Source organism: Notolabrus celidotus, chromosome 12 (genome assembly GCF_009762535.1).
Source record: "Notolabrus celidotus isolate fNotCel1 chromosome 12, fNotCel1.pri, whole genome shotgun sequence".
Classification (NCBI taxonomy): domain Eukaryota; kingdom Metazoa; phylum Chordata; class Actinopteri; order Labriformes; family Labridae; genus Notolabrus; species Notolabrus celidotus.
Window position 1 is genome coordinate 6,798,127 of NC_048283.1, and position 70,282 is coordinate 6,868,408.

Below are 70,282 nucleotides of genomic sequence, written 5' to 3' on the forward strand. Positions count from 1 at the left end.
AGTACTAGCAATCACTTGAGGATTTTAGGTTGTTGAAGGAGGTCTGTGAGTGGATGGTTGGCAACTAAGTTAAAAATTTTACTTTTAAAATTATATTTAAAAAAGGTTTTAACTAAATTGTGTTTAATCCAGATAGGCAATATTTGAATGCATGTGTGCATTTGTGAATTCCTGATTCTTAACTTGCATGTATTCACATTATTATGAAACAGGTTTTTTTTACAGTTAAATTTATCTGAGCAGGCAGGAATAAAAAAAATGTCCTATCCTATAAGTTTTCAATTTCCCGACACTGTGATGAATCTAAATGACAAGAACGAGTAAACATAAGTTGCTGGGATGCAATAAAAAAAACTGTTGATGTGTATTGATGATGCTTTTATAAACAATTTCCTGTGCGGAATAATAAAATAAAGTTTCATCTGTCAAGATTATAAACTATGGTTCACCACCTTTGTGCAAAATACGCAAGCACTCAGATGAATAAATGCAAAAATAGGAAATAAAGCCCATAAATTAAAGCAGAGCTGAATTAAAACTGTCAGGATGCAATTAGGAAAACACCATAATTCCTCCAAATGGGGGCCAAAGTTGAACAGATAGCAAAATACGTGTTAAATGAAAATAACCAATTTTGGGAGTGTATCGCTGCCAAGTGTCAAAGGTCACCAGACATGGCGGGGCCTTCGCTCGTGTCCTCTTCGCTTAGTCAGCAAATGGAACCATTGCCATGCATGATCCCACCAGAAATGAGATGAATAATGGGTTTGAGATGCACAAACAGGGCTGAGATGTAGTGCAGAGAAAAGGGTGACCCCTCTGAAACAGATAAACAAATAACTAAATAAATCCTGGGGACACTGGGGGTGAGGGAAGCTTCCCCCGAGGGGTCAGAGCAGGAACAGATAAATCTCCCTTAAAGACGCCATGCCTCTCCGCAGTTAACCTCTTAATCAACCCCAATCGGCCAAAGGAAACAGCACTGACTTTTAGAAACTCTCTGCTTTGTTACTCTGCTGTGACTGAACACCCTCGTTGATTAACACAGTGTAAATTAAGGCTGTTTGAGTCAAGAAATGTGGGACCATTTGTTTGTGCACCATGAGAATTTAAGTAAAACTTGCCCTAAGTTCATCATCAGCGCCTCTGGAGGAGCCTCTGTTTGCACACTCACATTTTTAAGTAAACTACAATGTTCTGCTTCCTTGTCTGTCCATCAGCGAGCCTTTTCCGCAGCAGATTGACCTCCAGTGAACGCAACAGCATCCTGATACGATCTGTTCACGAGGCCTTCCCAACAAACATGTCATTCTCAGCTTTGAATTTCTATTTCGGTAGCTCGCTCAGGTTACATGTATACCTGCTCTCTTGATGGCTCCTTTCCTCAATGGGATCATATTTAGCAGCGGAGCATTGCATTGTGGGCCCTGGTGTTGTCAGGCAGTCCATAAATTAACAAGAAAAGCGGCAGCCTCTGTGTTTCCTAGGCCATCCGGTGCGGTCATGTTTACCACCTCTTGCCCCCGTACTGACACCCTCATGTGTCAGAGAGGAGACCCGGGCCAGTTGGTCCTGACGTCTATCACACAAGACGCAAACTTGTCTTCGCATTTGTTTCAGGTGCTCTTAGATAATTGGGCCAATGGTTAAGTATTGTTCACAATTTAAAGTCTCTCCCTGAAACATTTTTAAAGTGAAATTTGGATTAAATAGTAAAGCTTTCATGTAGCGTGACGCCAAACATGCACAACCTGCTTGATCCAGGTTTACTTGGTTACAATTAAACCAATACAAGGTTATGATCTTCAATGTGAACAGGTGGAGTCTAAAAGTTGTTTGTGAGACAATTTATAAATGTCAAATCAAAATCTTCATTCTTATATTTCACAGAATCTGTCAATGGAATATAGCTCACATACATTTGGTCTATCATTTTCCGTTTGTATTGATTTATTCAGAGGAGGCCTTAGAGGTTCTCCTACAACCTGAGGAGCAAAATTCAATCTTGATTTGGCCAACACTATCAATATACAGTATAATAGCCTACTGTAAAATATGATCTTCAAACAGTACTCCCGTGCAAATAGTTACCAGTAAGTTGTTCCTGTTACGTATTATAGATATGAGTACCTGAATCAACTCTAATCTAAATAAAGTGGAGCTAATATGTTGCAGCTTTCATTGAAGATGTCAGTTCTTAGCATGCTACATCAAAGCATTTCTAAATTAGAGCACACAGTATCTTCTGTCAAGCCTTTGAATGTTTCTGAATATATGAACAACAATTTGCACAGAGCATATAATGAGTGTTTTTGCACACAGTTTTGCTCTTTCGGTAACTTTTTAACTTGTGAGTCTAATATTATTTTATGTCAGTTTAACAAATAATCTGCATTTTCCTTAAAAAAAATTTTTTTTGCAACTCATTTTTTTTGCAACTTATTGAAGATAGTTTCATTGACATAAGTGACAAATGCATTGGATTTTTTTGAGAATTTAAATGAAAAACCCAAAAAGACAAGAATATAAAAAGAGCTAGACATGTGACTGCTGGCCAACACACCTACAAAAAGAGATGAATTCTACCCAAATATAGGTTACATGTGTATATTTGTACAAACACATACACACACACAACCTTATCACTCATTCACAAATGCAAAACCACTCCCACTCAAGCTCAGCCTATTACTAGAAACAAAATGCAGATACAATGAATGTGTTAACAAAAGAAGAGCCATCCATGTTCTGAAGAAAGGAAAAAGAAGAAGCTGTTATTTGCCAGGCTGCAAATCTGTAAAATATGATAAAACAGACCACAAACATCTTGTCTGTATTTGCTCTAATTGTGTCTTTGATTTCATCAGTTTGAGGATGAACTCTTTATCCTGGGCATCTGTGAAACATTGGGAGGGTTAGGAGACTTCCACTGTAGAAGTAAGGAGTGTGTAGCCTGTAAAGATGTGAAATTAATTATTTATTTTTGCACCAAAGTTAGTTGACCTGACTTGCCAGGCAGCATGGAAGCAGGGACTTACTTTTTCTCACTTTAGGAAGAAAATTCTGTGACAGAGAAAAACCGTTTGCCTCCAAAACAATGAGTGACCACATCCATGTCTCACTGTATGTTATCTTTACTTTGGGCTTAATACATGGACATCACACACTTTCCCTCTTTATCCTCATTTAATTAACCTTTCTCACCGAGGTCCTGCTCATATTCATCGTAAGCCTGGGCTGTATAGAATTACTCTCTAATTATTAGACTCCAAACCCCGAGGTGCCCTCGGTCACTCGCCTGCAGCTCGTGGAATCTGCTAATAGCGAGTCACCGGGCTAATTGGGAGACAGGTAAGGTTACATGTGACAGCAATTAAGCAGCGCGCGGGGCCAAGCTCGTGGCCTCCGGCGCTGCTCTCAGGAGCCAGAAGTGCACTTCAGTCATTTTAGCACTTTATTTTCTTCGAGGAGAAGAAACATGGGAAGTTACAGATTTCTTCTCAGCGTACAGATAGACGGGATTGTTGAAGTTCATGGAAGTGTCTGATTTTCAGGATTGAGCAGCTGTTCCTGTGCTCTGCATGGAAACAATGATCACCTGTTTATCTTCTTCTTCTTCTTCTTCTTCTTCTTCTTCTTCTTCTTCTTCTTCTTCCTCTTCTTAAAAATATTTTTTTAATTTAATTATAACTAAAGCAAGAGGAAAATACAAGAACACAATAAGGGAGTGCTGTAATGCGTAAATACGCACCACGTTGGATTATCATTAAAGCGTTTAATAATAAAACATCAAAGACAATGAAAAAATAGCCAGATGAATATCCCTCATATAGATATAGATATATAGATATAGACATAGATGGATAGACTTATAAGGTAGATGGATGAGAGATAGAACCTTCACATGACACCAGGACCTTGATGTGGTCTGGAGAAAGAATCAGGGACCCCGCTGCTCTCCGCACTGAACCCCCCCATTAGAGAACAGCAGTGTCAGTGTTAATTACAGCAGTGGCCTTTTGCTGCTGCCACAAACTGTACAACACAACAAAGTGACAAAACCAACACTTTCTCTGCTGCTCAACCGCTCATCCACTATATATAGCCTGGTGAGAAGTTTGGCACCTTTTGTTTTTGTTATTGTTTTTAACATCCTGGAGTTGTGGGGTGTTTGACCACGTGTTGTGTGACCTTTATGGAATATTAAAAACTTGTTTCATTACTCTGCAAGATTTTCCTAAGAGTTTTTTAATTCAGGTTAAGGTTGAGTTTGTGCGTGCAAATGCGCGCATTTAGCAGTCTGCATCAGTGAGATTAACGCTGCGGACATCTGAGCGAAGATTGATGGCAGAGAAGTGCAGCGCGCAGATAAAACGGCTGGTAAACTGTGACCTCCTGTCCAAGATCAGAGTGTGCAAAAACAAACAACGAGATATTATATTTTCATAAATAACACGAGTGTTTATTTCATGATATCAAACAGTCAAAAAAAAAAAAAACGCTTAACAGTCAATGTCCGCACACGTGATCGAGTATCTCTTGCACAGATCCACACAAAACTTTTTTGGAGACATAAAACTCGCAGCTCTCAGCTCATTTACAGAACAACTTGTTTCTCCATATAAATGTGTGTTAAAAAATATAATGTTAAGGATAGCCTCTTGCTCCTTGTCTACAAATGTAAGCGTTTAAAATCCTTATAAATCATTTCTACATTTTAACACCTGGACACAAATCTCCTCACAAATAACTGAAATGTGTGTTTACATGAAATGCTTAATACAAACAATTTAGGCTATATCATAAAATCCAGTTTGTGAAGTGATCCATCCATCTTTGATTTATTGTAAGCCAGGCGGAACTCTTCTCCTTCAACAGATAAAATCATCTTGCACTCTTCATCCTGCACCGTGGAAGATAACTATCAAAACCGCACAACACTTTTTTTCTGTAGAGAGGGACTTTAAATGTTTCCAACATCTTCAGTTTGACTGTAAAAAAATATGATACTTAGTCACATAAAAAGGACAAAAGTGGTTCAAGTTGTTTCTGCTCCACTTTAATATATATACAAGTCTTTAACAGAACTTTTAAGGCTTGTTTAACTTTCATAGGTTTTAAAAATTTACGTTATGACAACAGGTTAAATCTATCTAGTCCACACACACAATATTCACATCAAATATTCATCGGGACACCGTTAGAGCTCCTCTTAAAGCATTTCTATCACAACAACCGCTCCTGTCAGTCAAACTCATCCTTAATCGACCGCCGTCCAATCAGAAACCTCCTTACTTTTTACCAGACTTTTGGGGCCAATCACAGCCAGCACCTCTCCTTTCACCTCTCCCGCCGAGGGGCGGGGCTATAACCTTATTTGGCAGTTATGACCTTACATGGAGCGCCGCCAGGGGGGCAGCCAGACGAGGCAGAACCGCGAGTGACACTTTCCCCCAAATTGCAGCTTTGGCTCTGAGAGGAGGGACGGACGGACATACGGAGGGAGAAGGCGAGCATAGCGAGACACTCGAAGGGCAAAGCTTGTTCTGTGTCTGACTCTCTTCTTCGCAGAGGATATTTCGGTTGTTTATTGGCTCAATAAGTAGCGCACGTTGACGTTTATCCCAAAAACCTTTTCACACGCACAAGAGCAAGAGAAACCAGGACTGACTTCTCCTCGGGACTGCGCTGTACTTTCACTCCAAGAGCTCTCTGGGACTACATAAAACCCCCTCACCGAATACAACGACCTATGGTCAGTATTAAATCCAGCGCATTGAAGAGGAAGATCTGAAGTGAATCTGAATGCAGCATTGAGATCGAGACAGACAGCCCTGACCAGCGATATTATATCTGCCTAATTCATAGTGATTTGTCCTCTTTTGACTTCTAGAGGGACGTGAAAAGTGAGATAACATTTTATTTTTACAGACTAAAAAGGGACTTTCTGGACTGGCTTTTTGAGAGGTTTGACTCTGAAGAACAACGTGTTTATGGATTTCAGCGCACAGAGGAACACCGGGAGTTGTAGGCTACGCTGCTATGTATCGATCATGTTGATACCCAGCTTTTACTTTAAACTTTGATAGATGTTCACCGAACATAATCTCACTGATACAGAGAAACGACTTTAGATAAACACGCTCAGATAGCCCAGACTCATCTAGAGGAAGCGGGAAGCGCCTTTTCGCCCTTCCTTGTGTTTTTCTCCCAACACGTCAGGACGGATCTCTATCACTCACTCTCTCCTTCTGTGATTTAAACAAAAGACCAAAGTGTTTGGGGATAGCATGGCAATGGTAGTAAACCAGTGGCCAGAGAACATTTCTGCAGATCCGGGCTCTCAGCTCCAGATTTGCGGACAGGAGCCCGGCGGGGCACCAGGAACCCCCAACGGTTCCACCCCGGGAAACGATGCGCTTTCCGGGGACAAGATCCCCAACGTGGACTGCATGGTGTGCGGGGACAAATCCAGCGGGAAGCATTACGGTCAGTTCACCTGCGAGGGATGCAAAAGCTTCTTCAAGCGCTCGGTGAGGCGAAACCTGTCCTACACCTGCAGAGGGAACCGGGACTGTCCCATCGACCAGCACCACAGGAACCAGTGCCAGTACTGTCGGCTCAAGAAGTGTCTCAAAGTCGGCATGAGGAGAGAAGGTAAGACCAGAGCCATGCCATGTGTGTATGTGTGTGTATGTGTGAGTGTGTTTGATGGATATCAGCGTGAGAGACGTTTGTTTACAAAACGTAATTCTGTGCGTAAACTTGTGCGTAAAGATGGGAAATAGCAATCTTAACAGGCAATTAAGGCTGGAACTCAGCCGCAGAAGATCTAACTAGATTAAACATGTCTTCACATTGGCTGGAGCTCTCTGTCCCAGTGCTGTTTTACTTACAATGTTACAATGTTACAATGTTATTTAGCAGACGCTTGTATCCAAAGCGACGTACATATGAGAACAAGAACAACACAAGCAAAGATCCAGACAAGAGGAAACAAGATCAGTAAGAGTAACACAGTGCTTAAAGACACTTTTGGGTGCAGGTACTGCCAAGCAGTGTAAAGGCAATGCACAAAAGTAAGGATTTTTTTTTCTTCCAAAAAAGGAACATCTACAAAGAAGCAACCAAACAATTTAAGACCTTCCATTATCATCATCTACAATTAACATCACAACAATAATGACCAAAGTACCAAGTGCTGGGTCACTCCAGAGCTGAACATAGATTCCCACTTACTTCTTTTGTTTTTCTGTCTCTATATAAAAGCACAAAATAACTTATTTGTTGCAAGAAAACATCAAAGGAAATTCTGATACCACTCACATTTAGAAACCACACTGACAGATTCATGTGAGAATAAATGCATTTAAGTCTAAACGACAAACTCATGCAGTATTTCTTCTCAACGCACATGTCTCATTAAAAGTGCAAGTGTGAGATTCTGTGCGTAAAATACGCGTCATGCTTTCACGCCTGTTGATCTAAATGTTTATTCCACAGCCGCTGTTGTTATGGGCAAATAATCAGTCACCACCTGCGGCTCCACAATGCGTATTCCGCATTCATTTACCAAATCTACCGCATTCACTGCGGTGCGCTGTGTTCTGTGAAATCCCTCCTTTGTCCCTCTGTTTTAATTACGCTGTTTGCTCACCGACACCCCGAGCCGCTATAAGAGGATGCCGCTACATTTGTTGTATTGTGTTGGATTAACAACGGGTCAGTTAGTGCCAAAGAGGAGCAGAGCAAACGTGTTGGTGGAGAGGAGCGCTTCCCTTATTAATTATCATTCAGCGGCGACGTCCCATTCAGGAGGGATGCGACGGTGCATATTTTAAAAAATGTGAAGCAAAATGGAGCCAAAACTTCTTTCTGTGAACATCTGCGTTGGCAGAAATTCATTTTTGTTTGTTGGATCATCTCCAACTTTAAATAAACCATTTAGAGACCTGCTCAATTTGAAGCAAATTTATGGATTAAGATGCTTTTGAAATCAAAAGGAAGCAATATTATGGATACATTTCATTCCTGAGTGGTATATTCAGCTCGTTTATTAAATCCAAATATCAGTAGGCTTTGATATCCATCAGTAATGAGGCGTTTGAGTGCAGAAAGTGAGTTTGATTCACTTCTAAACTCCCCTTCAAAACCCCAGAGATGAAGATGTCACCCTCGGCCTCCTGTGTTTTCCCCCCCTCAGAGGACAGAACAGGGTCAGCTTTAGCAGCGGCATCTCAGAGTGAGTGAGCAATCTTGCTCAAGGACACTTCAGCAGAGGTTGTTGAAGGACACAAGAGAGTGCATCTCTGCTACACAGCGACCCCACCAACCTTTTGTTCTCTGAGGCTGAACGTAAACACACAGACGGTGGAAATACCCGTCCTCTTACGAGCTGAGAGGAGATGATCCCTCAAGAGTCCCCGCTGTAGTGTAATACTTTTCCTATCTGACTGTGTGTGTATGTGTGTGAGAGAGTGTGTTTGTATGTGTGTGTGTGCACTGTACACATAGTATTACCTCATGTAAAATACCCGCGAGACACAACACACGGTCGCTCTTCTCTCTGGCTGAATGAACCCGAGGGAATCGCCTGACGAGCCGCAGCGTGTTTACTGCAACACAAATCTACTGAATCATTCTGGTGGCGAGGTTTAACTGTAAAAACAAGATATTTTAAACATGCAATCAGACACAAATATAATATAGTTTATGTTCAAATGAAGTCAAGCATGTCACCCGTCGTATTTAGAGAGACATCAACAAGACTTAGTAGTATATGGTGCAGAAGAACCGAACAGGTGATCATTCTGAGCAAATACTTTCATGTCTTTTGAAAAAGTCTGACTCGAAGCATTCATTTCTTTTAGTGATGTTTTGTTTAGAAATGCATTTATTGCAGTGTTGACCTTACAGCCTTGAAGGCAGCACATGGTTCACAAGCATGAGCCTTAAAATCCCATGCAAACGAATTTGCCTTGCCTTTTAGATGAGATAACATTATACTGCAGTGCAAACACACTGTGGACTAGTTTACTCTGAGTCAAAGAAAGGTTTGAAAAGCAAGAAATGTCAGCATTTTAAAATAAGGAAACAAATCTGTACATAGTGCAGAAACATACATTTAAGTTAAATATTAGTAGAGTGAGTTGAAACAAGAGCAGCAACTGCAGGCTGACTGAATACAATTCCTTTTGAAAACAGAGAGAATTTTGCAAAATGTTTAAAGAGGAAGTATGAAATTAATCCTTTTGCCTGTTGACCTCTAAAAATAGTCATTTTTTTGCATTGCTGGCTCATAGTTGTGTGCAAAAGGCTTAAAAGTGGAGCAGGTCAACCTACGTTGGCGAGCTCATCTGCTGGTGCATTTGAGGTCAGTGGGATTAAACGTTGTCCTTAAATCCTCTTTGTCGGCTGACTTCTGTTTTTAACCCATCATTTGTCTACTTAGGACAATTTTTGATAAGAAACACGCACTGAAAAAAAAATCACAGCAACTTTTATCACACACTAAAAACAGGGATGTGTAAAAAAATCAGCTTTTTCTATCCTTCATTTAAACACTGCTGAAATGCCTGTCAGTTGTTCATTCACTGCATATGAGAAGCAGACATCAAAACAGTGAGTTCCTTGAATATTTGTGTAATCATAAATATTCATGCATGCATTTTTCAAACAAACCCTGCATCTTTATTTCATTGTAACATCTACAGTAGATTAAACTCTGCTGAATGCAAAGATTTGTCAACTGAAAAAGTGGGATGGACTGTTAAAGCGCTCACCCCTCCTCCTGGAGGTCATGCATTAGTCATGCTTCTTCTGTATTATTTAACCAGGTTCAGGTGAAGTTGTCAAGGAGATGCTATGTTTATTTTCAGATGTAGTAATCCAGGTAAACTATGCATATGATACTTTGAAGATGATCGAAAAGAGTCCTTCAAAGTAAAGCAGAAAATTTAGCTGACTCATGGGTGAAAATGATCTGTGGAGCTAGAAGAGATTGGTAGATTATTAATCATTTAGATGATTCCTCTCTCAGCGTATAGGTCATAATACTGCACTTTATTTCTCAACAAAGTTAAAATAAATTCAGAGGGCAGTACATTTAGATTTTTATAACTAGTTTGGTCCACAGAATAAGTATTAAGGCTGCATATAGATGATGCTCAGGACAGCACCGCCATCCTTCTGTGACTCCCCTGCATCCAAAAAGGAAACTTTTTGTTTTCACTGCATCGTTTAATATCACTAACACTGCTGCGTGACTTTCCTGTTTAGGCTGAATTAATATTTATCTGCCTGAGAAGATGTGCTAAAACTTTCATGATCTGACCGCGTCACATTCAGAACTTCTTCTGCTTTCAAGTGAGTGTGTCTTCTTTTTTTTCCCCCTTCCTCCTCCCAAAGGGGACGTTTGACCTCTTTCTGCAGACTGCTGCGTACGACATCATATCATTTGTTGGAGACTTTTATCCCAAGCACCTTTCAGCGCACCGTGACAGCAAACATTTCAGTGCTGGCCTCAGTGGGAGACAGACCTTTCTAAAAAACCTTGGCAGTGTTAGTGTCATTGTCTCACCACACGCACACACCCACAGACACACACACGTACACCAGCTCGGCTTGTTTCTCTGACAGAGCTGTGTTTCTGGGGCTGAATAGGAAGCAGGGAGGCAAAGAGAATCAGCCTGACAGATCCTTTGAACTGGAGTGAATGTTTTAATTTTGAAGCAGCCCACGAGGACGAGATACTGACTTCACCGAGGACACAAATACACGTGAGGAGGTTTACTGCACTGATGGAGGCACGCAAACAGAACACCATCCTGTCTGTTTGGACATTTTTTGAATCAAACACCTGTGCAGCTAAAAGAACACCTTTAACCCACAGACATATGTACAGTGATTTAAATAAGCACTTTTCCACATTTAACAAAAAGACTCATTTGAGCTTGTGAAATAAACAAGAGCAGCCCGACATGCAGAAATGTTTTGAATGCACAAGAACATGAAGACTGTTTTTGTATAAGGAGTCAATGCATGGCTAAAATCAACTCAATTGAAAATGTAAAATGCTAATATGCTAAAAAAATCCAAAGCAAACTGCAGGATTTATGCAGAAATATTTTCATATTTCTACTTCAAAATGAAGCAAAAGTTATCCAAGGAAAACGAGCAGGTCTACATCTTCTACTCTTTGTTATATTATTTAAAGATAAGATGAATCATCAATGAGCGAGCACTTGGCCACAGTTGTGAAGATACATTTTTTATTCTAACAGGCAGAAAACTCGAGCAGATCCAGAGTCATGGTGTACAGCCATCTTCCAGACCAGGTGAGATGAGAAAGTGGAGTAGAGGGAAATAAGAGAATGTCTGTTTATGTTGATTTTGGTGCCCCCTGTGGACAAAAAGGCACCTCTTATCTCATGCTGATTTAGCCCTGTTCATGTTTAGTTGTCATCCTTCTATTCTTTGTCAGTCAAATGTATCACTTGTTAAGAATCTTTGCTGCAGGAAATGTAATAAAAGGCCATGTCAGCATCCTGCAGTTGCCTGACACCTTCCCTGTGCCAACAACTTCAGACATTAAAGATAACTATATTGGATTAGTCATTCTTGTCCCTTATGGTCTGGTTTGCTTTTGTAGATCATAAAGAGGCATCAGTTTTATTTTCAGTCTTTTTTATAACCAGTAAAAAAAAAACCCTCATTGTAGCTTTAAGTGGGGTGAACACTAAGGTAAGGCACTGTGGTAAGTGAAGTGTAGTGTCAGTTTAAACATCCGCTTGTAGCACAGGAATCTTTAACATTCAGCACTCATGTCGTAGCACCTCCTCCGACCCACAAAACACCAACAGCAGCAGAAAATATAGGTCAACCAAAACTAAAACATTAATAACAGACCGGCTGGAGTCAAAGTCCAAATGTGTGAGTCGGCCGGGGGGCCTCTGCAGCGAGTGAACACTCCTGCTGCACTGAAGTCTAACAGACAGCGTGCACTGACTAATCCATACTCCACAGTGGGCAATTTAACAGTAAAACACGGCTGTGTGTCCTCTGCCTCTGAAAACCTTCACTTATCCCGGTAATTTAGCCATTGACAAATTCAAATACTTAACCCCTGTCACCGCACTCACAGGCTCGGTCATTAACAGAGGCCTCTCAGAGGAAAATGGCTCCCATTGACGTATCGCTGAGTCCAGCCCAACGTCCATTAAAGTGATACAGTGGATTACATGATGTTACCTCCACGGCTGACTTTAATATTACATAACTACATGTGAGTGTGTTTGTGTGTGTGCATGACTTTAAAGCTGAAGACTACATTGAAATGAACTGACTTCTGCCTTTTAAACGTTCACCTTTTTCTGTTCATCCTCAAGTTTCACATTCATCAGTCAGTCACTGACACACTAACTGACTCTGACTGTTTTGCTCGTCACTCAGGCAGCTCAACCTGTTTTTGCGTGTCACTCAGGTCACTTGTAATAACACACACACAAGAGAGAAAAGAGGCAAATTCTCAGTCAGGAACATTTAACCTCCCATCAAGGCTTCTCGGTCGCTCTGCTGCACGCTCGCTCTCTAACACAGCACTGTGGGGAATCTGAGCACATTTATATTTCAGGCAGACAGTTCGTGATCTTATCAGTGCTCTCGGTGAGGGACTGTAGCAGCAGTAATGACAGTGGTAGGAGCAGGAAAGACCGCCGTGGACCAAAACAAGCTGCAACAAACATTCTCTGTTTTTGACTTGCAGTTTTTAAAAGTGTCATTTTTAAGCTCCCGTGAGGAACTGTAGATTTTTATCCAGTTTGGCGCCCCCTGTAGATTAAGCCTTGTGTCTTATCTCTTAACAGATTTTTAGCGAAGTAGTGTTTTTAAAGCTCCTGTGTGCATTATTTTATGGTTCTCAAACAGACTGAAATTAATATGTATGCCTCTTCATGATATACAAAAGCAAACAAAACCATCAGCCAACAGTGGGATTATTTCTATACTGTACATTTTAACTCCAAAATCTGCTGTAGCAGGGTAGGTGTCAGTCAAAATGAGTATCAGCCCACTGCAGAGACAGCTTTTTAAAAATGTTTCACTGAAAATGTTCACAGTGTGTGATATGCTTGACTGTCAAAAGAAAGGAGGAAAATACTTTATGTCAGAAAAAAAAACGCCTATTAATATACAGAGCAAAGTCAGCAATGAGATTAGCCCCACAGGGGGCGCCGACCAAAACCAAAAGTTCCTTATAGGACCTTTTACAGACACCCAAAGTGTGTCCTGTCTTTGCATTTGGGTTATGATGTTTTTTTTCTTCTTATGAATACCAAATTTGTTCATTTTTCTTGGTTTTGGACTTTATTCTAGAGTTTCATCTCTGCAGGAATCAATCAAGGAATGTTTTTTTTGTCCAGAGTTGCCTTTTACCTGCAAATCTGCCAACCCTGACAAAACAGTTTGCTACTTTTACCCTCTAAGTCGGATCAAACTATGCAAGGTGACGGATTGCTTCTTTGATTTTTTCTGTGAGTGGTACAGACACTCAGTTTGTAACTCCAAAAATACTGCAAATGCAAAGCCTTTTATGATTGGGCCAATCTTTTTATCCCTGTTACGTCAAGACCTTTAGCAAAACATTTATTTGACTGAAAATATTTTAGATTCAATCATGATGGCAGGATACAGAGTGAAAATATGTTTTGTGATGTGGGCTTCTGTGGAATGAGCTTTAAATGTTAAAGATGCGTTAAAGGAATATTTTAAATGTAATCAATCAGCGCAGAATTTCATGTTCAAAGATTAATGTTCATTTAAAAAAGCCAAAACGAAATAAGATGCATCCACTTCCATTGCACTAGATTCAGCAAAGGTCTCTGCAGAGGGAATAGTCCTTCATCTTAAACGTTATGCATGGCTACACACCACAAGGGGAAAAAATGGGAATGTGTGTTTAGGGTGAACTGGCCCTTTGAGTGTTTTTTTCCCCATCCTGGTGTCACAATATTTGGTTGCTAAAGGCAGTTAAAACAGTTTGCTATCAGCTCACATTAATCAAGTCATTTCCCATGTTTTACTGTATGATACTAACAATAACAAATGCTGGAAGAGTAAGTCTAGAATATGGCATGTATGCACAGCCTGACACATAAATGTCTGAACTCAAAGAAAAGACACACACTGTCCTGATGTGCCCCGCTGTGGAGGAAATAAAAAGCGAGGGGAGGAGGGGCTGTGTAAGTGTAAATAAGGATAGCGTGAATCAGAGTTGCTGAGTGCCGGCTGAATTTAGTTTACTAATTAATGCAGGAACTGCCTCATCAAAGTCTGAGAGAGAGAGAGAGAGAGAGAGAGAGAGAGAGAGAGAGAGAGAGAGAGAGAGAGAGAGAGAGAGAGAGAGAGAGAGAGAGAGAGAGAGAGAGACTCAGGCAACACGGCTTCCACACAGCAGAGCTCACAAAGTTCCTCACGCAAAGCTCCTCTGCCCTCCATGTCTCTGTCTCTCTCTGTCTGTGTCACTGCTCTCCCGCCCGCTCCTGCACTGCCTCCGGTTCTTCTGCACTCTGGTTCTGTTGTGTCTGTCACGCTGGCTGCATACCTCTGCTCCTTCATGTTCGACACAACTGGGAAGAGAGTCCTCTTTTAGTGTGCACAAAGTCTATCCCTACAAATGTGTCTGTAGATGTAAGAATAAAACGTACACTTTTATTTTCTAACGCTCATCAGCTTTTCATCTTTATTATTATGTTCAAAATGATATTTTCCTTTACTCTGGGGCGACCATTAACATTTTCAGCAGTCCTGAAAATTCAATTAAGTCCTTACTGCACGTTCAAAAGAGCCCCTTTGTAGAGCCACCTTAAGAATAAAGCCTCTTTCACATACACCCTTGGAATTTTTTAGACATTTTGAACCCTTCCGGTCTGATGAGGGGGATGGTGGATCGGATCAGAAGATGAGTCTCAGGAGGCAGGACATGACATCAGAAGCACGATGCAGAGCCTCAGTGTAATATTTATCACATGATAGCAGAAGAAACAAAAGAGACATATACCATGATGACAGTTTTTCATTCATATCACAGACATGTGCACTGATCTCACCTAACCCCCTTTTATTCAATTAGTTATGTGGTGCTCTCCCAGGTTTGAACCAGGTTTGCAAGACTTACTCAGAGTGTGACATGGTTCACTTAAATCTCTGTCAACAGTAAGACTACTGCAACTGTTAAGAACCCCTGGATCCCTTTCCTGAGTGAAATTATAAGTCTACACTAATTTTAAGCAACACCACTGAAAAAATGTTGTGGAGAACAAATTTTAGTACATATACAGTATCAAGTTACCATTGATATAATTCTGCAAACCCACCCAGTAAACCTATAAAATAAGATCATCTACAGCAAACATCCATATGACATTTACTTTATGATAAATCACTACAAGATAGATATTTTTTAGTTGTAACTTGACAGACAACAAACAAGAACTATCCCTTTAAGAGGTCTGATCCTCGAGACAGTAACCACGCTAAGAGCTAAGAAAAAGGAGAGCTAAATAAGTACACTGTAAAATTAATTTATAAATAATAAAAGGAAAATAAATAATTAAAATGAAAAATAATAAAAGTTTACCAGTAAAAGAGGCACATGACCAGATGACCAGGCACTGAGGTGTCACTTTGATGATTACTCTTCTGACATGTGTATTAAACTGACACTCAGTCTGAGTCTAAGTCCATGAAGGCATACACAATCTGTACACAGTGATGTTAGAGCCCTTATCTGATTTCATAAGCAGCTTACTGTGACGTAGCCCTCGGCCTTGACGTGGTCAGCTGGTTGTAGGCATGGCAGATCGCCTTGAGAGATGTATTTGATTTTATTGGCAGACAAGAGGCGGAGCAAATTCCAACAAGAGAACCAACCAAACTCAACACTGAGAGAACGAAGGAACGAATGCATACTGTCGCATGGATGAAGCCTGTCAAGACCACCCATTGATGGTGTTGCTCTTGCATGGTCCCACAGGCTGTGCTGACCCGTGTTGGATCAAGTTACACCCAAAGGAAGCGTTTCCTCACAGCAGTACATGAGACAACAGCATGGATGTTAAACACAAACAGGCTTTTCAGAAAGAAGGAATGTGGATGTAGTCCTTTCTTTCAATCCAAAACATTTTGACCTGTAACTCTAAACTAGCAGATTTTTTTAACCAACAGGGGGCAGCAGAAACAAGCTGTCATAACGCTAAAATATTATCGCATAAATATGGTAAATGGAAAACTTGTTAGCAAAGAGTTGCTCTGTGGGACATTCAGCTCTTGTTGGAAATATCTGACACTAGATAGTTGTTGGCTGGTGCTCGGCATGTGTTGTACTGAATTGTTTTGAAGAAACTGAGGAGTCGGGGAAGAATTCCCACTAGACACACAATTCATTGTTATATGAAAATACAGAATAAAGCTTTAAAAGAACTATTGTAAAATTTGTTTCGTAGCACTTTAAACTATAGAGTTGAGTTGATGTTACTTGGGGGAGTTTCAGTATTTTTGCGGCATAACAAAAACTATCCTGCAAAATTATTAGTGTAAGAAAATGGTTTCGCATGAGCGGCTGATAAGTCAAAAAATGGCAGGGATACATAATCAGGTCAATGGCCTCAACCAAACAGTTTAACCACAGGCTGCAGTGTCTGTGCATATCACATACTGTTCATAGAAATCATTTTAAAACAATAAAATAACGGCGTCACACTCCGGAAACAACATAAAGTAACATAGCATAAACTAAATGTTAAAAACAGAGGCTCATTTTTTAAAAATTTTTTGTTATTTGACAGCATGACTCATATGCAGCCCCTGAAAAAGAGCATGTATGCAGTGTAAAGGGATCATTTTTAGTGAAAGCATACCAGTAAAACATGAATTAACACCATGGCTGTCACCAGGTCCAAGTGTTAATAATACACTTACTTTTTCTGTCCAGGGTCACGTTCTTTCTCTCTCTCTCTCTCTCTCTCTCTCTCTCTCTCTCTCTCTCTCTCTCTCTCTCTCTCTCTCTCTCTCTCTCTCTCTCTCTCTCCCCCCTATCTGCTCCTATCTCACTCCCTCCCTGCTGCAGAGCGCTGACCTGCAGGTCAAAGTTCAGGGCCAAAATAAAACCAGGAGAGCCAGAGGGACCTCGGTGTCACATCACACACTGCCCTCTGATCTGGCTCACACCCATGCAGATTCACAAAGACACACACACACACACACACACACACACACACACACACACACACACACACACACACACACACACACACACACACACACACACACATTCACAGTGAAATTACACCTCTCCTTTAACCTCTAAATGCTATTTTTTTTAGCTTTAAAGTCATTTTTCAGATGTAGTTTTTTCTGGTGGCAACATTGTTGAATATTTTCATGTTGTATCCTCTTTTGCACACACACACACACACACGCACACACACACACACACACACACACACACACACACACACACACACACACACACACACACACACACACACACACACACACACACACACTCACACACCCTCACACTTACCAGGGGTTATGCAGGGTAACATGTTTATTTTCTGCTCGCCAATGGAAGCTTTAGAAATGGAAAAGCTACTTATTAAACGCAACTGTTCAACTGAGCCAAATCTTTAATGCCTCTGTGTTGCCCCGGCACGGTGACCTTTAAGTCCAAATGTTGATAGGCCTTAATTGTATTTAGCTGCTGTAATTCCTCTAACAGTCTGACCCACAGGCTAATCCAGGGCAGCCAGGCAGCGAACTGTGCACTCCGCCAGCTGCCATTTGCTGAAGTGGCATGTTGAAAGTCGCAGCTGAAATGTCCCATGGTGCCTTCTGTTTGCATGCACTTTCCTCCTCTGCCTCCTTCTCCTGCCCTCGTTCTGTGCCCTACCTACAAGGCATGCTGTTTGTTTGGGGTTTTAGGGACTTGTAGACTTTTTTTAAGTGCTCTAAACCTTGTGTCAGAATAAATGTGTTTGCCAGGAAGAATATCTTTGTGTATGGTTAAGAATCTGAGCTCTTTTTTTTTTTTATCTCTGATGGCATGCAAAGTCAATCACATTTAGCTCAGCTATGGTGCAATTAAAATGCAGGAATCAGCTTATGGCAGACACCCAAATTGGACTTTATACTCCCATCCCCCCTTTTATTCTCTCTGACCCTGGTTTCCCTTTTCCTTATCCTCAGGCATCTGTTTCTCTCTAATGTCATTTCTGTCTCTCCCACTCTCTCGCTGCCCTCCTCTGTGTCACGATACGACATCTCTCTGTCTCTACAAATGTCTGTCCTTCTCTTTATTTATTCCTTCGGACCTTTCCACAATCACCATGTTCTCTCTTCTGCGCTCATCTGTCTCGTCATCCAGCTCTAGGCGAGGAAAAACAGACAGTGATGTGTCTGCGTCTGGAGCGCTCGAGTGCTGTGCCTCTCAGCCATGAGTGACCCCCACAATGAGGCTTTTGAAAAGTCAAGTGGATCAAGTGGATTCGCCACCATCTGCAGGATTAACCACTGATCAATATGAGAGCAGATTAATAGCTGTGAATTCACGCATTAGACACTTGAAAAGCAGCAGGCTGGAGGGACAATGACTTTGCTTGATTGGATAAATTCACAATAGAAATAAGGGACAGTACTTTTTTTATGGGACTCTCAAACAAGCAGAAAGCATGTTCACCCCTGTAGAGTAGACTTTTTGAGGCGAGAGAGATTAAAAAGCCGAGACAGAGTGACAGTTTCAGGTTAAGAAAGTGCTCTGACTTAGATATGGTTAGTCAGAGAGAAGACTGTCCTCCTGAGGAAAAAACACAGAATCCCTGAAATGTTCTCCGAAAAAGACATATGCTCACATTCAAGTGACACCACTCTGAAGCAGACAGCAGTACTACGACTGTGGTCTGTTGTGAGCACTGTAGGAAGTCATGTGATGTTATCATGGGGTGTCAAAATTGGCTCGGGGCCAGGGGGTTGGGCCCATTGACTGTATATAAAAATGGACACAGAGTCTCAGCTTCCTCTCTCAGCGACAGACACTGACATCTCACGCTCACAATGTTTCTGAAGACTAAATGCAGTTTTAATTATGTATTCCTGTTGGGACATAAATATACATTTACCAAGCTGGACAAAAAAACTGTTCCTAAAAGATCAAAGATCAAAACCGCCCACTCTACCTTTAACCAGGTTCAGTTTGCCAAACTTTGACTTACACTCCTGCAACTGGGACAATGATTGGTGTCCCTGAGTGTGACTTAACACTGTGTTACAACCAAGCGGCAACCTCCGGTCTAAAAATATGAGTCCAATGCGGAAGTGCTAAAAACTGCAGTTCATCGAGAATCTGCTTGAGGCTGGCTCTGGAAGTAACGGAAACCACATACACACCAATTCAAAAAAGACAATCTTTACAGCAGAAATAAACATGTTTACAGCCTGGTACAAAAGACGAGTGTAGTCTGGATAGCTCATTTCTTGATCGGCACACACTATAGGGGGGGTGTATTTTTTTTCTAATGCAGCAATTTCGAAGATATTAAGATTACGAGTCTTCCAATGAGAGGCACAGCTGACTTGATTGACAGGTGGGAACACTGTAGCTGTTGGCTAGGAGGCTCAAAGCCCGCCTCTTTACGTCACAATCGCTCGACAGCAGCAATATGGCTGCTGCCGAGTGATTGGCCTCAAAACAGCGCTTCAGAAACAGATGGGTGACGTCACGGACGTCATATTTTATACAGTCTATGGTGTTAACACACAGCAGGAGCGCCACATACACACACAGGGCTGTTGCATCCATAGTGGCCCAAAGACGGGACGACTTCACCCCACTATTATGCATCCATGCATAATGGTGCGTTCCATTACCTCAGAAGTCAGATGTTGGAGCTGGGAATGACGTCTAATCCAGGTTGACCACATTCCAGTTACTTGTTCCAGCAACTCAGAAAGCTGTTGAGCCATTAGCTCCTGTTGTTTTTAGCATTGTTAGCCAATTCCAGACGAAGACACACTATAATAGTTTGAGAGTGAAGGCATGTCCACTGATAGAACTTCCACAATTCTATCGGAGTGATGCAGGGAGAAGCCATCTTGGATTTTAAACTCAGGGTTATTGAAGTTGCTCCAAGTTCCGGAGTATGAATTCCAACTTCCAGGAGCATATAGCGTGATGTGTTCAGCAGGCATCTTTGGATTTTGGACTTTTGAGATCAAATGGCGACTGCCTTTATAACTCGCAGATGAAACAAGGGCGAAAATATCTGACCTTGAAGTGACAATCAGTAAGAACCAGTTGTCAAACTATGGAGACAGGAGAGGATAGGATAATAAGGATAGGCAATACTTTTGTAAGGCACAGACATTTGTCTTCTCTAAGTTGTTCTAAAGGACAGCAAGAATCAATGTACTCTTTCAAATATTTTACAAAATATAAGGTACAAAAGCTTTAATTTTCATTCTTCTAATGTGCAAGGGCAACAACACAGCGAATTTGCTAGAACACTTCCTGAAAACCTCCAACAAAGTAGTTCTTGTGAGCATCAAGCCGCTGCTTCAATGTGTGCCACCATCCTGATAAACAGGATCCAAGGTCTTAGGTGTGAATCTTCATGAATCTTTCACCAACCTTGATTTCAATAACTCATCCAACTGACAGACACAGCGCTGCATTGCTAAGCAGTCCTTTCCGTGACTGAAGTGACTGAAAACATGTTTGACCATGTAATCTTTGTGTCAATTGCAGCACTCTAGAGCTCCAAGAATATCTCCACCCCGCTGCTCCGAGTTTTATTTTCTTTGTTTTATGGAATCCTTCAGAGCCACACACGTGCCGTTAATCTGACAGCCGTCCTTCGCAAAGCAAGACGAGTGCTTCTGGAGTGCGAGTGACGAGGAATGTCCCATTGTGCAACGTCGTCTTTTTGTCATGTAACACCTCTTCATAGGTTGCGTTGTTTGCTGAAGGAGAGCACATTCTTTTCCGGGGGAACACAGGTTGACACAAGTTCACGGAGAAAATCTAGTAGTTTGAGGTCAACACCTTTTGTGCGGAGGTATTTTTTCTGCTCAGAGGACAGGCTAGAATTAAAGGCATTTTTATAACACTCTTGAGTGATTTGACCTCTCGTTTTTCAGACGTGCCACGCTGCGTTCAATTGACACAGCTGCTGCGTGTGAGGTGACAGGTGATGCAGAGTTGAAAAGCATTTTTCCAAATCCCTCCTCCCTCTGCCCCCCCTTTACTCTTCCACCCCTCCTGCCTCCACCTGTCTCTTTATGTAAACCACCGCTCTCTATCTGCAGCTTCATCTCGGGCCGCATTCAAACATATTGAACTCTGCACCTTTTCCCCCCTTCTCCTCTCCTCCGTGCCCTCAATCTCTTTTCGTTCAACTTATCACCTCTCACTCTCTCCTTCCCTACGTTATCTCACCATTTCACCCTTTTACCTCATTTTTCCCTGAACACGTGGCCCCCTTTGCATTTTCATTGCCTCTCTCAGTCCCCTCTCTACTCTTGCTCTCTCTCTCTCTTGCTCCTCTCTCTCTCTGTGTAACAGTAGATGGAGTTATTAGTCAGACAGTGAGGATGACTGAACAGGTGTTTTCCAAATGGGCCTTTGAGCACTCGCCGCATCATCATCGCTCCACAGGGGGGTTGTGCGTGTGTGTGTGTGTGTGTGTGTGTGTGTGTGTGTGTGTGTGTGTGTGGGGGGGGGGGGGGGGGGGGGTTGCCATTTGTGTGTATGTGTGTGTGCGAGAGCTTGGCCTCTGCGTGCCCTTTTCGCCTCAGGCTGAGCCATTTGCCAGTGCAGGGAAGGAGGGAGGGGTGAGATGTAACTGTATGTATTCATGTGCGGTGTGTGCATAACATATGTAGGTGTGAAGAGGTGTTATATCTTTACCAGCTGCTGCTTGTCATTACTCATTGATGCACAACAGCAGTGCAGGATGGCCTTGGCCCGGCCACTTTCCAACCGTTCCCCCGAAAAGAGGAGCGCTGACATATTTAAGAGTCAGAGAAATGTTCCCTTCTCCACACTTTTCGCCCCCTTTGACCCCATTTTGCGAACCCCCCCCCCTCCGCCATTTCACATGCCCAATTTCACTCTTTCTTTTCCGTCCGCGTCTCCTCTCCCTACCTCTTTTTCTGCTGCAGGCTTTTAGGATTCACTTGCTCCCTACATGCTGCTTTTGGATGTAGACCAGGTTCAGTTGTTTCCAAATCCTCCTAAATCCTTAAAGTATCACAACAGCCTGACAGTAGTGTTTACCTCCTGCCGAAAAGTATTGGCTGGGCTGAGATTAAGAAACACGCAAAGACAGCAAAAAAAAAAAAGAAACACTGGAAACTGTTACATAACCATGGATTAGAAGTTGTAATTTTTTCATGATTCTCATCTATATTGTCTTGTTTTCAGCTGTGCAACGAGGACGTACATCGAACTCTCAGACCAGCCCCGGACAGTACCTGACCAACGGCACAGATCCATACAACGGCCAACCGTACCTGTCTGGCTTTATATCTCTGTTGCTGCGCGCAGAGCCCTACCCCACGTCTCGCTACGGGGCCCAGTGCATGCAGGGAAACAACCTGATGGGCATCGAGAACATCTGTGAGCTGGCGGCAAGACTGCTGTTCAGTGCTGTTGAGTGGGCAAAGAATATCCCTTTCTTCCCTGATCTGCAGCTCATGGATCAGGTGAGTTGAACACTGTGATGACTGATTCAATTTACATTCAAATATCCTGCTTTAAAGCTGCTGTTGGTAGTCATGATATAAACATCAGTTCTGAGAGAGATTTCGATTGTGAACACTACCCCTCCCCTCTCTGCTGTCTTAACCCCGCCCACAAAAGATTGTTGTGCTTGTTCTATGAGGAAGTAGTGGCTTCCCAGCCAATCAGGGCGACGTAGTGGGGCCGCCACTTGACCAATCAGGACAGGGGGTTGGGGAGTAGCTCTGATTGGTCCGTGATAACGGGAACGAGGGGAATAATAGCATTACTTGAAACAAAGGCATTGGAAAACACAGAGGATTCACCATAATCTCAAATTACTTCACTTACAGATGAGTACCGATTGGTATTATGACCTTTTCTCCAAACCCAGCAGAAAAAAAGGACAGTTTTTTTACACCATTCCTACCAACAGCAGCTTTAAAAGAAAAGTTTAAGATGTGCTTTCTAGCTGGGAGTTCACTCAGCAACTGGTTAGCTTACATTTACATAAACGGGGGCAGTGGCAGCTAATTTCAAAAGTCTTATGGCAACAGGATGTCTCCAAGTTACTGTTAATGGCCTCATCAACAAGAGCCAAGCTAGCTTTTTCCATCCTTTCAGCTAAGCTATGCTCAGATAAGCTAATCAGTTGTCATCTAAAGCATCATACTTGACAGCACACAAGAACAATCAATTCCATTATGTGACTTTCTACGAAAAAGTGGGCAACTCTGGCTAATTTTTAAAAAATCAAAATGGAAAACATGCTATAGGAGGAGTTAACTTTTAGTCTTCAAATGCTAAAACTTAGCAACTAGATGCTTAAAAAGAGCAATGCATTTATACTATAAAATAACAGGCTCCTTAATTGAAATATAAATCCCAAACTTTGAACATATTTGGCCCAGGTCATTTAATAGAGAATGTGAAGATGCTTGAAAGATTTGATATCATATAAAATGAATTACTTTTTTTCTCTTAAAGTTCATTAAAACTAAAATACTGCTCAACTCCAACTAACACCAACAGTCATGATCTATGATTAATAAACGTCTCAGCCTCTGCTTGCCTTTGCGACACAGGAACTGAACCTTTAAATAATAAATAATGCCACACTTTTATCTCTTCTTATTTGTCTTTCCTTCTCTGATAATCATCACCTCCTTCACTGCCACACAGAAAGAAATCACTTGTGTTGTTGCTCACTGAAGGCACAAAACAGGCGCTCGTGACATTTAATATGTATAGACTTGACATCAATCCTGCACGTGAAGATTTATACCAGCTGTAAAGTCTTGGCACGGAGTAATCGTCTGACCTATAAATATTCACATGCACCTTGGGCAGACATAGTGATCACAAATATGTCATGCTATAGTTGCACCATATCATTAATATATCATTAAGGTCATGTCAACATGTAGACTCAGTCTGTCCTGTGTGTCTCAGAAGGGCTTCATATTGTTATGTTGGTTGTGAGCTTTCATTATGGACACTTTATAAATATGTTGTAGTCATATTTATCTTTTCAACCTGCTGTCAAAAAGTATCATAAACACAAGTATTAACCAGAGCTGTTTAATTAGCTACATGTAAATCCTACAGCAGGAAACATAAATCAAATAGGCCATTAACAAGAGGAGACTCTATAAATAAAGAGATTCTATAAATGGTAGTTTTATTGAACATGTACAAAACAAAATCAGCAATGAGTGCTTTGTCCACAGGGGGCGCCAAAATCAAATCGACCCAAAACAGAATGTTCCCCACAGGAGCTTTAATGAATCATTACTGCTAATTAGTGCAAACTGTAGGTGTTGACCCCTGTGTACAGGTATGTTATATCCTGTTTAACAGCTTTACATTGTGAGTATTTTTAGGGGGTCTTTTATGCCTTTATTGAGGGGATAGGTCAGGGTGGACAGAGTAGGAAACTGGGATCATAGAGTGAGGAATAACGTGACATTTTGAACCCCAGCTGTCTGCTTTGACGACTATAACCTCTGTACATTAGGCGCGCAATTTAACCGCTTTACCAAACTGGGCCCCCTTTCTTCTTTTCTAACATATATTTTATATTCAAACAGCCTCTGGCCCAACAGACGTTAAGAAAACAAAGATAAAGGGCACTGAACTTATCATGACCTGGTGTAGCTGTGAATGTTCAATTTTCTGCTGTGATGACATCAGCTTTCACAGTTTTTCCATTCAGTGTTTCTATTAAACACTTCGAATGCTTTGTGTTGTGTGCCTGGCTTGTAAAGTTTGAGCTTTACTTTCTTCTATACTTTATTGAATCCATATATGATTGAATATAGCAATTGTTGGGATGGATTTGTGCATGAATAAGGTTACTAATAAGGCTTGTATTTAGTGTAGTTCAATTTCTTTTGCTAAAACGTTCAATCATGACTATATTTTATTATTAAGTCCTTAAAGAAATAAGCTTAGAGGTTGTATGTGTCAGCACTGTTATGTTCTATGTATTGAAGTCAAATAGTTTGACACATGAACATACCATCAGTTTGATACTTTATTGATGGTCGTAAAATGAGTTAGTGAATACAGAGATGGTAAATGCAATTGAATTATGTGTGTTTGTGCACACATACATACTCAAGCCACCCTGCATAAGTAAGTGCCCCAGCTGGGCCACCCCAGTCTAAAAAGTCCAGACACCCCCCCGAGATGAGGTTCATTTATTACATCACATGGCCTGGAGGCTGAATTACATCATAATTTAATACAATAGTGAAACAACAATAGATAACGTGACACGTGGTACAAAAAAGGTTAAAATGAGAAGTTTAAAACCATAGTTACTAAATAAAAATAAGGAAAACAGGCAAAAAGTCACAACATGTAAAACATACCAAACATCAATGAGTACAGTGATCTCATTGACTTAAACAAGATCAATAACCCCCATCAAAAAAGCAAAGGGGGATCTTTGATTGTATAGTAGCATTACCCATCCCTGTTAGGAGGAATTGATTTCAACATGTAAACATGTTTAGCATTTTTAGAAAGCATTCAATGCTGTTGAGATTGCCCACAAACAGACATGTGATGACAACTTTCTGTGTTCCCTCTTTCCTAGGTGGCGCTGTTGCGCATGTCATGGAGCGAGCTCTTCGTCTTGAACGCTGCTCAGTGCTCCATGCCGCTCCATGTGGCCCCTCTGCTGGCAGCAGCAGGCCTGCATGCGTCACCCATGTCAGCAGAGCGCGTGGTGGCCTTCATGGACCACATCCGGGTCTTCCAGGAGCAGGTGGAGAAACTGAAAGCCCTGCAGGTCGACACGGCTGAATACTCCTGCCTCAAGTCCATCGTGCTCTTTACTTCTGGTGAGTTTAAATGGAGCAAAAATAAAACCATGAAGAGTCAGAGAGGAAAAATGCATGAAATGTCAGTGGGGTCCTGGGTCTGCAACGAAACATAGTGCAAGGAAGGAAAGTTTCAAAACAGATTAAAAGTTCACGACCTAAAAGTGTTAAAGCCATTGCATAATTGCTTATTGTTTTGCTGCAAGCCTATTCATAAGCCTGTTTGTATGCTTTTAACTCAAGCCAGCTAACTACTTAAGCTAAGAGCTCTAACTATTTGTAAAACACTTCTCTTTTTAGTTCAGTGGCCGTATTTCGAATTAATTCATGTAAACATCTCACAGATTTGCATATTTATAGACTGAAGCACAAAAACAGTTCTTAAAATCATGATACCCTTATACAAAAAAGTCCCTCAGTGGTAATTGACCAGCAGACCTATTCCTTTATTCCTTTATTAAGATCCCCATTAGCTGCCACTAACGCAACAGCTACACTTCCTGGGGTCCACATAAAACAAACATAACATACAAAATATACAGGAAATACAAAACTGAAAATACAACAAACATGAAACACAAGAACAGAAAAATGCTACAAACACAGAATACAACAACTGAATATACAACAAAGTATATTGCCTATGCTCTCAAAGAAAACTAGAAACCTCTTAGAAAGGAAAACAAGAGAAACATCAGGTTTAGGAGTCAATGGATGTGTCAGAGGGTAGGGTAATATATGCAGTTTTAACAGTTCACAGTATGATAAAGCTACAGTAACATTATAAACCATATTTATGTAGAATAAATAAATAGATTAAGTAAAAATCTTCTGGGCTTATTATACTTCAGTGGAGAGAAAAAAGTTCAAGACACACGCAGATCAGACGGTTCTTTCACTCGATCTTTTCGTTTAACAAGAGCTCAGACTTATCAGGGATTATGAGTCGAATCTGATGTCAACATAAACATAACCTCTCTCCTGTGAGTAACTTAATTGTTGCTCTGATAGAAAATGAGGAATTAGCAGGCAGATGATCTGACTTCCGTTGGCACAGGAACATTCAGGTAATTGGTTTATTTGTGTATACAGGAGGACTTAATCGCAGGGTATCAAAGCAAATCTAAACAGATTAACCTTTGTTAGAGAGATGGCCAATGGGAGGGATTTTCTTGGGCATCTACACATGGCCAAGATTAACTGAAACGAAGAGTAGAATTGTGCATTTATTTCGTTTTTTAAATCGTTATAGCTCTGTGATAAAAACATCTTGAATTCTTCATCTCCTTTAATCAAAACATAAACTTTATTAATACAGGAAACATTACTGATAAGCCAGTTATAAAATATTTAGGAGATAGTTCTCCTGTTCAATTGGGCCAGCCTAATGCTTTACAAACAGCATGTGAGGAAACAGGACTCAAAGTCTTGTAAATATTTTCCCTTACACTGCTTCATTTATCAAATATTCATTCTCTTGTTGAAAGCTTTGATGCCAGTCTAAAATCAACCTATAATACTGACAGTGTATGATTTAATAAAATCAATCAACAACTAACAAATGACAAAGATAGGTTGTACCAATTAAGAAAATTGACTGCATTCACACAGCAGCCATTTTCTTGCGATGTTGCACAGGTGAAAAGCTGAAATGCTATGACAGCATTGTATAACTGTGGACATTACAGGCTGTAATCAAATAAATCTTGGATATTTGACAGTTGTTCTTACATATTAATGCCTATAAGTCGATGAGCAACTGTAGAGACAATTAAGTGTAAAAACCCAGTGAGATATCGGCTCATACTTAAAGGTAACCCATTAGTTATGGTTGGACAACAGCCAATGCTAACACACATTTGGGGACAACCACAGAAGCTAGGAGTTTAAACTCTTTCCTCTGTGTTATTATACCAAAAGGTATAATAGCATTTAGCCACATTCTAGCCAATGGTAATACTGTCTACTAAGTGAGTGAATGCTAATGTTTACCACTGACCTAGCAAATAAAAATATAAGCATTTTATTGTAAATGTTAGTTTTAATGACTTGGTTTTGGGTACCTAACGAGTTATCAAATATGTTGTTTTAGCCTAAAAAGTTGCCTATCATTTCAGGGGAGTGGCCAGGGGTGCCATTAGCCCCTCCTGATATCTGATTGGCCAACCCAGGTGTCACAATTTTTAACTATGATTGGCTATTTGCCATGTCAGTGTTGGGTCTTGTGTTTAAATCAACTTACAGTGTTGTGCCATAACCTCATTGATTCATACTTAAAATCATAGATATATACTTCACATGTTTATATTATTCGACAATTGAGCAGGAGAGGGAGCAGTCCATCAAAAAAGGTTTTCGGTACCATGAATATGGCAACAAATGTAAGGGAATGTAGCAAGATGATATTTAAATGTTATTGGTTAAAGTAGATATGGTTTGTGGGGACAGAAACAGTAAATCAATTATATTTACTTCATGCCATCCCAGCTGGGCCACCCCTGTCCAAAAGTCTGGACACGCCCCTGCAAATGTTTTTCCACATGCTCTTTGTCTTTTCAGTTGTTGATCAAGTAGGAAATGGCTGCTTTATGGATAAGTTCAGTTTCACCCATATTAAACCAGCATTTATACTTAATGCCCCAACAAGCTAGCTAATTAGCAGTATTAGCTAAACAAACAGAAAGCCAAGAGGTCGTACAAGCATTCAGTCTTTTCTGTAAAAAAAAAAAAAAGGCTGCAGACCAACAGAAAAACCAAATTCCTTTTCATGACTGATTTAACCACAGAGTCAGTTTCTCAGAGGGTCTTAACACCATGACACATTTTTTTCCCCTCTGCTGAGTTGGAATCCAGTTTGATCTCACTGACAAATGAAGCGGACTTCAACTGTACTTAACCCACAACCTTTTCACCTCTGTCGAGCCTGACCGAGACGTGACCTCTAATGCTGCAGCAGATATTGTCTCATTGGCTCTGTATGTAAATGCTGTAGCTACAGTCAGTCATGGTCTCTGCCCTCCATGAATTTGACTGTAATTTGATCGTCGTCTCACACGGTATAAGAGGTTACTTTGCCAGGGTAGCCATGTGCCTTGCTTAAATTACATTTTTACTTTTTTTAAATGAAAGTTTTTATGGTTGTGCGTAATTATCTTCCCAGTTATTCTTGCAAATCTGTTTTTTTAAATAAAGGCAGATCCACCGTTTGTAGAGATATGATTGCTCTTGACAGAACTATCTCCTATATCTTGTTCTCTGGGACATTTAATGCCTTAATAATATACTTTTATGATAATTTATTTACCTTCACTGGATCAAACGCCTCTTTTTGCTTCAGTTATTACACTGAAGTGGACTTGAAGACAAAGAAAAAGCCCTTGCTATATTTGACTGCTTGTTTCCAAATCTCTCTAAAAAATACAGCTGACTTGAGCTCACACCCTAACCTTGTTTAACAGTGCTCTCCTTGCTGACTGCAGACAAAACAAATCAAAATATAACTGTTTTACATCTTGGAAAACCCATGAGAGAGGCATTGTTTTGATACTGCTTTCATACAAACCCCGTTGAGGTTTATCCTAACAGTCATTGGGCTCCAGTGCCAGCCAAAATACTGTCACTTGTGGGATACTTCACTTAGAGATCATGCTTTGTGACCCAGGGGGAAACGGATTGTGAAGAAGCCAACACTGAGATGTCTCTTGTCCTTGTTTTTCATTGCATTTCCCTCTTTTCTCCCTCGCATGGCTTGTCAGATTCACTCTGCGTGCACCTAGCGTCTCTCCTTCTTGAATGTGTGTGGCTGTGGATCCACCTCTCCCTCTCTCCCTGGCTTTCATCAGCCATCTCTCCTTCATGATCCCATCTATTATTGAAACCAGTCATCCACCCCTCCTCCCTATGCTCCCCAAACCCAACCCCGAGCCTTGCCCAGGCCCAGGACCCCTGCCCCCACCACGGGAGTTGAATTATGTATGCTGGGGTTCAAGTGAGATGCAGGATTCGCCACAGCCTCGGCCATGACCTACATAACCCCAGTAGCCCTGAGCATCCCATGTGACTCGCCTGTATGCGGGCAGATGTGCCCACATGTACAGAGCCAAAATTTGCACATGTCTCTCCAACAGAGGACAATGCAGTTAGTGGAACGTGCATATATTTTGAAATTTGAACTTAATGGAGACAGACATGCACACACTACATAGATTAATAAACCTGACTCCTGCAGACCTGGTAGGATGAGCTAACAAGCTGGGACAATCACCAATCGTCTTTAACCTCCCTCTGAGTCCCCTCCCTCCTCTCCCCTTGTGAAGCCCAGTCCCATCACGCTGCATCAGAGGACGGGCATCTCAGCCCTGCCACCCTGATCCCTCACCCTAACTGACCCGGTGTGTGCCCAAGGATCAGACAAAAGAACACTGCGCTTGGCGTGGAAGGGCACCCACAGAGCTGTCGCTTCGGCACGCGAAGTGGTTTCAGTCACATAGACAGCTTTGCTAATCCCAAACAGGCACTGACTGCCTTGTCACGCAGGACCCAAAATGGCGGCCCCAACAAAAAAGCAGTCCATCTGCCCCCTGAGTGGAGGGAAGTGCAGCTGAAGCGGGAGCAATTATTCACTTAGAATGATGAGAATAGTGGCCGCAGAGGGTGGGGAGGGGTTGACACACTCGATTAAAAATATGAGGTAAATTAATTTTTTTGTGGTGCAGGACTGAGGCTCAGCAGGGCAGGGTTTACACAGGGGACAGATCAAAGTGTGAGATGACAAAGGGGACCTACAAGGCAAGGTGACAGGTTAAAACCTATGGGCCAGCGCTTTTACGCTGAAAGGACGTGCTGGAGGAGAAATTGCCCTCATCAAAACCTTTCTTCTAAATGAGGGTTCACACAGGGGGCAGAGTCGGAGAGCCCTCCCTCTGAATGTACAGTATGTGGCACAGTACAGTAAAGTGTTTCTTTGTTTTGAGTTCACACATCTCTGACCTCCTTTGCTAAATCCCCCGTGCTCTCCCCTGCACACAGAGGGTGTGAAAAGTACCGCGCGCCCTGTTACACGCTCTCTCGGCTGTGCAAGACTCTTGCCAAGGTGTGTGGGGGGAGGAGGGGGAGGCAGAACAGACCTCTAGCTGCTGGGAAAGGGAACACCGTAGTGTGCTGTGAACACAGTCCACAGGGGTGTAGCAGATACATATCTCTACAGTGGCAACCTCGATTTCCTCAGATTCAAACAACCTTTCTCTTCAGGCTTCAGAAATTTGAAAGAGAAAAATATCAGCTCCTACAGTTTTATTACCCCTCTATGCCATCTTCCTCATTTTTCTCCTGCAATCAAATACAATATTTAAACTGTTTGTACACATGTACAGCATCAGGTCAGGACCTCATATTGAGCCACTAACTTTGAAATTAATTTCACTTTGCTAGAGCTTAATCTTGTTTTCAAAAATCACCAAACATGTTGAATTATTGCTCAGAAACAGAAAGAAACAGAACACAGACATATGGCATGAGTCCCACTTACTGTGTCAAAGAGGTTAATTCAGACACTTTATTGAGGATACACCACTAAACTTTATATTTTCTTCTTCCCTCTAGATGCCATGGGGCTGTCTGACGTTGCCCATGTGGAGAGCATCCAGGAGAAGTCCCAGTGTGCCCTGGAGGAGTACGTAAGGAACCAGTACCCCAGCCAGCCAAACCGCTTCGGGCGCCTCCTCCTTCGCCTGCCATCCCTTCGGATCGTCTCCTCTCCGGTCATCGAGCAGCTGTTTTTCGTCCGCTTAGTTGGCAAGACACCCATCGAGACACTGCTTCGTGACATGCTTCTCTCTGGCTCAAGCTACAACTGGCCCTACATGCCAACCGTGCAGCGCGAGAGACCGATTTCCCTCCACTACAACGAAAATGGGCCGTGAGGTGCAGAGACAAAGAAGAAGCTCCGAAATGAAACCCAGGCTGAACATCCATCTAACTTTCCAACCATCCTTCACTTCCTTTAATTGTCTGTATTCTACAGAGGAAACGTCGCCCTCACCATTCCACTGACAATATCATCCATTACCGTCCCGGTTTCACGAACCAGCCAATCATTCACCACAGCTACTGCAGAGACTCTGTGGCCAGTTGCCGTCCCACAGTGGACGGTGCAGGTCTACACTGGAGATGTGGCATGAGATGGGCCGGTTGGTGGAACGGGATTTTGCACAGTTCACCAGCAGGTCTGTTTGACTCTCTTCAGATGTCAGTCTCAACCTCATGAAAACAGGGGCAACATAGACAAAACATTTGCTCGACGGTCGGTGCTATGCCTTCATTCACAGAGGCTGGGCATGGAGCAAGGGCTTTACCAATGGGACTCCGCCAGCAGGAGCACGAGGCCCGCTGTATATTCACCAATTTTAAAAAGAAAGCCAGAAGCCATTAAGAAAAAGAGACAAATGCCAAAATGTCTTGGACTTTTGCAGAGGACAATTTTTATTGTGTGTGTTTGTATTAGCACTGTTTATATGGAGAGAAAACTCATGATTGTGTCCATATGTACAGTATATCGTTGATTCATAGGCATCTATAGCATATTAGGGTTCAGTGGGGAAAGCTCAGGTTCAAAGGGTAGACAGACAGGCAGATGGACAAACATGCCAATACCAGTTCAAATAAAAGTCCAATCCCAGCAAAATTTACACTTATCAGCAGCCTGTGCCAAAGCTGAAAAAAAAAACATGTTTGGATATTTTTGTGGGAGAGCTGGCGATTAAAAATTAATGTTTGGTTTGTCTAAAATTCGACTATATAATTGTTTTCGGGTCTTGGGGGAAGAGACGGTCTGTAAAAGAAAAAGTACAAAATTAAAGTTTAGGCACTTGTAAACTAGTCAGACCTACACTTATTCACTCCTGTACAATCACAGCACTGGTAGATTCCTGCTACCTTTATGCCATTTGATTGATCTTCCTTTATGTAAAATGGAAAGACTCATTTTAACTCTGTACACGTTGTTATCACAGAAGTGACACAACAATCCATGTTTTTGTTTATAGCGTTGATTGTCATTATTGAAGAAAATTTTGGATTGGGGGCGCATTTTACAAATTTAGCTGTACTTGCCTTAGAACAAAGATTTTGTCACTGAGCATTTATCTTATGACTGTGCCATAATCTCTCGTTACCTGTTATAACAGGTATTATGTCCATTCGGGATTGGAAGTGAACTCACATGACGTAAAAAGTATTATTGTGCACATAAGGTCAGAAAAAGGTTATGCAAAATACAAAGATGCAAAATAAATGCATTATTACTCAGTATCAGGAAATTCTCATACAAAAGGCATTTGTGCTTTTACTTCAGCAGCACTTTAATGTTTGGACCTCCTGCGAGTTCCTTTCCACTTCCTGATGATGTGTCACGTAGGGAAAACCCCCTCGACTCATGTCATTTGAGCTTATTGTACCGATACCGTAGAGAAAAGTATCACTAACCTATAAAACCTCAGTCTATGTTACAATATTATCCCAGTTGGACTTATGACTGTGACTTAGCTTAGAACTATTTTAAGTTGTTTTGTTTTGTTTTGTGTGCTTCCCATTTTTGGAAGTACCTTTTTTTTTTCTTGACGACCTGTGTCACATTTCCATCATGGCTCGTTTGTATCAAGTTTTGATATTGGTAAAGCCATCTGGGACCTTGGAAATAAGTCTGTTGATAATGAATTCACAGAAAGTTTCTACAAGTTTGTTTTTATCCTCTCTTCTTTTGTTTGGCAATATGGATTATCCATTAAATGAAATAAAATTTTGTTGTTCACAGTATGTTTCCTACTGTCTTTTACTGTCATAAGTGAACATGTTTGTTGGGTCTACTGTGCTCCAGTTAGCATAATCTCATGATTTTTAACCCACACAGAGTTCATCTTACCAAACAACTTTGTTTTGATTGATACATTTAAAGTTAAATTGTTTGAAGCCACAGTTCAAGCAAGACCAGGAAAACACCAATAATACTGTGGGAAATGGCGGAAAGATATTTTGTGTTGGTAGGAAACATAGACTGTATGAAATATGGACGTAGTATCTGTGATGTCACCCATCTGTTTCTGAGGCGCTGTTTTGAGGCCAATTGTCGGCGGCAGCCATATTGCTGTTGTCGAGCGATTATGACGTAAAGAGGCGGCCTTTGAGCCTCCTCGCCAACAGCTCCAGTGTTCCCGCCTGTCAATCAAGTCAGCTGTGCCTCTCATTTGAAGACTCGTAATCTCAATATCTTAAAAACTGCAGCGTTAGAAAAAAATTCACCCCCCGTACAGTGTGTGGCTATCAAGAAATGAGCTATCCAGACTACACTCGTCTTTTATACCAGGCTGTAAACATGTTTATGTCTGCTGTAAAGATCGGCTTTTTTGATTTGGTGTGAATGTGGTATCCGGTAATTCTGGAGCCAGCCTCAAGCGGATCCTCGATGAACTGCAGTTTTTAGCACTTCCGCATTGGACTCATATTTTTAGACCAGAGGTTGCTGCTTGGTTGGAAAATATAAGCATATACAGTAGCCTACATCAAACAGAAACACAATCAACACCTCCACCACCATTCCCATGTTTGTTGTCCAACACTTCTGACTCTTCTTCTCAGGTGTAACTTTTTACTCTAAGTGGGGCCCTCTGGTGCATTGAAATACAATGAAAAGTACGCAAGGGCCATATTGGTTCAATGTACATATTTATATTTTTTTCAAAAGGAAGCAAAGCATGGAAGTGGGGTCGTAAAAGTGTATATCAACTAATTGTACCAACCATAATAGATACCGGTCAGCTCAACCCCCTCAATGAGAAACTGTCAGGAGAAACAGCACACATGCTAGGCTACAGTTTTCTGCAGAAGGGGGCGATTCTGACACGGGATTAAGCTCATTTTGAAAGACTCCGGCCCAAGCTAGTGGGGGGCGTATCAATTCTGTGGTATCGATATATTGATTCTCACACACTACTCATTTGAGTATCGTTATTCTAATAAAATATCCATACTAATTAATAAATGCACAATAAAAGTGCATGTGTCACTTCTTCTGATTCTTTTAGGGTAACTTACTCCAAAGTTTTGTACCGAAGAGGCTGTTTCAAGCTTTCCACTCAGAGAATTTAAATAAAGGATGTTCATTGTTTATGTGTTTTTCTAAATTTATTTCATTGTTTAAAAAAGGCCACCAAATGATTTGCATATTAAAGTTGTTAAATGAACAGTATTTGTCATGGGAGTTGTCTTTCAACTCTCTATTATTGTTTTTAAATCAAGTATCAGCATCGTCATCGGGTATCGAATAAATTGCCAAAAAAGTATTCGGTATCGTATCGAATCCTAAAAGTGTGGAATCACCCAGCACTTCACTTTGCCACGTGAGAGCCCATTTGTTTTGGCACTATTTGCGGACACAGCACAGACGTGCTCTTCCGCCTGCAGCGCACTGATCAGCTGTTTGGGTCTGCAGCTTCAGAGAGACAAAAATATTACCAAACTAAGCAATGAGTGATTCTGACAGCGCCGATGACATGCTGTTTACTACGGACACACATACGTACACACCCTTATGAGCCGGAGTTTAGAGGGAAAATGGAAAAGTGGAGACACTTCTATGCAGATCTGGAGAGCAGGCCAAGATTCCCACTTACCTGGTGGTGCAGGTGTGTAAACTGCGAGCTAATGCCGAAGAACCGATCCGATACTTCGTCAGAAGTAAGACTTTGTAACAACAATGCTTCAGTCTGGACTTTTGGGAATTAAGATTTACCAGCAGATCAAACAGGGGCTGCAGTCTGCGACGCTCACCAACCAGAGTCCACTGCTGTAGAAGTTTGTTTCTGACTTTCTTCAATGTTCAGGAGTTAAATCAGAAAACCAGGAAAGCCGAATGCAAGTGCATCCGCAAAGTAAGTGTTCGGCTTTGATTGTTTTTTTATTGCATTGTGATTATTATTTATACAGTCTATGATTGTGACACAACCCATTATCTGCACCACATGTTTGCATTATCAAAATACACTGTGTCAGCTAGTGAAGGGGAAGACTGAGCTGATATAACAAATCCTACACATATAACTGTGTAATCCTGGTAATCCTAGGCATTTGATGTCAATCATAATGCAAAGCTTAAAGGTGCAGTTGGTAGGAATGGGGTAAACAATAATTCTTTTTTTCTGCTTTGGAAAAAAAGTCATAATACCCATCGGTACTCATCAGTAATTGAAGTAATTTGAGATTATGGCGAAATCTCTGTGTTTTTCAATGCCTTTGTATCAAGCAATGTTAGTATTCCCCTTCGTTCCCTTTATCACGGACCAATCAGAGCTACTCTTCAACCCTCTGTCCTGATTGGTCTAGTGGCGGCCCCTACTAGGTTGTCCTGATTGGCTGGGAAGCTGGCACTACTTCCTCATAGAAGAAGCACCAGAAGTAGGGGAAATCTGGTGGGGTGGGGGTAGTGTTGACATTGTAAATCTCTCTCCAAACTGATGTTTATATCATGACTACCAACAGCAGCATTAAATGCAAAAATTGACAATATCAGTGTCACTACATTATAGATCAGATTAGCTGATCAGTGCGCTGCAGGCGGAAGAGCAGGTCAGTGTTGCGTCAGAAAATAGTGCAAATTAGGCTTTCTGGTGACAAAATAAAGTGTTAAAAAAATTCTCAGTAGAGCTTACACCTGAACCATGTTGAGTGAAATTGGCTACATTATGTGGCAGAATCGGCCCTGTCTGCAGAAAAGAAGCCTAGTTTGAGTGCTGTTTCTCCTGCAGTTTCTCATCGAAGGGTCGAGCTGACTGTCCTAAGCCTTCTAAGCATGCTCCACAGTTCATATACTTGGCTTTGTCCCGGAAGGAAGCCTATTAGCAAACAAAACCTCAACAGAAGAAGAAAGAAAGTAAGCAAGATGATGCTGTCAACAAAAGTAAATTGTAGAATATGTTTGAAAGGTGAAGTTTTCCAAGTTTTTACTGTTCAACATACAACCAGTGCTTGTTTACTGGGACAATGACAGTAGTCCAACTAGATTACCTAATGGAGCTTTAACTGTATCTCGACTTAATTGTGCATATAGCTATATATATAACTATACTGATGTGACAACTCTTTAGTCAACCACCCTGACCCAGACTTTCGAGAAAAATGGCCACCAAGTAAATACAGCAAACTGCTGGTGTTGAAATTTGTGGTGCAATCTTGAGATTATATTTGCCCATCTATCCACAGGAGCAGGGTATTTTCTTATCGAATCTACTGACACCAATAAAATACTTCAACCACAGATCATTAAGTATAAACAATTCTACCGCCTGCTTTCAGATATTTCTCTTTCCAGAGAGCACTTTGATTCAATGAGGGAAAGAGGCACATGTGCCGATCAATACCTCAGCTCAATCAATGATTTTAAACAAAGTGGGGGTTTTCCTGAGCTCATGCTGGGATGCAGCCCAAATGTTGATACAGGCCTGCTCAATGCGTGACACAGAGCAAACAAACAGCATGACTCAGTGTGAGTGTGAGTGTGTGTGTGAGTGTAAGGGAAACAGAGAGAGAGAGAGAAAGAACACACATGGTCTTTGACCTTTGGGTTCAAGGTGTGTCACAAAGTGTGTGTATGTGTGTGTGTTTTCAAGAATGGTAAATATATGCTGCTGCTGTCGACTCTCAGTAATACTCAGAGACAACAGGGACTTGGACAAGAAATTAACCATTAACAATTTCCTACATGATGTTGCGTTCCCTCCCTCTCACCACACACACACACACACACACACACACACACACACACACACACACACACACACACACACACACACACACACACACACACACACACACACACCCACCCACTCATAAATGCACACATATCCAAAACCACAATCCCCCACATGGTAACCTTGTGCCCCTACACCTAACCTCCCCCTCTTCCATCTGCCTCCCCCAACCCCTCAATCCCCAATCCTGACCGCCCACCGCCATCCCTCCTCCTGTCCCAACCCATGCATTCATGTGTTTGTGTGTGTGTGTGTGTGTGTGTGTGTGTGTGTGTGTGTGTGTGTGTGTGTGTGTGTGTGTGCGTGTGCGTGTGTTTATGTGTGTGAGTGTGTGTATGAAGAGTAGCCGATTGACTTATGCCTTCATTTCGGAGCTGTCACTCCTGGCCAAACACCATGACCCCTCAACCTCCATTTTGGAGGCACACGTTTTTTTTTTCTTTCCCTCACCATATGAATATAAAAAACACATGTGGCCCAAAGGTGTGTGTGTGTGTGTGTGTGTGTGTGTGTGTGTGTGTGTGTGTGTGCGCATGTTTATGTGTACAGGTAAATCAAACTGACATAGCTCCTTTGAATGGCAGGAGCTGAATTACTTTTGCACTTCAATTTTGCACACCTGCCATTTATTGCAAACACCGCGCTCAGCATAAACCATAAAAGGAAAATACATTGCTTCAAGATACAAATCCCAGCCAGTAAACACTAAAACCATGTGCTAGATTTACAGGTTATCTCTTTGTGGGTACATTACTTTGCAAATTACACTTTGATTATGGTTGTAGGTCTCTATTGTGTCATATTATGGGGTAGTTTAGTGCTTTTAGTGAAGATTAGTCTTCCTATTTGTGATGAAACCACAGTGACTCTTCTACTTAAGTCATTTCTTGAATTTTTTTAAGGGGATCGGCATAGTCAGAAGCTATTTTAGGTTCTTCCTCCATGTCCCTTTTAAAACTTAGTACTAGTGTAAAATAAAATCGTATCACTCTCAGCAGCAAGATGATCTCGTCCACAAAAATATAAAGTGATCACTGTCTTTTTGTACCTTAAAACATATCAACTTCAGCAAAGGGGTGGGTAGAAAGTTTGTATAAAAAGCAAATTAAATTAACTAATTTTGTGTTAAAAGTCTGGATGTTTGTATGTAAAATTGAGCCATAAAGAAAGATATTTCAGCACTGTCAATGTTACCCAAAAAAAACCAGTTCAAACTTTATTAAAGCTGGGGTTGGTAGTCAGATTTAGATACACTTTTTGTTATACTGGTTAAAATGATCTTTATGTCCCAATGGCAATCAATACATAATGTGTTCTTAAAAAAGAGTGAGAAAAAAAGCTGCAATCTACAGCCGGAGTAAACCTGGGAAAACACCAACCAATCCCTGCCATCAGGAGCCAGATTATGAAACCAATCAAATCCCATCCTGCCGTTCTGCCCGCCTCCTGCGCGTACATTTCATGTTTGTTTGTGTTTTTAACTTTCACTATGATAATGTTTTGGTGTTTTCTTACCGCTGAGTGAGACATGAGTTGACGTAGTGCAAAACACAAAAGATGTGCTGAGGACCGGTTTTGAATCTGTCACCATCATATGTTCGCAAATCAGCGGCGCGAATCAGTGGCGCTCGTGCATGTGAGGGTGTCATTTTGGAGGAGCTCCGAAGGTAGCGGGGGGGTTAGACGTAGTCCTGATGAAATGCTACATTCAAATTCATGCTAGTTTTCCGTAACTACCAACGTCTGGTCAATATTTGTACAAAAATATAAAGTGATCACTGTCTTTGTACCTTTTAAGATTTTCAAATCTTAAAGGTACAGTGTGTAGAAATTGGAATATTTAGCAATACCTAGCAGTCAGATTCGAGATTGACAAGCTCCCCTGCTCACCCCTTCTTTCAGTGAAGTAACGGTGGCTTTCAAGGACAGGAAGCTGCTGTGTTGCATGATATGTATAATCCTCCATCCAAAAGGTCTATCTGTACAGATCCTTTAGCACACAACAACCAATCTCTAATTCTTTGTCTTCTAATCGGTGCATTTCCGGTGGATATTCTCTAAAGGCAAAAGGGTGTTTGTTACTAGTTTGTCCTCTCTGTGCTTCTGAGGAAACATAGTGGCCTCCTTGAAAGGAGACCCACTCCTATGTCGATGTAATACGCTCATTCTAAGAAATGTGAGACCCCACACATGACAACAAATAATTTATTATTTGGTTTATTATTTTTGTTCTTATGATGTGTGGACAGCAACAATATCGCCAACATAGCACACCACACTGTTTGTATAACCAGAATCCTGACTCTCAAAACCGGAAATCTTGCAAAACCTTGTGCGATCCGACATGACTTTATAACAAACATGGGAGATGACGGGCTGGTAAACATCGCTAGCTGCTTATCTACCTGGTACATCCATTGCAGAAGTTGTAGTTGCTGCCACAAACCAGCAGGTTGGTCCTCAATTTTTGACGTCCATCTAAATTTGTGCTTCATGTTTATTTTGCCAATTTTTCCGTCAGCTTGCCTCCCGTTTGGCTAACATTTGGATCCACAGAGTGCGTGCTCAGCTGTTCCCCCCCACGTGACAGGATACCTGATTGTAAATATTTAACATGTTTAATATTTATGATTTCAAAGTGTTCTTCTGAGCAGATCAGGGGAAGTCAATTCTCTCTCAACAGACCTCACACCATGGGGAAATCTGGCAAAATAATCTTTGGAACTGTCAGCTTTCACCTAACTTAGTGAGTTCCATAAAGCTGCAGTGTACGTGTTATGATGTTCACATTTACACATGCAGGACAGACACAAAGCATCCATCTGAACCGTCTGCAGGTAGGCGACCGTACCAATCAGGTCCCAGGCAGAGGTCGAGATGACAAACACAATAAGGCAGCAGATACATCACCCCGTGTGCTCTGACAGTAATTGTCCTGGGTCCGTGTCACAGTCCGCCCTGTTAAAAATACACGGGATGCTGCTCTGACAGAGATGACATCTGCGGCAGTCACATGCATTTAAGCCAGACACCTCCTCTATTTGTTATGACACTCTTTCAATTTAGCAAAAGGGCCCCAGTGAAGATGAACAGTGCCCTGTGTGGGTGGAGGAGGAGGGCCTGTGAAAGCAGGTCACTGTTTGTAATTTAGACCTGTGCAGAGGAGGCGAGACATGTGCAGAGATTTGTTTAATAAAAAGGCGTGTTTTGTCTTGTTGCTAAATGTGACTGTTGACGGTACAAGGGCGAGCTAGACGTCCATCTCTGGGGGATACGGCAGCCCAGATCGATAGGTGGGATGTCAGATTGAATTGAGGTCACTCTTTGTCTCCCCAAAGAGGTCCCACTTACTGGCTCACCATCAAAATGTAGTGGGGTATTAAGTTGAAGAGCGAGGGGAGGAGGAGGAGGAGGCTGGACAGATGTATGGTGACCCCTTGTCTTGGCTGTGATACTTTCTGCTCTGCGACATGTTCAGTGTCAGTTGTCCTGAGAGAGAGTGTATGTTTGTCACTGACAGTCTGCTCTGTGGAGGATCAATAACCTGGTGAGATGTGATCAGACTGTTGTTGTTTGATTCTATCTAAATGTTAAACAGACTCACTATGGAGTTGCTTTGCTTAGAATTAAAATACACTTCTGTATGAATGGATGCAGCAGAAGTATCGAACAGCTAGTTATTTTGCAGCCAGTGGAATCACTGTAATGTGGTCTTTTATTAGTTTATTTTATATTTCACAAAATAATATTGTATTGACAACATTTGTAATAATTATTGATTTTAATTAAGAAAAATCATCAAAATGTTGATAACATATTTCATACAGTATAGTTTTTATGGCTATTAGTCTAAGTAAATACTTTAAAGAGAACCTTATTTATAATGTTTATTAATTGTGAAGTATAAGTGAATCAAAAGCTTAATATTACATATTGATTGAAGCCGCTCTTCAGCACCTTCTGGCTGGTTGTTTTTGTTTTATTAAACATTTCCATCTGAATGGTTTAGTATCATTTTCCTCTGAGGATCATTTAAAGTGATTGTTTTTTGTCTCAGGTATTTGATAAGAGTAGCTATTAGGGATGTAAATTGTATGTATTTTCCGTGATTGATTTTTGGAAATGTTAACGATCAATTATCAATTAAACCATAAAGAAACATTGAGTTTTCTTACGCGAAAAACAATGCCAAATACATTGTTTTCCCCCTAAATTGTATTTTCCACAGCAACAAAATGCATATAACTGACACTGACGGTATTGAATACAGGTACATGTTTGTCACACTGAATATCAACGAGCAGGCTCATAAAAATAATCTCTGTGGACACAGTCTTATATCTTAACTACTAACAGAAAAGTACTTCACACTCAAAGTCTCCAGTTTTCTTTCTACTCGTTCTTACTGAGAAAAATGAGCATGTGTATGTGGTCAGGTGTCAGCCGGGAGCGCAACCGGGTCATAATCAGTCCAGCGGCAAGAAAGCCCAGACGGCTCTGATGTTGCTGGTCTGCAAACATAGCGGACTACCAATTCCCACCAGTCTGTCGGCCTTGTTCCACAAAGGTGGGGAAATGTCCTGTTTTAAAGTTGTCAACCTTCGTGTCCATGTCGTCATTGTTGGCAGCAGTTGCGTATTGATCCTCTTTAGCGCTCGTGGAGACCTGACCCTCAGCTGCAGCCGCCAGCTGGGCGCAACACCTTTAATCAGCTGATTCACATCGAAACATGCTTTAAACTTAAAACACCTCCCTGATAGCTGAATGTAATATGAGACCACATGATATTTGTTCCACGTGACGGAAAATTGAAAACAAAAATGCGTGTTTCGAGTAATTTCTTAACAATCAATGAATCAATACTCGATTAATTGCTTACATCCCTAGTATGTATTCACAGGGGATCCCAGTCAGTAAGCTAGCACCTGCTACAGACAGGGTCAATTTTACCGCTTCATTTAAGCTGACTTTAAGAAAAATATGAATGTTGGCGTCACTGTATGCCATATTTAGAATTTTTGCCGTCATAGTTTATTGTAGCACTATTCATAGATGCAACATACATGTGCTTGTGCCTCATTCTTGAAATTTGCTAAGTTATTTGGTAGAGCTGACCTCGTCTGATGGCCTAGTTTATGTGTCTGTTCTCCGCCTGGTTTCTAAGGGCAGAGAATAAAAGGGGCCACATCCTCTGTGGGTAATACATTAACTGTTGACAGGTACCTCATACAGCCCCATCTACAAAAAACAACCAAAAAAACTATCCCTTTAACTCTGCAACTAAAGGCCATTTTCAGGACTCAGAAAACACCTTAACGCTACCTGTCAGGCCTACATGATAGACTAACACGGCTAACAAACATCTGGAGAACATATTGGAGCATTCAGCAGCTAAAGATCAGAGTGGAGGTCAGGGGACAGTACATCCCAGACTAATATTTGTCAGGTGGCAAAAACATGACGGCAAATAAATGCTGTGGGGCGTTCACTGCTTGTTTTATTGTTCACTTTATCCACTGAGGTGTTGTAATGAAGTGTACGGCTGTGTTTTAGGTCCTTCTACTGTCCCAGAATGACCCGCAGAATCAATTCAGTGAGGGATAATGAAAGTGAACAGGTGATTATGGGAGATGTAATCCAGGGTAAGCAAGACTCCAAAGCTAAGAGGAGGGGTTTTATCTCATCAACAGCTCTCCTTCTACTCAGGGCTTTTTTCAGTTGACACACCTTTACAAATAATGGGGCAAATGTCACAACTTTTAACACCATCGCTATTAGTACTACCCCTTATGGTTCATGGTGCTCTGTTGTGATCAGCCACTTGGAAGTGCACCCACCAGCTCTGCTGCCTGGATTGCAGGACATGATCCATATACCCTCCATGTTGTTTACTGAATAATAATACTAAAGTAAACCAACATTTTTTGCCACAGTGTCAACAGGTGCAGGGGAAACATGCTGGACTAATTTACGTGTATTGATTTGAGTGTGCTCAGGTTGTTCCTGGCTTTTCTTTTGCTGTTGAGATGAATTGCCATTTTTTGCAGTTTTGGCCAATCAGAACATAGTATTTAACACAGCCAGCTAATAATGCAACTTTAGTAGGTGATGATTAAAAGTCCTTATTAGAATATCTAAATGTATAAATCCAAGGGGTGTGCTTATCTAGCTTAAGTGATATTTAACAGTTTAATAAAATGGTCATGTTTCTCTCTTTCTCCTATGAAGCGTGGAAGCCGAGTCATTCTTTATTTCTTGATAGGTATGTAACTTGAGATATTTCATTAACTGTGACAAATGTAGCTAAAAATCTGAACATCCAGCGTCGGCTTTGCAAATAAGACAAAGCCAAAGTTCATTCTGCCTTTCATTAATTCTCGCTTGTTTTTTTTTGCTCTGTTTGATTTATATCTGAATGCATGACAAAGGAGCCAGGCCTGAAACTCTTTACCCAGCACGCCCTCTTGACACTTGATATATAGAGCAATGCATCTCCAAAGCTAATATTATAATGAATTGGATCTGTGTCTACGTGTGTGGCCCAACAGCAGACTATTTGTGAAGATGTCCCAAAAGCAATACCCCCATCTCCAGAATCAACAGACCCTCATTTAGCATTCCCAGATCCCCTGAAATGAAACGTTCATTTTTTCCATAACTATCATCTCCGGCAAAGCATTGCAGGGGAATTGGATCCGTCCCTGCACAACCCCTCTCCACTCAGATCTCATCAAGTGTGGGTTGGAGTCGCCCCTCTCCCATGGAAATTGCTCTGAACGGCAGGAAAATGCACATCATTGAGGTGCAGACCAAAAATGGCATTGGCCTCCTTGCATACAGACAGCACCCCCCACAAGCGCTCCTCTTATAAATCCTTAAAGAGGGCCCCGACTCCAATGTATGGCAACACCATCAATATTGATGTGGGAGAAAGTTCTTCCAAAGCCGCCTCAGTCACAGAACATTAATATTGATAGTGTTGTGCACCAGCCCTGACGCTTGGTGTGACTCTAAAATGGTAATGGCATCTAGACTGGGGGTTAGAGGCCAATATCATTGCTGAATATGGACATGGCTGTTTAGCTGTATGCAGGACAGGGGGCCATGCCAATCATCGTGTCCTCTTCAACCTGACTGGCCTAAGAAGGGCATGTCTGCAAACACTGAGGAACTTTGACTCTCACTTCATTTTGTATTTCTAATGAACTTTTTTAAGGACAGCATGAGTGAGATCAGGGATTATATTCAGGTGACTTCCCACTAGTACAAAGTACCTAGATAAATATAGTTATCATTTCATGGGTCCCACACGATGCAATATACATCACATCTTTACAGCCAAAGCAGAAGGGATGTTAATTACAGTCCGACTAGTTGGCTTTTTGGTGAGTCTTCCACATGGGCACATATTGAAATATTTAGTTATTAATAACTATTAGATTAATTGGATTAATCTATCTTTCCAACCCTAACTCGTCAAGGCAGATGTCTGTCTAACATGAGTCTGGTCCTGCTCGAGGTTTCTGCCTGTTAAAAGGACGTTTTTCCTTGCCACTGTAAATTGCTAAATGCTGCATAGTGCTCTGCTCATGGTTGATTCAGATGAGGTCAGACTGAGTCCTGTCTGTAAGAGGGGACTGGATCTTATCCTGTCTTGATGATGGGTCTTCTGTTAATAATTTAACATAGAGTATGGTCTAGACCTGCTGCTAGACTGTCCTGAGATAACATTTGTTGTGATTTGGTGCTATATAAATAAAGATTGATAGATTGATTGATTGATTGACTGATTGATTGATTGATTGATATCAGTGTTTATTTTTGGGCTGTCATTTAAGAGATAGGAGAGTGGATAGAGTAGGTAACTGGGAGAGAGTGGGGAATAACTTGGTAAAGGGCTGTAGGTTGATATCCAACCCAGGCTTCGTGCCTCGAGGACTATAGCCTCTGCACATGGGGGAAGCAAGTGTTAACATTTAGCTCAAAGAATCACTGTGCCTCACATGTCAGAGCATAACAAAGATGCTAGCAGTCTAAATGCAGGTCAACTTACACAGATTCCTCACTCAAAGGGATTTAAACAAGCAATGACGCATCCTCTGTGTTTCTGGGAACAATCAATAAAATAAGTAGCTAAATTGAAAAACTGTTGTACTGGTCCTTTTTTGGTACATTTTGTGCATGTTCTGTACAATTAGCTGAGAGAGTTGTCACATGCAACACAAAGGTAGCCTGATATCCCCAACCAGTGTAAGTGCTTTAGCTGCTGTAGCTTGTTCACTAATGTTGCAAAAATCCATGTCAGTGACCAGATATATTATAAATCTACATTCTCTAAAACATTCACAACACAAGATATGTCTCAGTCGTTATGTCCTTGCAGTTGGTTCTGTCAGGAAATGTAGGACTCAGGATGCCTAAAAATATCCATCTCAGCTTTTAGTGCTTTCATTTGCATCATTTCCATGTGAAACCTATCTCATTTTATCCCCCCACACTGTGGAGGTGTAGGGCTAAAATGCACGAGTCCCTCTTAAAGAACATTTGATGGCAAATGACCTGATTTAATCATTCTTTTTATGATCTTCTCTGCCTCAAATAAATGACTAAAGAGCTTTGACACATGCCTCCTTTGCATGTGACTTTGCTAGATTAACCTGGGGCAGACAGCCGAATATGAATCTTACATTTTGTTCAGAGTTAGCGTCAGCCTTAATGATATCATGGCTGTGCCGTCGTGGTGCCCTCTGTTTGTGCAAACACATTACGCTGAGGCTGTTTTCTGGGTCAGTAAGTTAAATATTTCAGAGGGTTTATTTTTAGAGCCGTCTGTTTCCACTTTGTGAATGCTCTGCACGTTGTGTGTGTGTGTGAGAGAGTGTGTGTGTTTGTGTGTGTGTGTGAGTGGTACTGCATCTCTCTCTAACTATCTGCCATATCTGCAGGCTGCATTTGACCCACTAAGTCATCTTCACATGCCCCCCCGGGGTTCATCAATTGAGTGTTGTGTGCAGAAGGGGGCTATCAGAATTAGTTGCCAGCTGACTGTTAACGCTGAAAATAAAAACATGCAGGACATGTGCTGTTTGTTTTAACTGAAAGTACTTTCACTCTCCAAAAGGCTCAGTGCAAGCTGCTATTGTTTTCAAATCAGATTTAAATCTTACGGTCCAAATAATCTCTCAATCAGATGACAAAATATTTAGGCTTTGCTAGGCTGGGTTAGCTCAGGTTGCTGTATTTGTATATTGTCACTATGAAACAGCACAAGACAAGACATGACAGCAGAGTGAGGACAGAGCTCAAGACCAAGAGTGTGACCTCATGGACTGTATATAAATATGGATGATGTGCCTTTATCCCCAGCTTGTAAAAAGTGAAGACAAAATACTACTGCTGTGGGAGCTAATATCTTGCGCTAGTGACACATTTTAAACCAATGCATGTGAAGAGGCGATCTGGTTGGTGGAGCTGCAGGATTGAGGTCCCGCCACTACCTCTAACCAAAACACACAGGCTGGTACAGTCCACAGCTGAACAGATTCTGAAAGCAGAAACAGACATGGAAGTACTTTTTTAAAATGTTTCATCATTTGATTAATTTGACCTTCAGTCAGTTGGAGCTGAGAGTTGAGCCAATGAACACTGAATGACTACAGCCTCTGTGTGCTGGGCCAACTGGTGCCTCTTCATGGAATCAAATTCTTAATACAAAAAACTGCCCTCCCATCTAACTCTCTACTATTTAATATCAATTTATGAATCTTTGCACATTGTTTTCCTTTATCTTGTTATAATGCTGATGGCACATAAGTTTTTATTTACTGTGTTTTGAATGCTTGATGGTAGATTTTGACGGTTTATTTTCTATCTTCTTTAAATTGACCCTGTTTCATCTAATGGTGTTAGTTTAACTTGTTTTTTATAATATTTCTATAAAGCTGTTTTAGGAAAATTACCAACCTACCTTACTGAACTTATTCATTACCAAGACTGTTTATATCAGACTTGCACCTCAAACCAGCTACTTTTTCATGTTCCTCGAGTTCGGTCAGAACTGGGAAAAACTGCTTTTTGCTTCTCTGCTCCTGACTCCTGGAACAAGTTGCAGCAGGGTCTTGAATTAAATGCACTTTTAACTTTTGGACAATTCAGAATCTTCATTTTTAACCTTCCAACCCCACTCTGCAACTGTTTTAACTAGGTTAACCTGTGTATATTGTTGTATCATTTTAACCACCGCCCCTTCTTATTTTAGTGCTTTTATAGTCAATCCCCAACACCTCCTTTTATTTGTATTATTTGATTTGATCTTTTAATTGTTTTTATATCCAAATAAAAAAAATGATCCTATTTGATGACTTTGATACTCTTGATGCATTGTTGCTTGTTTGTGTCTGTTTTTTAAATGGCACTGTAAATTACTCGATATCATTGTAAATGAGGGTTGCCCCTCAATGATATCTCGAGTATAAATAAAGGTTGATTGATTGATTGATTGATAAGGGTTACCCATCGGCTGTATAAGTAGCTGGATGGTTCAGCTGCTCCACGAAAGTGAAGCCAAAACATTTCAGAGCTCCCCCTGGTGATTGGCTGCAGTATAGGTCATAGAATCATTTGGAGAAAGTTAATTTCAAATAGGTATTTCAAGCTATAAAGAAAAACTGTGACCCTTCTGCAGCGTATTTTACTAGATTAGCAGAATATGGGAGGAACAACAGGAGAAAAAGTAACAAACTCTAACACAGGAGTCACTGAACTTTTCCTAGTCAGGAGTTTCTGATTCAAATCAGAACAAGAATCTTTTCTGCTGTGGATCGTACCAACCTGAGGGATCTTCACATTTTATGGGTAAGTTAAATGTGTTTTTGGTTAGTGGAAGAGATGAGACATCAATCCTGCAGCTCCACCGGCCAGATCACTTCTCTGCATGCCTTGGTTCTGAAATACATCAACAGCGCAATATTGTCAGCACAAATCATGAGAGTATTTTTGCTTCACATTTTGTACAATGGAGATGGAAGCGCGTGGTCCATAATTATACACAGTCCATGGTTTAAACAAACAGAAGTCACTGGTGGGTTTGTAATTGGTTATATCAAAGTCTCCTTTGTTACTGAAGTTTTAAAAACAACTTAAGATTGAGTTTTTCAAAAAAAGGCCTTGCTGTTCAGATTTAGCAGGGGGTCAACTCAGGCCACACAGGCTGCTGCAGCACACTGGCAGGGACTCAGCTATGTTCAGTGTGCTAAAAGCAATGGGAAAACAGAATCACATTAGATCACTTGAACATGGCATTGAACGGTCAGGGTGCAAAGAGGGCACTGTAATTGCTGTAGAGATGAGTGGTCATTGAACTGTGAAAAGCAGACAAGTTTTCCACAGATTATGAGAAACAGAATGATTGGAAACTGCCCAGGGGCAAAGGTCCCATGATAGTTTTTGACCTCAGCACATATGTGGAATCAATGCAGGGCTCTGTTGTTGACCTTAGCTGTTCTCTGCCACACATACCACGGCTCTGTTTCCCAAAGACAGCGCTGCTTTAGTACTTCTGATCATCGCCTGGTTCGCCCTTCTCTTCTCTCACCCTCATCTGAACTTATGTGCTCCTGTCGTCCTTAAACTTTCTTTGATTCAATAAATGCAGGTTAAATCAATCAGATTTACTTCAACCGTTCAGAAACCAATTTTGTTCCATTAAAAAGACAAAAAACAAACAGAAATTGTAGATTTTGAAATTTAAACCAACCTGAAGACATGAGGGATAATTAAGATGTAAATATGCATTATACTTTTTAAATTTTTATGAATAGCTGAATCATATCGGTGAATTAAGTGATGCTTTCAATCACATTTTAGCATGTACAGAATACTGATTGGTTCTTTACATTGCAGCCTATGCCATCAGTGCATGAATGTTACGGGCAATGATTTTCAAATATTCAATCACTTAGTAAAAATCAAAGTTACTTTGCATATTTTCTCATTTTAAAAGTTCATTTTTCATCGTTTTTACTGGTGCCTGTTTGTAATACCGTATTCCTGCCAGACGGAGGCTATAGAGCGTCTTAAAGCTGTTTGCTAACCGCATTATCTTCTCATCTCATACTACTACACATATATTTCCAGAGACTGCATGGCTGTAAAATGTAAACATACACGCTGCGTCACAGAAACACCAACATAAAGATCGAGACTAGGGATGTTAACAATGAATCGAGTATTGATTGATTGATTGATTGATTGTTAAGAACTTACTTGATCACATTTTTTTGTTTTGATTTTCTATCACGTGGAACAAACATCATGTGGTCTCATAGTTCGTTCCGCTATCAGGGAGGTGTTTTAAGTTTAAAGCATGTTTCAATGTAATCAGCTGACTGAAGGTGTTGTGCACAGCGGACACGCTCTGCTGGGGGCTGCAGCTGAGTGACAGGTCTCCATGAGCGCTTTTTTTCTGCGCTACCGGACTAATCATGACCCGGTTGCACTCCCGACTGACACCTGACCACGTTCACATGCTTATTTTTCTCAATAAGAATGAGTAGACAGAAAACTGGACACTGTGAGTCTGAAATATGTTTCTGTTCAGTTCCCTTGTTGAAGTCTGAGCCTTCACTTTTATGACTGTATGTCCGTAGAGATTATGAGCCTGCTCCACACGTTGATATTCAGCGTGTTTACATTTTGTATGCCTCAATATGATCCGTTGCTATTTAATACTGTCAGTTATATACATTGTGTTGTGAAGGAAAGTTGGTTTTAGGGTACAAAACGCATTTGGCATATATTAATATAATAATAATAATAATAATAATAATAATAATAATAATAATGATAATAATAATATTAATAATATACTAATTAATAATCGATAATTGATCGTTAACACTCCTGTCAGTGCCCGCAGCCAGCAAGCACCCTGTCCTGCTGCTGGTTCACACAACTTTCCCACAAACGGGCCGTTATAGGGACAGGTGCGTGTGTGTGGGTTGGTGTGTGTGTGTTTGGAATGGTGGGGGGGATTATTCGAAGAATCATCAGTAGATGCCAATGATTATCGCTTTGTATTTTGGCTTGAAATGCCCATCCTTAATGTAAAAGCACGTTGAGTGGTCAGAAGACCAGAGATGGAGCTACACCCCTGAAATACTTTTGTAAACTTTAATGTAGGCTTCGTATCCTCCAAAATAGTGTTCATTCATTTAGTGCAGGATAGTGCAAGAAGTTTTACACTCCTGCACTGATGTATCACTGTATTTCATCGTATCTCTGAATAATAAAAAATTAGCTGTTGTAACATGTTTTTTTCATCGAGTAAGGAGCTACATGCATCCTGTATATTCTGTCGCTGAGGACGGCTGAAAGCAGAACATTTCAACTTCGGACGGCAATGCCACCTAGTGTAACCATCGCCGGTCTCATCCGACTGCACAGCCCGGCCCTCTGCATGACATTCAGTGTGCCGTCATCTATATGTGTGTATTCATGTGGATGCAGCGTTATATTGTCCGGATAAGAAGTCTGTCAAAGCTTAAATGAAGTGGAACCTCACTGACTATGTAGTTCCTGAGTGGATCTGTATCGCAAACCAAGTGAAACACAGAAAATAAAGACATCCCATCTGAATACCCCTGAAACTAAAGAAGCTCTTTCCTGGTAGTCTGTCTGTAAACAGGCTCGCAGTCGTTCCAGGCGATGCCACAGGGCCCCATTGTGCCTCTGCCAAGCTGTGACAAGGCCCCGTCCAACTTCTCACCTGCAGCATTGTCCGCCCGCCGGGCTCGGTGCAGGGTAATTGGGAGCTGAGATTCCAGGACAAGTTTCTTTTTGTCCACTTTGAGGGAATCACTGACCCGGACGTGTGAGGTCACAGCTGTGGTAATTGGTGCGGGTGATGCAGCTGTGTGTGAGCATGTATGTGTGTACAGTACAGTCTGTGAACAGTGTTTTGTTCAGATTTACACAGGTTGCGTGTGGACGGTATTAGCAGTGTGTGAACTGGTGCTGCAAGATTGTGTTTGTTTGAAGTGTTTAAAGTGTTAGCATCCTCAATGCTGCCTCTGCTGTCCTTGAGCTTCAAAGGTATGAGCTCAAACAAACTGAGCACCTTTAATTGATTATTATTTTTTATGATACACATCCACAAATTAGAGGGATTTGTTGCACTAAGAAAAGTAAGCACACTGTGGGCTCATGTATCCCTGCTTTATTACTTTGAGAGAAGCAAAGCAATTATTCAGACTGGAAGAAATGCTGCTCTTTAACTCAACTTGGCTCTTTTCCAAACTGCTTCTCCTCCACCTGAACTTCACACGCCGTCTCTCTGCATGAAGTCACACTTACAGCAGTGAAGGACACTCTAGATTAAGGTTAAGTGTATAAATAAACAGGTACAACATGGGACACACTAACATCTTGCACGAAGAAGCACAGAACTGAAGATTAAAGCGTGGATTCCTTACAAATGGTCTGCTGCTTTAGCTGTAATGTTCTTCAGCGAATCAAATATGTAACGCCTCAGGACTAATTAACATGCACAATTGGTTTCCGTTAGCCTGTAACTGAGCTCTTTTATTTTTAGGACACAGCTTTTCATATCCCTCTGCTAAGCTCGCTAGATATGAAGGAGGTGAAGACTTCACTCGCTGCCCTGGTGTATGTTGAGCAAGCAGCTGTTTTCAGCCTAGGTAAGCAATGAACAGGCCAAACCAAATATGAGTTGGCTATTCTGAGCACCAAAGCAAGAATAATTTGTGAAAAATTAACATTCAGGTGAATAACTGAGGCTAAAGTGATTGATTCATATTCAGTTTTCAACTTGGCTGCATTCACTGACTCTTTGTGGTGCACAGTGAGATCAGCCAAACTGCTGTACTCTTCCTAAAATCTCCTGTGAGCAAGTTTCTCATTTTGGGGTTGTGAGGTTATAAAAGTCCACTGTGGTTTTGAATAGATCTTAGTATGACAAAATATCATTATTGTTATTATAACCTTTATTTAACCAGGAAATGCTCATTGAGATTAAAAATCTCTTTTCCAAGAGAGTCCTAGCCAAGATAGGCAGCAGCACAGTTACAGAGTTACAAATAGACAATATACAAATAGCAGACACATACAACAGCTACACAACAAATACCTCCAGAAAAACAGCATGAGTGATATTTTATCAATGAGTAATCCAAAATGGAAAAGAAGCATCAACCGTTAATGTAATCCCCATGTTAATATGAGTCTGGACTTGTCCTTGGATAAAGATTAAAAGAAGAAAATATAACAAAAGTCACATTTCAATCGTCTAAAAAGAAGGACCATGCAAGAGATAATGTACAGCAGGTAAGTCTTTACTGCAATAATAAAGTCTAGCGCCCCATCCATCAAGCTGGTTATAATGTTCAGCTTGACTTACATTAGCTTCATTATAACACTAGAGGACACAACATAATATTTTACAGAGATTGTATTAATTGAAAAATAGTTAATGCATTTACACTCACTACAATGGTTTTGTATTTGCGGCAGCTTCCTAACCTGTATCCAGAAAAAACAAACAAATGATGTAATTGACCAATCAGAATCAAGTATTCAAGAAAGCCACTAATATGTGAATTAACAGACTAAAAAAAGATATTTTAGTTTGCATTAATCCTTCAAAAATACCACAGATGATTAAAAAAGTGACAAAATCAGGACCAACATTAATCCATGGGATTAGCTTTCAATTTAAAATCCAAATGGAAATGATCAGAAGTATTTTTTGAAATAATAAAGATATAATGAAAACTAACAATGTATAGAAATAAAAGAAATTTTGGACCAGGAAACGGTGACACTCATTTGACTCTTAAAAGAAACCTCATCCAGATCTTCATAGGTGGTTCTGACATAGCCCCCCCTCCCCCTTCAAAAACTGACCACCTGTCACTCTACTCTGGACCTGGGGGTCCACTGCCTGGTCTCTGAGACGCCACCACCTGTCATGACCTCAGGATCTCTAACAGTTACTGGATAGTCGCTAATAACGATGGATTTAGCAGGTTAAAGCCCGAAACATTTTGCTCCAGCACTCAAGCGGTTCAGCATGATCTGTCCAAAATCCTTTATTTAGAGATAGAGACATGATTTCCCAGACCCAGACTAATCCTCTTTAGGTTACACGACCCAGGTTTAACAGGGGATATTGACCAGGGGTCTGACCCACGTCTAGGCCAATTACATGGAGCTGTCAGCAAAGTTCAGACACAGGTCAATGCCATCAGCAAAGAAAATAAAATGTAGCTGTGATAAAAAATAAAAAAGGAATGAGGTCATTCGATAAAAAGCTCAAAGGTCAAACTTACCATTGAATGGCAAAATATAATTTCAGATGGTTCCTGGTTCTTCAGTATTTTTAGTGTCATCTAAGTGTGGCTCAAGGAGAGTTTACATTCGGATGCTGATGCTTTGTCTTGATTTATTTAGACTCAAACCAAGGACGACCCAAAAGTCTGGAAAACGGCCATTTTTCTTACAGTGCTGATCTCTTTTATCTAAGGAAGAAAGAACGATCTAATGATCTACTTCAGTAAAAGAAAAAGATGAATCACTCAGGTAACCGACCGAATTTCAAGGATGAGTCTTAAAAAAGTTTTCTTCTTTTGTTTTTTGTTTTTTTTCTGTTGAAGAATGACAGTGAAGAAAAACAGCCTCCTGCAGGTTCTTCATCAGAGTAAGGTGTGTGGTGTTTGTTTCCAGTCAGTGAACGTTCAGTATCAAACTGTAAAACCCATAACTTTGCAAAAACAAAAACATGAAGTACATTATCAGGAACAAACATATCTTACAGCAGCTTGATGTCTGAGCCGGTGTTAGCCCTCTACATGAGGTCGCAGGATAATTATTTACAAAAGGGAGAGTTTGGCGTAGCTAAGTCTGACTCGAGATGCGGACTGAGTTTACACCCAGCTGTAAACTAAATATCTCATTAAAGCTTTCTCTTTAAAATGAAACCTTAAAACCACCTCAGTGTGTCTGAGTAGTGTCTGTTCACAGATTACTCTCTCTTATCCTAATGCTCTTTAAAGAGTTATCGATAACACGTGCTGCCATCACTTTTATTTTAAAGGTACAGTGTGTAGATGTGGGAATAGTCATTAGTCAGCATTATTGCTCAGTCCTCGTCTTCATGCCCGTTCTGTGCTACAGTACAAACACGGCAGTGCAAGATGGCGGTGCAAGATGGCGACTTCTGATGAGGGGATATGCTGATTATGTTATGATAGAAAAGGCTTATTTACCCTTAAAGACCTAGGCTATCTCTGGGGGCGCCAGACTATCCTGAATTTATTTTGAATGTGCTGAATGGGACAAATGTGGTATCAATAGAAAGCTGAGAATGTCCGCTGTAACTGAGTTTTCAAAGCTTGTTGATAGGATTTGTGGTTCAAAAGATATCAAACATTTAAGGACAAGTAGCCGCTGACAGCTGTCTAGGTCTGTGAGAGTTAACAGAGTTAACAAAGAAAAAATGATTTTATATTCAGGCGATTATACACAAATTTAAACACACTTATGAATATTATATTCCAGTCCTACCAACTCTGTTCAGCTAATTGCTGCTAAGTTCTGCACACTGCAGCTTTAATTAGCTTAAAAAGGCTGACTAGTCTAACAAACTTATGCCTGCTCTGTACTAGGTGAAAAAGTGACACCCAGGTGTTACACAAACAGGGCTAATCTGTGCACAGAGCATAACTCCTCATCAGTTGTAACTTTCAGATGTCAGATGTACGGTTACGTCGAGGTGTGCGCCCAGCTGGTGCACTCAGCACAAGAAGTTGCAAAACACTGTGGAACCAAAACTAATCTGCAAAACACAAATGATAATGTTCTTTTAGGCATTCCTTCATTCTATTGCCTTTAATTTGGAGAATTTTGGCCAATAGGCTTTCAGTAATGGAGCATAAACCCACACTGTAAAATGGTCATTACAGATACTCTTTAAAGAAGGGTCACAAGCTAATATTTCTCAAGCCAATTAGTCTGGGAATCAATGATGAAGGAGGCTTTATATTCATGTATATAATCAACACACAGTGGACATTGCACATTAGGGTACATTTTCAGCCATGCACAGCTCAGAGACCTCAAGTCTTAGTGTCTTTCCCTAAACCTATTTTTTTTACATTTTACATAAAGCTCCTTTGAGGAGTTTTAAGGGGGTTATTGAAACAGACTGAATCAATTAGGATGCCTCTTTATGACCTACAAAAGCTAACCAGATCATCAGCATAAAGACTGACTTTGTCTGTATCATCATTTTGAATGTCTGTGATAGCTGCGAGGGGGTAGGGGTCAGCTGAGGTGATGGACAGCATGCTGTAAAAAAAAAAAAAAAAAAAGCTTTGTTGACATTTTTAACAGAGAATATCCACAAAGGATGAGATTTTTTTTGTCAGAAAACACTTCTTACACATGTACAGGAGATAATCAGCCCACAGATAAGAAGTACTGCTTAGTCCACACGGGGCGTGAAAAACAGCTCGCGTCAAAAGTTCTTCACTGGAGCTTTAAATCCAAAAAGAAAGAACATTTTTGAATATGAACTTCACAGACATATGTACTTCATGCTCAGTGTTTTCCATTTAACTGGGACACAGTGTCAGTCTGTGAGTAACACAGGGTCTCCCAGCCACACCTCCAGGGACAGCAGTGTGACCTTTTCACATACAATGTGTGTGGTAGCACGAGTAACACAACTTGTTCTGGCAGAACTCTGTGATGCCCTCAAGGCTGGACACCAGCATGTGGTCCATGTGTGAGACACACACACACACACACACGCACACACACACACACTCTGTCCCCGTGATCCCTGGCTGACACACCCGGTGACCTTACAGCGGAACAACTGGGCTGTCTTAATAACGAGCAGCATGTGTATGAAATGCAAACTGCTGTTTCTTGTATGGTGTGATGGATTTAACACTGTCAGTCACTCAGCAAACAGCAGTGTAATCAAATGGAGTGATCCAGAACTAGACCACATAGATTAACCTCTATATGACCTCTGTAATAAGATTAGGAACATTGTTTACAAACATATGCTAAAGCTGCATCTCTGCACTTGGAGAACGGCCACACCAATCTATCTGAGGTTTAACAAACAGTAAATTTAACAACACATTCTGAACTATTTATCTTTTTTAGTAATTGCTGCCAAACACTTTTCTGCTTTTGTAGAATTTGGAGCAAATAAACAGAACTTACTTATCCAAAGCATAGTTAGACATATTTCATATTTTAAAAAAGACATACAATTTACCTTTTTTTTCTTGTATTCCTTTTCAAATCAGATATTGTTGAATTTATAAAAAAAAATCCTGTCCTATTTTTTTAAATTAACTATTTAAATGCACTTGAGTAAAGCCATTGAAGGTATTACTGATCTGACCTTTCAAACTACTTCACATCAATATAACAACAACAAAGAGACACTTGTTTTTTAAATAGAGATTTTCCAGCTCCAGTTTCTGTGAGGAAAGACAAAAAGAAAGGAGCTTTTAAAGTTAATAGCCCATGCTTTATTATTGTGGTCCCTATAATGTAAAGATACATGTTGAATTAGAATATAAGAAGCTTAAGTAATTGGATAAACATCCTTTGTTTGTACATGTAGGATAATACTGTCACAAAACTGGCTTTGTGGAAAGCTGCCGTATATTAACAGCAACATGTCTGTACAGTACGACCCCCCTGCTCTTATCAGAGGAGATTAGAGAGAGAGAGGAGATTCACACTCAATGTACAGTACTTTATTTTAGCTTGGGAGGACCATCCTTTAAGTTGGTGTCATTAAGGACACGTAATGGGATTTGCCATTCAATATTTCTCAGTTCACTTCTAAGCCACGAAAGAAATCTAAAGCTATGAGACACAGAAGTGTTTATTTTTCTAGATTCTGATGAGTTAATTCTAAATTAAATAAATCTTTGTCAGATTAATGCATTATAGATTCACTGACGTATAACTAGCTTGATACAGCAGCAGTTTGTGGCTCACACGCAGCTGCCAACGCAACACTCAAGCACTGTCATGTTTCATCTGCATGCTTCCCATTATCTCCTGAATGCAATGATGACGCTGATCATCTGAAAATGGTGCAGCGTTTCAAGACATGGCACAAAGAGGGGAATAGATTCAAAGTCAGAGCTTCAGGAATACAGCTAATAAAACACAGCATTTTAATGTGGATGTACTCTCCCCTCACAAATTGCTTAGATATTTCATGCCAGGTATGAATTTTTGGCTACTGTGATATTTCCCCCATCCTAAACAGCTCTGTCTTTCTCTGACTTCTTATTGTCAGGACCCATTTCACTGTTACATGCAGGTCATTCCTTTAAACCCTACATACAAAAATGATAAATTTCTACCCTATTTGTCCTGCAAAATCATACACACTGTACCTTTAAGTTTGCAGTATAGCTTAGCTTTGCTTGGGATCATGAGCATTGATTTCCAACTATTTTTTGGTTGTAATTACCCGGCTGTGTTAAATGCTTGAGTCTGTAAAGCCCATAATAACAGTGTTTCATTTCTGTGTGATCAAGTTCTCCCTGTTGCCAGGAAAAAAACAGATCACATATATCGCCCCACACGTCAAATCTGATCAATCCGAGGAAAGCACATTTCACCTCTGCCTGTTGACATTTTGGCAAAAAACGTTACTTCCCATGAGCGTTCCATATATGTAAAAAAACTAAAACATGGAGGGTATTTTTTTTAAGTACTTTAATTAATTTGGAAAGCTTTGAAACGTAATATTCATGGGTAACGCAGTGCAGAAAATAGCAAGGGATGTTAGAACGCTCATGGAGCTGCATGAAAGAGACGTCAACCAAATTAAAGAAAACAATCATGAAGCAACTACAAAACAGAAAAGCTTCATCAGGTGCTGTGATCATTATATGCATTGATTCAATATGCCAATGCAAACATACTAATGTTCAGACGTCACTGTGAAGGGGAATGTTAAATTTAAAGGGATTTATGACAGAAGAGCAGGCTGATGTTTATTATTTAAGAATATAGCGTTGTTGTGAAAGCTCTACCAACCGTGGAATTAGAGGGACTGTTCTCTTAGCTGTATAAATAAATCATTTTTTGAATTCATACATTTATAATTAAATGAATGTGTGGTGTGGACTTGTTTCTGCCTTGAGCTGGTAGCTGGGTAATAAAGGGGATAATGTGTAGAGAGTGTATGTGCCATAGATCCCAAACTCATCGCAGCTGGTTGTTTTCTGTACAGAACACTGTGATTTGAGTCACTACACAAAACAACATACAGAGAAATATCAAGAGTGCAAAAACCCCAGAGGGGATTGTACTGTTTCCTGCTGGATGCCTGTGTGGTCTTTTATTGTATGTTTGATACATGAACACAGAGACATATACAAAATAAAACTCTGATGGATTCCTACAAACTGCTGGGCTTGTTTTCAGGGCAACATTTCCAAAGAGAGCTCCTGTAGGCTGAAGGTTTGTGGCAAAGATTGAATCTTTTTTTAACTTTGAGATTCTGGACTATTTTGCATCTCTCACTGCAGATTTAAATTTTCTCTCTGTTTCTGTTTTTTCCTATTTCCATCCTCTGCTTTAATTTCCAATCTAACAATCTTTTTCACCTTCTGTTTTTCTTTTATATCTCCGTTTTATTCTTTGATGTTGTGTTTGTTGTTTGTGTGTGTATTTGTGTGTATGTAAAGCTCTTTGAATTGTCCTTTGTTGAAAGTTGCTGCATAAATTAAATTATACCTTGCCTCGACACTTTGAGTTTTAACTCAACCAAGGACGTCATTTCTGCCCCCCAGAGAAGCTCTGCCTCTGAGAAATGTTTGTATAACTAAGATGCCAATCTGCCCCCAACAGCTACCATCCTGATGCCCTTGACCCCCCAGCTGCTCGACTGGAGCTGCTCTGCAGCCTGCAGTCGTCGGCTGCGGTTGTACCGAGCAGCTCCCAGGAGTGAGTGTGCGTTAAAGTACGACTGTGAAGGATGGTGGTGCTGAAAATGAGCATGGAAGCTGCTCTGGGGATACAGGTTAAAATATTCTTAAACACTGACAACTCACTTTCCATTTCCTTTTAAAGTCCATTTGTAGAAATACATACTTCACTCCTGGCACTTTTCTTCCCTGTGTCGTACCTGTGGGATATGAATAAGTCATTAGAGGAAAGTCTTTATTTCGTCATGCAGCTGAATGTAAAAGTCAGGCTCACAGAGGAAGGTGAGGGAGTAGTTTTGTCCCACATGAGCAGCCGTTTGATGCTTTTCTGTTGCCGTGAAATGTTACTGTAGCTCAGCGTGTGAAGTCTGTCAAACCTGGAGGAGGGATATATATTCCATTTGGTAACATACATGCATTCAGGGATATTTTTCAGTCAAAATGTTGATTTTTAAGAGATTTATCTCGCCTGTGAGCTTGTGAAAATGAGCAAACTTGCTTGCTGCAGGTTTGTTCATTTTGGTGTTCATAAAATGAGCAGGTAAACCAGAAGAACTTATTTTTACTCATCATTAAAACCAGCTGTCTGCTTTGGAGGAAAGCCAACAAATAAATAAACCAATGTTTGAGAACACTAAACAAGCTAACAATGAAGGTACGGTGAGCATGGCAACCATTACATGCTAATGGTGCTAACATATCAACAAAACCGGAGCTCAAACATGTGGTCTGACTTCTAATTCAGTAAACAGCAAGTCACATTATTTTGCAGATATATATACACTACCAGTCCAAAGTTTGTAAACACCTTCTCATTCAATTTTTTTTATTTGTTTTAATTATTTTCAACATTGTAGATTAATACTGAAGACATCAAAACTGTGAAATAATCTAGTTTTGCCATAATCTGGATTACAACAGTAGTCAAATAGAGCTATCAATTGTGTGCTAACCCTACCTCTGAACAACACAACTGATGGTCTCAAACACATTAAGAAGGCAAGTCATTCTACAAATGAACTCTTGACAAGGCTCATGTTAATTAGAAACCATTCCAGGAGACCACTTCATGAAGCAGACTGAGAGAATACCAAGAGTGTGCAAAGCTGTCATGAAGGAAAAAGGGGGGCTACTTTACAGAATCTAAAATATAAAACATATTCTGGTTTGTTTAACACTTTTTTGTGAATTAAATAATTCCATATATGTTCTTTCATAGGTTGATGTCTTCAGTATTAATCTACAGTGTTTCAAATAATTAAAATAAACAAAAAACATTGAATGAGAAGGTGTGTCCACATTTTTGACTGGTAGGTAGTGTATACATTTTTTAAAGTTATATTTTTGAGCATTTTTTCCTTTATTTGATAGGACAGCCAAAGAGAGACAGGAAATGTGGGGAGTAGAGAGTGAGGGAGGACATGCAGTAAATGATTGAGGCTGGGATCAAACCTGCGACCTCTGCGCCTCTGTATATGGGGCGTGTGCTTAGCAGGTTTTAATGAAATATTCACCAAAGGCACCAACTGACGAGAAATTCAGCAGCTCAAATTAGCTGTGGTGATGCCTAGCTAATAACTTCAGCTCGGCTTAGCTTGTGCTTAAAGCTTATGCAGTCTTGTATATTTAAGCTACACATTGTTGTTTGATGTATGCTTGTTTGATAAGAGCAAGTTTAAACTGCAGTAAAATTCCTTGTATGTGTAAACACACCTAACCATTAAAGCTGATTCTGATTCTGTTATGATGTAGCAGCATCCAGCTTCTCTTAAAGTGGCCACACCCATAAATACACACAACTTGAAGTACTAAGATAATTTAGAGGAGTAAGTGATAAAAAATGTCTCTGCCTGTATCAAGTCATAAATGAGTGCATGCGTCATAGTGAACCACATATTTTCCTGTACCTGGTTGTATGCATATTTATATCTGCTTTAATGAAGGGAGTTCAAACAGGGGGCTCTATGGGAGCTGCCACCAAGTCAAACCCAGGTGGCCACTCGAGGAACTGCAGTTTTTATGCTTCCACTTTGGTTTCATTTTTCAGCCTTGATGTTGTTGCTGAGTTTGAAACTTTTTGAAAATATATGTGTATTTTATCTTTTTTTGTCAAAATGTCATAAATGAGGACATGAGCTAGAGGGACCACACCTATTTTGTACCTTGCTGTATGTTGTCTAATTTGCTTTATATGTAGGGCTTTTTAACACTGGGCTCTATGTGGTTGATTGGCCACACAGGGAATTGCAGCTCTCTACGTTGTTGCTTCCTTTGAACCTCTTTTTTTCTACCACGCATTATTTCTGCAGCAAACAAGAAGATGTGGGACGACAGCTCACCACAATTTATGTGAGTAAACGAGACACAAAATGTGAAGTCTGAGTCAGGGTTTGGAGGGACAGTCTGGATCTGGTAAGTGTGGTTTCTTTGTTGTGGCATGTTGTGACATCCTGAGCCGGTCACAAACCAGACCTGACAACATAGGTTACGGTGAGGTTACCGCTTTGAAAGATCTCCTCACAGAAGATGCTTACTTTTCTTATTTTACACCCTGCGGCTACACTCTTAACTGCAGCCTTAAACCGAGCAAAACCAATGAACTCCACAGGCGTTTTATTTTAATGCAGGATAAAAAGCAATATGTGTGTGTGAGTGTATGTTTCTGCTTTAACCTCTGCCATCACCCCTCCTCCTCTCTCTCTCTTCTCTCCGTCTGTCTGTCAGCTGAGCACAAGACAGAACCCGGATCATTATGTGTTGTGGTGACCGGTCCGTGACCCCACAGTGCATTCTGCTCTGCCCTCATGGGTGTGCCACGGTGGGGGTGGGTAAAGAGCTACCACAACCTCTGACATGTCTGTTGGAGTGGTCTGTTGTGTGCACAAAAGCGTATGTATGTGTGTGTGTGTGTTTTGGCATGCATGTCGGTGTGTGCACTTGGCACACCTTCACATCCTCCCTGTTACTTTTCTACATGATTGCAAAGCTCTGTGGATTAGTATGTGCCAGCTAAAGATGTACACAGGGCGTAGGGCAAGGTTAACATGCATGTTCAGAAGATCAATGTGTGCATGCACGTGTGTGTCTGTGTGTGTGTGCGTGTGTGTGTGCGTGCGTGTGTGTGCGAGTGCAGATTTCACACCACTAGAATTGTTGCGAGTGGATTTGTGTACGCTACAGCGCTGATGATGAAATGATCTGCGTGTAACATTGACAGGGTGTATGCAGTTTGCAAGATTGTATTGGGTGTGTGTGCATGTGTGTGTGTTTGTGTATGTGTATGAGAGAGCATCATTCAGTGGGCTAGCTGCCGCGGTTCGTAGCTCCCAGGGAGATCTGTGACCGAAGATCCTCAAGTTTAAGGTTCATCTTCAGTTCAGAGAGAGGTTCAACTGCCGGTCAGCGGGCCACTGTTAGAGCAGCCTCTCTCTTTCTATTCTCTAATACCAACCCCCCACACACCCACACCACACACACGTACACACACACACGTACACACACACACACACACACACACACACACACACACACACACACACACACACTCATCCTCTCTTTATATACAAAGCGCTTTTTTTATTCCAATGCTTTCCCTCTCTGCTGCTCTCAGCTGATCTTTTGCCTCCTGTGTGACCCATGTTGCGGGGCAATCAGGTGTCAAACTGAGTGCATGAAAACAAGACTTTATAACTTAATACTTAATGCTACATAAATTCTACTTTTTCATCATAGAACAAACAAACACAAAAACTATGTTAATCAGCACTGTGTATAGACGTATGTTGTAATGTGGCTGAAAAAGAAGAAACTTTTGACGGTAGCACATCGACATGTCCAAGAAAATGATGTAAATGATTCAAGATGCAACTATTTGGAGTAGAGATGTGCACATTTGTACATATTTGTGCACATGTTTCAAGTAAAAGTCACCCATGTTCTGGAGGAATTATCTATTAAATTGTAGAAGAGAAGTATAGCCTCATGTGAAAACATTTTTTGAGATCAACAGAAGAGGATTGAGGAAATATTTCAGAGTTTAAAGTTTAAATTCTGATTTAGAAGTCACAATTCAGGGAAAAGTGTTAAAGAAATCTTCACATGTGACCCTAATCCTCTCCCACATTAAATTGAACGTTCTTATCTTAAAAGGTTTTTTTCTCTCATCTGCCCTTTTCAGTGCAGAAAGGCAAACAGCTTGTCACTGAGAGGTTTGGATTGGACGGCTTGAATTGACTCAACCTTAATCCTTTTTTTTCTTTCAGGCCATTTATCCACATCATATAAATGAACCTGAAAGCTTTTGTTTTGGTTTTATGATTGGAATTTTGATGAGGACATACAGTCCTCCATCCTCCTTTTTTCTGCTTCAGTAGCGTGTGCCGTGAGGCCGATGACCGTTATGGCTGCAAAAATTTAATCAGAAACCCCCTTTGTCTCTCATTACAGGAAAACCATGACCTATTTCAGCAGCTGACCTCAAACAAAGTGGTGCCGAGAGTGTTGGGACTTTATCTCAGAGACTTATTTGTGGGCAGTGCTATGCTAAGTGTTGAACCTGACCTGACTAGTTAAAGAACCAAATCACATTTAACTGCAGAGGAAGATTCAATTTGTATTTACACAGCTGCTACTTTCCCATGATGTTATGGTAGCAGTCAGACGCTTAGGATGTTTACGGCTGTATCACAGTTTTGCAAATCTTATGAATGGGGGAATCTTTCAAATGTAGACTTACATCATTTACAGCTTCTTCAGTGATCGGTAAAAGATAAAAAAAGTAGATTGTAGGAAATCTTGGGGTCATATATCCAACCAAAGCAAAATATATGATAACCCTTTAAGAACAAACAGCTAAGTCTTACCAGCTAATGTTTTCAACCAACCATTTAATTTAAAGAACAGGAGTCCTGAAAAGAGGGAGTCTTCTTATAATCGGTGTCGCTTTATATTCGGGCCAATATGGTATTTTGTTTTCACCTGTAACCCGAATTTTACCCCCTGAATTTTCAGACTTCTTTATGATTGGTCTTCATATAAGAAGCTGGGAAATGATAGCAGCTTGTGACGATGTTACAATGTTACAATGTTACAATGTCATTTAGCAGACGGTTTTATCCAAAGCGACTTACATACCAGAACCAGAACAACACAAGCAAAGATCTGGACAAAAGGGAATACGATCAGTAAGAGTAACAAAGTGCTTCAAGTCAATTTGGGTGCAGGCACTGCTAAGCAGTGTAAAGGCAATGCACAAAAGTAAGTAAGGAATTTTATTTTATTTTTTTAATAAAATAAGGAACGTCTACAATCCTGGGTCACTCCAGAGCTGAACACGATGTATTATAAGTAATAACAGCAGTAGAAAAACATTTGTAGCTCACGGACCAACTTTCACCCTGAGAAGTTCCAGCATAGACTTTGAACAGACATGTCGTCCTAGTACATTTAATAAATATTAAGTGATTCTGTTGATGTTCGTAGAGTCTGAGATCTTCTCTCTGTGTCTGGCCAATGTACTGTAAAACTAATTACTTTGTGTTCAATGACCGGCTTTATAATTTCTTAGCAGCTGTTTCCTGTCTGATAGGGCAGCCAAATGCTGCTACAGCTAAGAAGAATCATAGATTGAAGATAAGGCTCTATTGAGAAATTTTTAATCTTAAAAAAATCAGGTCAAATTCCTTTTATTGAACAGATGTTTCACTTATATCTCAGAGAAATAAATTATCTCCATGAATGCATAGATTAACTTTTAATTTCTTAATGTTTTGTGTGACATCTGGGGTTTTTTGTTGAAAAAAACAACCTCCACTTTGTTGCTCATGAATTAATTTATTTACAACTTTATAGCTTGAATAAGAAGCTCCCGAGATGAAGACGTTAGGAAGCCGCTGCTTGAGTGAGCACCAAAGTGAAATGGAGTTGTTTGGGCATCACCAAATCACAGCTGATATCCCAGCAGGCTTTGCCATGATATACAGTGCTCGTTGCTTGCTGTACTCGACCCTCTGCCCCTCTCCTCCCCTCTGGTCTGCTCTGATGTGTCCCAGCTTGTTAAGCCAACCCATTGGCTTTGATCCAAGGGGGATAATGCCAGATTGAAGGGGTTAGAGGCAGGGTAAGAGTTTACCACATGATACAGCCGGGACGTGACACAGGACAAAACAAACCAGTCACACATTATTGGCTTAGTTAAGCTGAGACGCCTTGACTCTCAATATGTTGCACTGTCTGACTTGTTGGGGGAAATAAAGAGAGATGAACAGAATAATAGACAGTAGTTTCTCCTACTCTAAGAGATTTTATGAACCCATGAAATCATGGCTTCTGCACAACGTACTGATAAAGAGTAAACATGAAAAAACTTTCAACTGACAGTTTTAGTCAGAACTACTTTGGAAATTGGACACAGTATTAGACTGCGTTTATTAGAATAACAATGACCATTTTAAACCTGGGAATAAATTGCTCACATCTGATAATGATGGTGGAAATTCCAAATGATAGTAAGTTGTTGGGTTAGGGTTAGAGGTAGATCAATAAGATGAAAAGGCATTTTTCGACCGCAGGAACTTTACCCTTGAACTAGGGACTTTACCCCTGAACTACGTGCGTTTCGACCAGAAGAACCAGGGTCTAAATTTAGTTCAGGGGTAGATAATCTCCCCCCTGAAAAGCCCCTGTATGGGGGGTAGTACTTTTCAAAGGTCCTGGGACTTTCGGTTGAACGTAACGGTGTTTGTGGAGTTAACACAGTTGTTGAAACACAGAGGGAGTTCTTGGGAATGCATACTAGTTTAGTTTTTTATTAAGATTTCAAAATCTTATTTAATATATATATATTTTCTCCATACGTCATCTACCCAGGACTTCAGCCCGCGGTCGAAACGCAGACAACAATGGGTGCACAGGAACCTTTTAATTCTGGAAGAAGTAGTTCTGTGGGCTAAAAGACCCCGGAACTCTTGGTCGAAATGCACCTTAAAAAGATGAAGGCACCCAGTTTTACATCTGCACCTCTCGTCTTTCATAAAAGTCTGATGTGGTTGGTTTATGTTCTTTGTTTGGACAGTGATTATTGGGTGTCTCCTGCCTTACATTGAACATATACAGCCATTCAATTATATTAGTTAATTTCAGTGTTTTTAAGCAGTGTATCATACACTCATACACACATTCTCTGGGATGAACTTTTAAACAGCCCTCTCAGACAGAAACACTTGTGTATCCAGAGGGAAATAAACTCTCTGCTCATGCAGCTTTTTGCATACTTGGATCAAACTCTGCACTCAGCAATGGCACCTGGCGATGAAACCATCTTATCAGAACACAAGCTCTGCTGCCTCTGCTCTTTGGCTCCCGTCGTGATATCGTATTGCTGAGTCTCACTTTGCATGAGAAATCGAAGTGCAATCCCGTTCTTTATGGCCGCTGCCCACGACCTTTGTCAACCCAGCGAATTAACCTAGAGGCGTATCAGCAACGCTGGCCCTTTTCTCTGAGAGCCTGTCCTATTAACTGAGTGAGGAGCACAGTGAGGGTCACACTTAAGTAACCTTATCTTGTAATTGGGTTCAAGGTTAAGTGACCCTGGAGCACGGAGGTCCAGGGGTTAAGGTCACAATGTCAGGCAGAAGGGGGAGCTTTTAATCACCGATGGGGCTGGAAATCAAGGCCCCAGCTTCTGGTATCTGGCCAGGCCGGGTCCGCCCACCCCCATCACCTCCAGCTTCACCCTCATTCACATCCAGCATGAAGCTGTCCATGTATGCTGGAACAGGGTGGGGTTTAGGGGGTCCAATGGAGCAGTTGCCAGGCAACCCGTATTCAAGCCAAGGTCTTGCAAGCTTTTAACCTCAGCACAAATCGATATGGACGGCAATTGGGCTAATATTCATCGAGCAGATGGGAAAATTAGGCGCGAGTCTGCCTGCAGGAGATAGAGGAGAGACACACCGTTGGCCGAACGGTCAAAGCATCACTCAGAGTCCTCTGACTGAATGTATGCACAGAGGGAGGGAAAGGCTTTGAATAGTGGTGAAAGGATGACAGGGAAATAGCTGTGACAAGCATTTTAGTAAAGCAACATCAAGTCTGGCTCTGGCACTTTCTTCCTCCCCTCTGATATCCCTCTTTTCATTATGCATATCACTTTCTCTCACATCTCTGTCCTCTTGTTGTTTTCTGTTTTCATAGCCGCTGATGTTTCCTTATTTATTCCCTTCCATCTTTTATTGAATCTCTCTATTTCTTGGATGGTGCTTGTTAGTGTTACATCTAAATAGGTCTCTGTGTCCAGGTAAAAACACATGATTATTCACAGTCACCCCATCCTCTCTCGCCCTCCCCCTCTCTCTCCTCCCCCTCCCTGTATTTTAAAGAGGGAGATGGATGACCACTGGTGGAGGGGTTCAGGCAGCATGACCCATAGACCTATCCATTGCCAAGGGCGAGGAAATAGCCCAGATTAAAGAGCTTGTAAATAATGGCCCATAAACATCTGCCTGTTAGCCCGGCCAATCCATCTCAGTCTCCCATCTGGTCCTCTCTTTCTCTCGCGCTCCCCCGCTTTTGATTTCCTCATCGTGAACAGTCCACAGGGCAAATGCATCATCAGACCAAAGTCAGTCATATTCCAACACAAACAAACACTGAGATTGACCCTCAGGTCGTGTACAGTTCAAATCCCCAGCAGCCACTGCACCCATGACTCAACCCAAAGACAACAATGGAAAGCATTAGCTTTGTTTTCTTTCCCTGGGTTTCCTTCCATTTATTAGAGCCTTGTTGTACAGCATTGCTTTGTTAGATTAGCATAAGGCAAAACTGAGTGCATGTAAGTATTAACTGTGACCACAGTCACAAATTCCCCTAATCATTTTTGCATGATTACAGTTGTTTTACAATCCTCCACTGGGGCCCTTGTTAGCGGGGGCCTCGTCGGGAGCCCGCCCTAATTACTGATTAGGTGTTGTTAATGTTGAGCGTCAAACATCTGCTCAGACGACTGCCCACTAGCACTCTCTCAGATCTCCAACCACAGTAATGTAGTCTGGCTCGAGCTGTGAGAACAGGCCGCTGGCACTGGTATTAAGCACCTCAGTCATGGCCTGACTGCAGGTGGCAAATTAGGCTGAACAAAGGGCAGATTGCATGCAGCCTGGCTGAGCTCTCACCAACAATCCAGTAAATGACGGTAAATGCTTTGTCTTTTGTGTCACATCCAAGGTTCAAAAGGCTTCACTGGTGCGAAAAACCAGTTACATAAGAATTGCCAAACTCAGACAGTGTTCCCTTTTGTACTTAAAATGCTTTGTTTCTCTTTTCTGAGTCATCAACACAGGGAGCACTTTATTTTTGGAAACTTAACACTGATTTACACGTGTGGAAACAAAATGCAGTTCTGTATTGTCACCAACATACACATTGTCTGTAATGCGCACCTCTCCAGAACGAGGCAGCGAAATGAGACGCAGCAGCTTGGATTTTTCCACATGATGATATTGCAGACACTGTGCAGCTTCAAACTTCTGAATCCTCTTTGCCTCCACAAAATTAAAATGGGTATAGTGATTGTCTTTCACTTGTTTGTTGTTTCAGTAAGAAACATTTATGCGCTCTTTCTTCATTATCCCCTCAGTTTGTCTTTTTTGTGTCACATTTACAATCATTTGTCTCAAGCTTGAACTAAATTTGAAACAGTTTTTCTTGTGGGGGGGGGGGTTGTGCAATAACCTCATGGTGTTCCCCTACTCTTTCACTTATTGCTGTGGACAGTGTGAATGATGTGCAGTACAACCCTTCCAGCACACACAGACACTTTCCCACAGATGCTGAAAACTGACTGGACAGCATGTTCTTTATTTGCACTTTTATAAATATGCACTGCACTTTAGATTGTATGATGATCTGCTGAAAGATCTAATATTGCAGTCAAATCTTGCTGCAGTCACTCATTCTATTTATTTATGTCTATGGCTCACTTGCCTCCTGTTGTCTCTGTTTCATCTTAGTATCGCTTTTAGTCATTAGGTTTTAAACTGTAGCCTACATTGTTATGAAACCTTATATTTATGTATGTGACTCTGTTGGCCTGAGGAGGTCACATTATAAAGTGTTGTTATGTACATGCAGTGACAACAAAGTGTCACATCTTATTGGACATATGTGAGTTATTTGTGGTTGCCATTAGTATGTGCTAAATAAATGTATGCATGGACTGCAAAATGGACACCATGACTGTGACACCAAATCTTTAGAGCTCCCCCTACTGACTGGCTGCAGTAAAAGCCATAAACTCCCTCACGTTGACAGATGGAACGTGGATCAAACTATAAAATTAAAATACACATCAAATACATGTTTCTCAAACACGGATTCTGTCATTAT

The 70,282-nt window shown here is 41.0% G+C and overlaps 1 protein-coding gene across 3 annotated transcripts; it reads left to right on the forward strand.

The window, feature by feature from the left end:
* Positions 1 to 5,455: 5,455 nt before the first annotated feature.
* On the forward strand, positions 5,456 to 33,911 carry nr2f5 (nuclear receptor subfamily 2, group F, member 5). 3 transcript variants are annotated; one of them, XM_034697044.1, is made up of 6 exons: positions 5,486 to 5,755; positions 5,932 to 6,657; positions 11,283 to 11,336; positions 22,475 to 22,755; positions 25,875 to 26,121; positions 31,702 to 33,894. In XM_034697044.1, the coding sequence occupies exons 2-6, from the start codon at positions 6,291 to 6,293 to the stop codon at positions 32,019 to 32,021; spliced, it is 1,269 nt and encodes a 422-aa protein (XP_034552935.1). In that variant the 5' UTR covers positions 5,486 to 5,755; positions 5,932 to 6,290; the 3' UTR covers positions 32,022 to 33,894. The 3 variants fall into 3 exon arrangements, with proteins under 3 accessions (XP_034552938.1, XP_034552935.1, XP_034552934.1); XM_034697043.1 differs by having other exon boundaries at positions 5,486 to 6,657; positions 31,702 to 33,911; XM_034697047.1 differs by lacking the exon at positions 11,283 to 11,336 and having other exon boundaries at positions 5,456 to 6,657; positions 31,702 to 33,910.
* Positions 33,912 to 70,282: the final 36,371 nt, after the last annotated feature.

Bases quoted from the DNA above. Each gene is read 5' to 3' on its own strand.
- nr2f5 (XM_034697043.1), top strand. From the start codon at position 6,291: ATGGCAATGGTAGTAAACCAGTGGCCAGAGAACATTTCTGCAGATCCG. The intron at 6,658-11,282 runs GTAAGACCAGAG...TTATTCTAACAG, and splicing joins AGTCGGCATGAGGAGAGAAG to GCAGAAAACTCGAGCAGATC. The intron at 22,756-25,874 runs GTGAGTTGAACA...CCTCTTTCCTAG, and splicing joins ATCTGCAGCTCATGGATCAG to GTGGCGCTGTTGCGCATGTC.